The sequence below is a fragment of the Urocitellus parryii genome, chromosome 5 (genome assembly GCF_045843805.1).
Source record: "Urocitellus parryii isolate mUroPar1 chromosome 5, mUroPar1.hap1, whole genome shotgun sequence".
In the NCBI taxonomy this organism is placed as follows: Eukaryota; Metazoa; Chordata; class Mammalia; order Rodentia; family Sciuridae; genus Urocitellus; species Urocitellus parryii.
Window position 1 is genome coordinate 65,157,560 of NC_135535.1, and position 54,688 is coordinate 65,212,247.

Here is a 54,688-nt window from a genome sequence, read left to right on the forward strand (position 1 = left end):
TACAGGTGTCATGTGGCATGTTTAGTGAATTTACATTTACATTAATATGATTTTTACTAAAGAGCTGGATTTGCATGAAAGGGAATTGTTTTAACTGTACAAGAGGGAGGTGGGCCCATGTGTTAGTGGAGTGCTAGCTGCTAGATTTGCTGGCTTTGTTTGGGCTACAATATTTGTATCTTTAGGAAAATTAATTACATAACCCCCCCCATGCCTCTGACTGTTTCATTTGCAAAACAAATATAATAGTTCCTTTCTCATGAGTTTATTGTGAGGATTATGACTATTTCTGAAGTGTTAAATACAGTATTTATATATAAAAAGAAGTCAGTTAATACTGTCAGTAACTGAGTATGGGGGATGAGGTGAACAGAACAAGAGTAGAGTATATATTACAACCGTGGAGCTATGATAGAGTCTCATTGTAAAATCCATTCTTATTTTTGAAATTATTATTATTTTTTATGTGTGTGTGGTGTTAGGAATTGAACCCGGCGCTTTGCACATGCTAGACAAGCACTATAACACCAAAGTACATCTCCAGTCCCATTCCTACTTTTACAATTTATAAACTGAAGAGGGGCAAATTGTCCCTAGTCCAATCTTCAGGGGCCTCTTGCCTTAGGGAACTTGTCTGATAAGGAACAAGAACAGGAGAGGGATCAAGTTGTAATGATAAAACTTTCAGTGCTTGAGGAAGCCCCCAGGCAAAGAGACTGTCATCTGGAGTCCTGAGCAGAAGATCCATAGTTCCTTCTACTGACATGATAGGAAGCAGAACAACTTGCTGGAAACCTACCTTGACTAATTTGAATTGATTACTGCTTTAATTTCTTTTTCATTCTAAGGCATCATCATCATTATTATTATTATTATTAGTTTTTTGTATTAAGCAGATTTTCTTTAAAACTATTAGAACACTCCAGGAAACTATAAGCAGCAATTCACCTCACTTTAATACTTATCCCTTCCAGCTTTGTCCTGTAAGTAATTTCTCTGAGGCATGTTTCCCCATTCTTTCTGAGCCCTTCCTCCCAGATTGAGAAATTCTTTTGTTAACCTGGATTTCTTTTTTGTAGTCTCAGTGTTTTTCCTTTCTTTTTCTTTTCCTACCTACTTCTAGGTTTGCCTCTCTTTGTTTTCTGCCCCTAGATTATTGATTTAGCAGGCTGATGCCATCGGCTTCTTCAAATCTCAAAGGACAGACCGGTGGCCTTTTCATCTATACTTTGAGACTATTCCTAATTGCATTAGTACTGCACGTACTATGTTGGAAATACATGTGGACTCTCAGGCTTTTGGGTTAATTGGCCAGAGGAACACAGTACTAGTGCACAAGCAGCCATGGTCCAAGTACCTTGACCAGCTTCACTTCAAGGAGAGCCGCATCCTGAAGGAAAGTGTTTCCGCTCTCCCTACCCCTTTCATATACTTGTACCCATAGGCCCGCCTCCAGCACTTGCTCCAGCCCAATGGCACAGAAACAAACTCTTAGAAGGAAAGTTTTAAACTCAATTAATTGTTAGTTAATATCCAGGAGTGGCAGATATACAATGCTTCTCTTTTCATGGCAGGTCAAAGATGAAATTAGATTATTCTTTGTAGGGTGTGGTTTGTCTCTTGAAATTCCCTGCCAGTCTTTACCAATGCTGCATTGCCTAGAGCAGCCTCAAGTGTCCTTAGTATCTAAGGGAGGCGCACTTGTTTGCATATATAGAAGCAGGGCGGCTCTGGGAAAAGCCAAACCAGTTCTGCACCATGGGGAAGCAGCAGCCTAAGGAGGCAGCTCCAGCCTGTGAGCTAAGTAAGTAGCCAGCAAGTCTGCAGCAGCCCAGGGAAGCTGCCCAGCTGAGCAGCCAGGGAAGGGTGACAAGAAAAGCTCTGGTCCTTTAATATTCTAGATGCAGCTGAGGTTCCCAAAGGAGAGATTCTGATCCGGAGGGAGTCTATCAGGCATTTCTCAAATTCCACAGATTCGCTGTGGAGAGATTCTCTGAACTAATTTGTGTATTTTCTCTTTCTCCAGGAGAAATTCTGTATGGATACCAGCCTGTGCCCGGAAGCACATGATGTTTGGCACACTACTTTTTTTCTTTGTTCCTGAGGTTTTCCATTTTGCACTTTTGAGTTTTTCTTTTTGCAGTTCACATCCCTTTCCTCATATGTTGGACTCTTTGACCAATAATTTAAGTTTTCTTCTAGCAGTTTTTACATGAAGAAAGAAACTTGGTTATCTTTGATGCTGTAAATGGTAGGGCAGTTTAAGGATGTTTTTGCTAGCTCTGAAGACATTGTAGAAAATCAGGATGATCTGTCCGGCCAGGCCATTTATTCTCTCCTTTTCACCAGTTGGGGCAATCATCTTCAGTGAAAGACGCTGGGCTGTGAGGTTGAGAGGCTGGGGATGGAGTGGGATTGCTTTGGAGTAGGTAAGGATAAAGTGTGGGGTGAAGCGAGGCAGAGATATATGGAATGCAGGAAAACCACGTTGAGGCTTGTGAGTAGGACACGTAGAGTAGTGGAACTGGCTGCACTGGCCGAGTTTCATGGTTCCTCCCAGGTGTGCAGTGCTCTTGGTGGAGCAGTTGATAAAAGGATACGGCTCTGGAAATGGTCCTGCCGGTGGGCTATACCTTGTTATAGACCTGGTAGAGTCAGGTCTCCGGGAGAAAGGGGCTTGTCAGTACCTAATGTGAGACGGTGGGGGAAATCGGGCAGGGTTTTTTTGTTGTTGTTGTTTTTGTGGTACTGGGGATTGATGATGCCAGGACTATCGGCTTGCTAGGCAAGCGCTCTACCACTGAGCTACCTTCCCAGCCCATTTTTATTATGAGACAGGGTCTCGCCAAGTTGTCGAGGCTGGCCTCAAACTGGTGATCCTCCTGCCTCAGCTTCTAGAGTCTCTGGGATTATAGGCATGCACCCCCGCGCCCGGAGAGGGCAGGAATTTTATCTGACCTCAGGCTTCCCTCGGGCTGAGAGATCACAAGTTCACCCCTCGACGTGAATCTGGGTAGCTGTCAGCAGTGGCTCCGCAGAATTCAGCTTCTACCAGGCAGCTTCAAGCCCGTCCCACCCCGGTTCCGCCCCTGACCCAGCCTCTCCCGCCACGCCCCCAGCCCCGGCTCGGTGTGGGCGGAGCCTCTGTTCTTGCTCCGCTTGCCACGCGCACTGGCAGCCGCCGAAATCCGGCCAATGGGAATATGCAGCTGCCGTCCTATCGGCCAATCGCAGGAGGGCAGGGGGTTGGCCTTCTTGGCTGTGGCTCCCGGGATATGGAGCCGCCGGTGCTGGGGCGGCGTGTCAGGTGGTGGAAGAACGGGTAAGGCTAGGGGTAGGCAAGGTCAGGGGTCACGGGACCCGGCTCTCCGCAGGCGGGGAGGGGGGTGTGACTCCTCGAGGGCCAGCTGGGGAAGGCTCAGGGGCCTTTGTGCGGGACCGCGAAGGGAGGTGCGGGAGGGAGGGCCTGAGGCGCCCGGCGCAGTGACCGAGGAGCGGATGGAACCGCATTATTCGAAGGGAGACCGAGAAGAGGGCGGGCGGGGTGGGAAGCGAACGCCGGAGAGCTTGGGGCCCTCGACCCTTGCGCGCCGTGACCTAGGACAAATGGCCCATACCTGGGCTGGACCTGACTGCGCACCGTGACCCCTGGTGGAGGGTGCGCTGACCCGCTGTAACGCGCCGGAGAGGCCGATGTGCTCAGGGGAAGGTCTCCCGCCGCCGCCGCCGCTGCCTTGTTCGCGGGGCACTGGGGCCCGGTTAGCTGTCTGGGGCTTCCGCTGCAGCAAAAACTATTAACGAGTCCAGCTGGCACCCCTGGAACGCCTTCCCCGAGAAGGGCCTGTGCAGGCTGTTCATGTTTGTGTGTAGCTTGGTTCTAGGACTGTTTGTAAGATGAAATTCTCTTATTATACATTGTTTTCGGAGGAGTATTGTGGGTGAAAGAATGTGACATCTGTTAGAAGTGGAAAGCAAAAGCACACATATGGAAGGAGGAGATGGGTTTCTGTAAATTCGGTCGGTCATAATCTTAGTGAATGTTGGTGAAACCAGGGGAAGTTATGTTTACCTTGATTTCTGTGGCATCTGTAGCTTGGCCAGTTTGCTTCAGTTCATGACTATGTAAACCCTTGCACAAATTGCTTAGCCTCCTTTTTGTTTCTTTCTTTTTGGTACCGGGGATTAAATCCAGGGGTGCTTAACCACTGAGTCACATCCCCAGACCTCTTTTAAACAAGTTTTAAATTTTTATACAGGGTCTCACTAAGTTGCTTAGGGCCTTGCTAAATTGCTGAGGTGGCCTCAAACTCCCAATCCTCCTGCCTCAGCCTCCTTAGTGGCTGGGATTACAAGTGTGTGCCACCATGCCCAGCTGTGTTTTTGTTCTACATACTTAAAATGGAAATTGATGATATCAATATCGGGTTGTTGATGAGAATGAAATTATTTAATACAGTGCTTGGAATAGAACTTTACAGGTAGGAGGGTTTTTTTAATATTTATTTTTTAGTTATAGGTGGACACAATATCTTCATTTTATTTTTATGTGGTGCTGAGGATCGAACCCAGTGCCTCAGAATACTAGGTTAGCACTCTGCCTCTGAGCCACAACCCCAGCCCTGGGTAGAAGTTTTTGTTAGCAGTATTATCTATATGTGTCCCCTTTACCCCTGCAGATTCTAAAGTAAAGAATTCTGATCTTATTTCTTATCCTTTACTCACAATACCTAGGTCTATTGCCGGTGAACCCACCCTTAGGCCTGTTCTTTCCATGCACATCATTAACCCTGATCTAAGTGTGTTGTGTAATTATGTTGTGTAATTATGTGACTAGAGGCTTTCTACTTGGTGTTTTATTAAACAGATTGGAAACTGTCATTGTACTTGATCATATCCCATTGTAACTATATTTTTAAATGAAATTTTTGAACTTCATTGACTGTCTGCCCCCCATACCCCCATTGGATAATATTTCATTCACAGTCTTTGCTCAGATAGTTTATTTTGGACACAGTACCAGAAAGGCCATGATTGCAGCATACTTGGTTTCTCATGTTCCTGGAACAGCTTTGGGACTCAGAAGGGGAATTTCTGAGCAGCCTGGCAGCATTTCTTATTAAGGAATAGGGAAACTTGATCTATTCTTATAGTACTGTTAGGAATTCAGCAGTATTATCTTATAGCTATAGAGCTACTAAGTGGCATTGATTCACTTTTGTCTCAGTGAAGGTTAAAGAATGGTATCCACCAAGTAGTACCTTTTCTGTTTGATATTCAGCACTGAGTTTGGGTAGGCTATAGTTCTGTTTATAATTTAGCAACATTTATTGAATAATTAACATTAATTGGCCCCTGGAGAAACAAAGAAGAATCCTTAATCCTTCAGGTATCCTGACTAAAATAAAACAATATGTATATATTATAAAGCACATTATTATTATTATTATTAATTATATTAATGACATCAGAATGGAATATAAAGCAATTGACCAGGAATAACAAAAAAATATATATCATCCAACTTCTTTTCCATTTTTATTTTTTGATGGTAATTGGAAATAAATCCAGGGCACTCTACCACTGAGTTATATCCCAGGCCATTTTTTATTTTGAGACAGGGTCTCACTGAGTTGCCAAGACTGGTCTCAAACTTTCCATCCTCCTGCCTCAGCCTTCTGAGTAGCTGAGATTACCAGCATGGATCACAGGGCTGGCCTTTTCCACTTCTAATTTAAGGTCAGAATGCTTTACTTTTTTTAGTGTAAGGAACAATATTTTCAGTACAGCATAAATTAGGATATTAGGATTCTTGTTCTTATGCTTATTAGTGGTAGGTCCTGTTGTATGGGGTTCTTGTTTGTTGTGGTCTCATCTTTATTACTTGGGTATTTGTTAAAACCCCTTGGTAATGAAAGGAGAAGACTACAAGTTAACTATTAATATTTTATTAGGCTCAAAGAGCAGAAGGAAGCATGTACAAGGCTGGAGAATCTTGTAGTATGTGTTGTCATAAATTTATTTTCCTTTGCTTTAAGAAAAGAAAGGTTGGGCTGGCTACATAGCTTACTGGTAGAGTGCTTACCCGGCACACATAAGACCCTGGGTTCAGTCCCCAGCACTGCAAAACAGGCACAGGGGAGAGGGGAAAGGAAAGAGATGAGAAAAGACAAGACATATTGAGGAGCTGGGCATAGTGGCGCATGTCTATAATCCCCACGCCTGAAATCGCAGCTGCTTGGGAGGCTGAAGCAGGACATTCGTGAGTTCAAAGCCAGTCTCAGCAATTTAGTGAGGCCTTAAGCAACTCAGTGAGATCCTGTCTTTTAATAAAATACACAAAAGGGCTGGAGATGTGGCTCAGTGCATTCCAGTACCTGTGGGTTCAATCCCTAGTGCTTAAAAAAAAAAAAAAAAGATGTTGAGGAAAATATGTACAATTTTTAGGGGTCAGCCAGGTCTAATAGCACATACCTGTAATCCCAGGACTCAGGTGACTGAGGCAGGAGGATCACAAGTTCAAGGCCAGCATCAGCATCTTAGATCCTATATAAAAATTTAAAAAGAAAAAAATTTGTAAGGGTCAATCTGCATTTGAGCTAGTATTTGTCATAATATAAGTGGGTTGTATATAATTCAATGATAATCACTTTCCATATTTGCCATAGAAAGCTACTTAAGCAAGTATGAGGGCAAAACATTTTTTCCTGAGGCAAGAAGTAGGTATAGATTTTTTAATAAGGCGTTCTTTTCTGCTAGAGAGAGATGTTTTAAGTTGTTCACAGAGCTTGGAGTTGTGTTCCAGGATAGAGGTGTCAGGCCAGGAGTCCTGGTTGGTCCCCCAAAGGGAAACACAACTGCTGTACAGTTCTGGTTAGGAGGAAGTTGCAAGAAATTCACACTGGTAAAGAGTGGGAGGATCAAAACTAACTATAAGCCCTGAAGGTAAAATTTCAGATGAGTAGTCAGAGAGGTTTGGAAGCTGATTAAGCTTCAAGAAAACTGAGGGGAGAAAATGAAGAGTTCCATTTAGTGGGTACCACGCCCATCAATTTTGAAGTCTCTGGTTGATGAATGATATTATGCCTAAGAGATCAGTACTTTTTGACAGCCTGGCCACATTTACCTTTACTGTTATCGCTTGTGACACCCAGACAGCCAGCTTCATTATCAATTATACTTTCCCCCCCATATCTGACTCCCTCTTTCCTCCTTTTAACATTTTCATTCTCTCTTTTTTTAATCTTTAGACATTTTTAAAGTCAGGTTTTTTTGTTTGTTTGTTTTTCAACCTCAAAATAGATTCAAAGTCTGACTCAGGTGAAGAACAGCAAACTTTGTGTTGAGTGGAAATTACAGTTCTCTGGTAGGCCAAGTAAGATATTTCCAGTTTTAAGATTGTTACTGTGGCTAGTATCTTAATGGCCACTGTGATACAGAGGAAGAAAAGGAGAGGGAGACAAGGACAGACACTGTCCTGATTCATGCAGCACTGTTTGTCTTTTTTGAACTGGGTGTATGATGTGTCTTTTGGTTGAAAACAGAGAAAAATTCTAATATTAGAGTGGATTAGTGTGTTGTATAAGGTCTTTTTCTTAAACACTTACCAGAAGGGCTTTTCACTCTGTTTATTTTGCCATGACTGTCATATAATTAGTCTCCAACCTCTCTTTTTTTCCACATTATCATTTTATATCAAATTATTTGTGTATGTGTGGGGGATTGAACACAGGACCTCATGCATTCCAGCTAGGCAAATGCTCTACCACTGAGCTAAAACCCCAGCCCTCAAATTTGTTTTAATAAGACAAAAATAAGGTAAATCTACTCTAGTTTAAAAAAAAATTAAAAAATCACATCCTCAAGAATAATTTGGAGGTTCACCTGTATTTTCTAAGCTGTTTATTTTTTTTCTCACCTCCAGAGGGAACGGATGGCATTTTGGAACTCATCAGGTGGATATCCATGATGGAAAGGCTCAGAAAATGATTTTTCTTCATTGATCCAGAATGAGAAAATAGGGGAAAATAATAATCTGTCACTACAACAAAAGCTGGTAATCTCTGAACAAAAGGTTCAGAAAACAATTAGATCTGTTTGAATCACTTAAATATTTTAAAAAGTTTTGTTGATTCCCAATTATTCAGATGATAGGAGCATACTTTTATGAAAAACATACAGTGTAGGTATTGGATTAAAGTTGTGGTTTAGCAGAAAGCACCTTTTGAACCTCTTTCCCATTTCTCCTAAATATCCTCATAATTTTCTCCCGAAGCTTTCCTGTTATTTTTGCTACCAGAGCAATAACCTTCCCTGTGCATTTTTTAGATGTTGGAGGAGGAGTTGTCCAGTGATCTCAAAGTATATGTTTTTGATTCTCATAAGATTATGGATACCAAAGGAATAAAAAATGGAAATCACCACTGTCAAGTTATGAAAGAAAGTTTGCATAGTAAAATAATTTAAACCTAACATTTGTACCCAATAAGGCAAATGGAACGTTTTTTCCGTATTTTTGGAAAATGTGCATTTTCTTCACATTAAGTGGTACCAATAAAAATAATGATTCTCAAAAAAAAAAAAGTTGTGGTTTAGTACCACTAAAGTACTATCAAAGTACTTCAGCTTGAAAGTAGATCTTTAGGGCTGAGGTTGTGGCTCAGCGATAGAGTGCTTGATCCTCAGCACCAGATAAAAATAAATAAATAAAATAAAGGTATTGTGCCCAATTACAACAAAAAGCCAATATTAAAAAAGAAAGAAAGAAAGAAAGAAAGAAAGTAGACCTTTAGAGAAAAGAGAATTTTAGGAGTATCTGGAAATCTTTTCCTTTTCTTGGGAACAAATGAATTGGAAAAAAAAATCACAATTCCTTGTTCTCTATTAAACACTTGAGTATTACTTTTTCAAGCCTTGATCTTGTGTCTGGCAGCTTCTGCTTTGTCACCAGCATGTCTTTGGCACTGAACAGGGTCTGAGGAAAGCATCAGATGGGGCACTTTGCTTTCTTAGCCTTTGAACACCCCTGTTCATATTTATTTAATTAGTTAATGCCATGCAGACACTTTTTTTGGTTGCCTCTATGAAAGTTCTTTTCCTATTCAATGCTGCCTTTGATTTTGTTGCACTTGGGAAGTGAGGAAAAAGGGGGACATAGGTGGGTGCAGTGGCACATGCTTGTAATCCCAGCCACTTGGGAGGCTAATCAAGAGTATTGCAAGTTGGAGTCCAGGTTGGGCAATTTCGCCAGACCCTATCTCACAAAAGAATTTTTAAAAAGTCTGGAGGTATGGTTCAGCGGTAGAGCACCCCTGAGTTCGATCCCCAGTAAAAAAAAAAAGGCAGGCAGGGGTGGATTTAAAGGACTGTATTCCAAAACATTCCTTCCTAACCTTACAATTAATTTTAGGAAGACTGATTCAGCTCTAAAATCAAGTGAAATGGTTTTAAGTGTCTTTTTCTTTTTATGAGAATGTTAAAATAAATCATATTATTTAAAAATCAAACTATTTTTTAAAAAATATTTATTTTTTTAGTTTTTTTTAACAATAGGGGAAAAGTTTAAAGTTGTAGCCTGTGTGGTAAAGCATGAAACTACCGTAGTAACTTAGCAAGGCTCCTAGCAATTTAGTGAGATCCTGTCTCACAAATAAAGGGCAGGGGATGTGGCTCATTGTACCTTGGGTTCAGTCCCTGGTAACAACAAAAAGTTGTATATGTTTGAATAATTAGTACTTCAGACATTCTTATGTGCTTTTTTAGAACAGGTTTGAATTGTCCAAATTGTTCTTCCAGAGTTCTTTTAAATGCTAAGAACAGACAGAATTATTGATAATTAGGTATTAGAACATATTATCACCAATATATATATTTTTAGTTTTCATAGAATTTCAAACTTGCAGGAATATTGCAAGAACACTACCAGGGAATAGATGTTTTCAAGACAACATGGTAAGAGTGGTAATCAGTGGGTACCTTGGTGTAACTGGGAAGAGGGGGCCACTTAATCCAAATTAGGGAGCCAGGAAATGCTTCTCTGAGAAGAGTGCGTCTGTTCTTTGCATTCAGGTGAAACTCCAAAACCATAATTTCATAATTTTATTGTCTATTTGAGCACTAAGAGAAACTATTGGTTAGTTAAGCTTAAGGCAATAAATGCCTGTCATCTCACAGCTGCAGATCTCTGATTACCCATTGCACAAGTGTTATCAGAAAGTGCAACTGAATATCCCCAAAGTGTTGGTTTCTCTGAGAAGCTTCGTGAGTCCATTTTTTAAAAACTGAAAACGGGCTGGAGATCCAGCTCAGCGGTAACATATATGTTTAGTAAGTGTAGAGCACTTTGATTCCCCAGTACCACATTGAAAAATAATAATAATAAATAATGTACCTGGTAAAAGTTTTTTTCCCTAAGTCCAAAGAGTTATACAACATGTTTTCAGTAAACAGTCTTCCCTTAACTTGACCTTGTTTTTGCTCTCCCATTCCCTTTTCTTAGGGATAGCCATTATTTTGTCCAAAGGTTATACCAGATCTTTCTCATTTTTTTTCTGTGTAAATGATGCATACTGTTTAATAAGTTGATGTTTTCACTTGACAGCATATCTTGGATTACTTTATCAATACATATAGACTTGCCTTATTTATAATGGCTACATGTTATTCTGTCCTATGAATGTGCAGTTTATTCAGCCAGTTCTTTACTAATATGCAGATTTGTTTTCCAGTGTTTTGACACTATAAAAAATGTAGTAATGTCTTTGCACATATTTCCGTGAGTTTCATTCATTCATTTATATATATTTATATATATAAATTTTAGTTGTGGTTGAACACAGTACTTTTATTTCACTTATTTATTTTTATGCAATGCTGAGGATCCAACCCAGGGTCTCACATGGGCAAGGCAAGCACTCTACCACTGAGCCACAACCTCAGCACCCCCTCGTGTGTGTGTTTCTTTTAAGATTTATTCTTAGGAGTGGAATTGCTGAGTCAAAGAATGTGCAGGCTTTTGAAATTTTAGAAAATGTAATTTGATTAGCATTTTTATTCCTGTAAAACAGTCTTATAACTAATGATAATGAATGGGATAAAATAGTCATAATTCATTGAAACTATGAGTGCTATGTTTTCTTTTTTTTTTTTTTTTTTAATATTTATTTTTTAGTTCTCGGCAGACACAACATCTTTGTTGGTATGTGGTGCTGAGGATCGAACCCGGGTCGCACGCATGCCAGGCGAGCGCGCTACCGCTTGAGCCACATCCCCAGCCCCGAGTGCTATGTTTTCTATTGTTACTTGTTTGTTTGTTTTTAGTTGAAGGTGGACACAATACATTTATTTATTTATTTATTTTTATGTGATGCTGAGGATCGAACCCAGCACCTTGCATGTGCCAAGTGAGTGCTCTACTGCTGAGCTACAACCCCAGTCCTCTATTGTTATTTATTTATTTTTTTGCCATTTTTTTCCAGGTGTTGATGAACCTTTATTTAAATTACTTATTTATATGTGGTACTGAGAATTGAACCCATTGCCTCCATGTACAAGGCAAGCACTCTGCTGCTGAGCTACAACTCCAGCCCCTATTGTTACTTTTTGATAGGAGGAAATGTACTGGATTTTAGAGAAGGTGACACTTGATGGTTGGGGGCACACTAGAATGTTATAGTAGGATTAATCATAATTACTAAAGTATTGCTTGGTTCATTTGGGTTGCTTGTGGCCTCCCATCTTTTCCTTAATGTAGTGAAATGACTGAAACAACATGGTATTACAGTACTGGAGAGCAAAACTGCCTAATATTAACTTAATGTTACCACATGGATCATAAATTATCATAGGGACTTAAAATTCTATGCAGCATACCAATCATAACTGACCCTTTCTGTTCCCTGCCCTAGTTTTATTCTATAGATATGTGAGCAGTGGGCCTTACAGTTTTTTGACTAAAAGCTGCAATGAGAAAATTGGAATCTAGAATCTATATTTTCTCTTGGTATAGTATGTTCTTGAGGTTTCAGAGAAGACCAGACTTCTTGTGTTTTGTTGACTCTGTGTGTACTTGGTATAGAAATGATCACTTAGAATCCCATTAATAATTTAGAAATTTATTATGAAACATTTCTTCCTTAATATTTTTCATTTTGAGACAGGGTCTCTAAGTTGCTGAGGCTGTCCTCTAAATTGTAATCCTCTTGTCTCAGACTCTGAAGTCACCCCACTATACCTGGCTAAATATAACTTTTTATTTTTTACTTTTTAGTTGTAGGTGGATACAATATCTTTATTTCATTTTTTAAAATGTGGTACTGAGGATTGAACCAAGTGTCCCATGCGAGTTAGATGAGCGCTCCACCACTGAGCCACAACCCCAGCCTCTAAAGATAACTTTTAAAAGCCTGCTTTGGATAGAAATCTTCCTAAAATGTATTACACATGTCCCTGCCTTTTAAAATAGGCTATCAACCATTATTACAATGCAATTTAATAATTTCTGGATGTTATTGAATTTGTAAGAATGTTGTCAGACTTGACTGAAGTATAAGGAAGAGCTTTTTCTCATACCAAAAGCTAATTGATTTGCTTTTGAAATTTTCCTGATTCCTTATCGTGCTAAGTTCCCCTTTTCCTATAAGAGTCATAATTTCAGATCTGATTTGTGGTTTCTGATTTATTTTGGTTTAAGATAACCTGATAACCTGGCTTATTGAATTACATGTAAAACAAATAAAAAGACTGGGGGTGTCAAGGGGCTGTGCTGATTGGAATCCAAGGGAGTGGTCAGAAGTATAAATCCCATTTAGGTGAGGACTGTTGCAACTCACTGAAGGGCATATTTAGTCAGTGTTATTGGGCTCTTTGGCTAGTTTTTAGCCACTTGGTGGTTAAAATCTGACAGGAAAAAACAGAGTTGTCTGAGGTTATCTAATACTTGACATCAGTGACTATGGAGGGGAAAATGATGTTTCTAAATTAGTAGGTGGTGGTATGTTTTGTACCCCAGAAGATAGATGACCTAAAAACTCTCTTCAGGTCTGAATGCTAGAATTCTATAAAATAGGTATAGAATCTGTTGATTGATAGAAAAAAAAAAAAAAGAAAGTGAGGATTGCAACATACGGAGCAAGAGTGGAGAAAGATTACAGTTTAGCAATGAAAGATGGCTAAAGGGATAGTTACTGCTGGGATTTAATGGGAGAGATAATCAATACATATCACCTTGTCTTTTCCTTTCTAAACTTGGAAGTAACCAAGAAGTAGATTTTAGAACTACATTGAAATTTAAAAATCAGCCTTATTGGTGAGGTTGACTAGAGAATGTGTGGTAGATTTGTAGCCAGTTTACTCCAAAAGGATGCTGAGCATGTGGGACACCTCACTACCAGCCCTAGTCTTTCAGGTTGCTTACTATAGGACCCAGACAAGGCTGGCATCTCACAGACTGGGCCTAGTTCTACTGATACCTCACCTCTCCTTGAGAGCTCAGGAGAAACCATGGGTGATTCATTTCTTTCCCAGTTGTCAGAGGGTTGGGAGTGAGACTGGATCATAGCTAACATCTCTCCTTGGGGTAATTAGAGGCTCTCTATTACCAGTGTACTGGTGTAGTGCTTTTTTTGCCCTTCTCTGGAGATTAAACCATGAACTTACCTTGTTAGGTAGAACAATTATAAATCTGTCCTTAAAACTGGGCTGGGGTTGTAGCTCAGGGGCAGAATGCTTGCCTAGCATGTGTGAGGCACTGGGTTCAATTCTCAGCACCATGTATCAATAAATAAAATAAAGGTCCATTGACAACTAAAATTAAAAAAAAAATCTCGTAAAACTGGGGAAGATTATTCTGATTGTAGACGTTTGGAGGCAAAGACAGATTGGGTAATTGCCTAGCAGCCTCTCAATGAGTATTTATTTAAAAGGATTACCTAAATCTGTAAAATAACTTTTGCTTCAATTTGGTTTTAAAGTCTTACCAGCAAAAATATGATTAAGGCTTTTCTATTTTTGTAAATATTTCTCATACTGAAAGCTATAATTATTTTCAAGGTGATTTAATTCAGTAGAAGAATGTTCTTTTCTTAAAAAAAGAGAGAGAAAAAAAAGGTTCAATCATACAGAGTAACAAAATGCTGATTCTGAACTTGTTTCATTTTTGCTTATTCTTCTCCCTCCCTTTTTTCCTTTCCAGAATCCTATTCTAAGAACACGGGTACTCAGGTATCCACCATGGTACTGGGTCCTGAACAGACGATGCCAGATGGTAACTTTGAGCTTTGTGTTGTTATCCAATTTTTATTCAGAATTAGGCTTATGTCAAAACCTAAAATTTGCCATATTTTCCCTGTTATCTGTTCTAACAAACTCCATTCAGGAGTCACATCTAGTGACTTTGGTTATATGAAATGTAGGTTTATAACTACAGAGACCTGCCTCATCTTATTTCCAATTCAGAGTTGAACTACATTTTGTTTCACGTTTGGTTTCTGTAGCATTCTTGCAAGGATAACACTGTTCCCAGACTTGGCATAATGACCTTTGGAGTGCTTTGGGCATTCATGATATATTCTAATGTTTCAGATATGTAAGAACAGTAAAATACAGAGTGAGTCCCTCATTCTGTATTTTGTTGGAGCTTCTCAAGTGCTTTAACCAATCCTTTGTAATTCTGAACTTCCCTTTTGGAATTTCCATTCCTTTTCTATAAATATCTTCAGCCAGTTAAGTGATGTGGATGGATCACCTTCCTATATAAACAAAGCTCTTGGTTTTCTAGTTGAAGGTTGTAAGAATTTATTAGAAACATAGAGAATAGAGCTTTGTGGTTCAACATGGTCATATCATGTCTGTGGCAAACTAGACTTTATATATTTCTGGTGGGTTGGCTCTTTTCTCCTGGACCTACCCTCTCTGCACTTAGGATTAATTGTGAAATGCAAGTCTGTAGGAAACACTGATATCAGGCTGAGATGGGCCCTGCTATCTAGAGTGTGCTGGCAACCCGTGACCAGCAGCTCTTCACTGTATGCCTTATTCAGGATGCAAAGTGTTCCTACTCGGTGGTTGCCCACAGCATCAGATTTTACCTTAAACTGTGGCAGGATTTTGTAACTTGTATATTTTTTGAGAAACCTGATAGAGGTGTAATGTCCAAGAATGATTATTTGAGTATGACCTATCAAATAATTGGGTGAGGTAGATATGTTCCAGTAGATTGACCAACTTTTTTTCTTTTAAATGTTAGGATTTTAGGTTATTAGTGGGGTTTGTCTGGGAATGTTATATTTCAAGTCCTAGATGTCAGTGCTTTTAGGGGAAAATGAAATGATCCTAAAATTACCAAGTACGAGTATGGAGTAGGAAAACCACTGAGAGATTAGTGTTAAAACTGATCCAGTGCTGAGTGACAGGACGAGCAGGCTGAGGGGGATTGAATAATGTAAGGCTTTTTTGTATTACTTTAGTTTTTTACCATGTGAATGTATTACCTAGTCAAAGAAAAGTTTATTTTAAAATATAGGTAATAATAAACTACAAAAAATCTATCAAGCTAGATCAGATTAGTCTCTTGTGTATTCAGGTATTAAAAATATTTCATTTTAGATGCCAGAGATTTTAAGACCCTGGGTTAGATACAGCATTATAGCACCACCAAAAGAAAAAGAAAAAAAAGATTGAATTTCAGTATTACTTAATATGAGTTGTTAGTGTATTTTGCTCATTTTAATTCATTTCTTCTCAAATATGTTAATTCAGACAGTGCTTCTGGAGACCATGGGGACTCTGCCAGTCTTGGTGCCATCAATGCTGCCTATAGTAACTCCTCACTTCCACAGTCCACTGGGCAGTCGGAGGAGCCATTCACCACCTACTTTGATGAGAAGATTGCCATTCCTGAGGAGGAGGTTGGTGACATATTTGAGCCAGCATATTATTGTCTGGGGAAAGCTTGTGTGTGAAAGATTTACTAGATGACACATGCTCAAAGGTTCAGGTCTAATTTTTGTAGCCAATCTCTGAAGACTAGATTTTTAAATTAGAATAAATAAATTATTAAGGAATATGAGGGCCTGAAACACAGTTAGTTGCTAAGTGGTACTAGGGAGCTCCCCTGCCCCCACATGTGGCTCTTAATCCTGTTTAGATAGTGCTTGGGACCAAAGGTACTGATTTTATTAGTCTGATTTTAGAATGAGATGCTGATGGAAAGAGCATGGAAGGCGAGGGCTCTCACTTAGACAAATGATCAGCTTGTCAATAAGAGATGGATAAGATGAAGTGAAAGTTGGACCCATTCAATATCTAACCCTTAGGCTTTGTTCTTGTGAAGCTGATATTGATGATTCATGTGTAATTCAATAATAGATAAATTAAATCAGTAGTTTGGAGGTGACACTCAGTTTGAGCTCCTCTCTTCTCTTGTATAGTATTCTTGTTTTAGCTTTCGTAAACTCTGGGCATTCACGGGACCTGGCTTTCTTATGAGCATTGCCTATCTGGATCCAGGAAATATTGAATCCGATTTGCAGTCTGGAGCAGTGGCTGGATTTAAGGTGAACATCTACATCTACCCCTGCCCTTTTAAACACAAACTATACCCTAAATCCTTTCCTATACCCTGTCTGTGGGCTAGCAGCTTCAAGGGTTACATGCAGATACAGTTGATCCTTGAACCACATAGGTTTGAACTGCATGGATCTATTTGTATGTGGATTCTCTTTTTTGAGATTTTTGACCATTTGAAAAAACTCAAGAGATGAACTGAATAACTTAGAAATATTGAAGACAATGTTAGGTATGTCATAAATGCATAAAATAAATGTAGATAAACTATTTTATCTACACAAAAATAAAAATACCAGATGGGAAATATATACAAATCTGTTGTAAAAAATTAAATTTATTTAGAACTTACACAATTCATACATGCTGCTAATTACAGTTGATGGACATGCAAGGAAACATCAGGATGTGATATTAAATTATAACTACATAAAATTAATTATGTACTTCTGCAGTAATTTTGTAGCCACTTACTTTTGCTGTTGTGGTGAGCTGAAGTGTTGTGAGTTTCCACCTAACATGCTATGTGACTGATCATCTTTGATCATTCTTCTCTCTAATAAATTGTGTATTGTAGTAAAAAGTGATTTGTTGAAGTTCTCATGCATTTTTCACCATATATGATCCTTAGGCATATATGATCCTTATCCTTTGTATTGACTATTTACCTTATCAGTGAGGCTTGCAGTCAATAGGAAGTAGTTTAGTTTGGGGGAGTCAAAGGAATATGGATTTTCATCTATACAAGTGATTGGTGCTCCTACTCCACTAGACCCTGTATTGTTTAAGGGTAAGTTGTACTTCATTGGTAGTGACACTTACTATAAAAAGTTTTTCCCATCTGTTTTTTTTTTTTTTAATCCATGTAATTTTCTTGAACAAAGGAGAAATTGCAGTGGGAGAAGCAGCTCAGAAAGGAACATGGTACTGACAGGCAGGTCAAGTTAAGTAACTAATATAGAGCTCAGATTATTTTGATGCTTGACATGGGCTTTTCCAGCATGTAGTGTTTCCCTTTAATATTGCCAAAGCCAAACCAAAACAACAACAATAAAAAAAAAAAAAAACCACTCAGTTGTCTGATGAATACTTTGGGGATTTTCTTTTGTTCTTAGCTGCTCTGGGTCCTTCTGTTGGCCACCATAGTGGGTCTGCTGCTTCAGCGCCTTGCAGCTAGACTGGGAGTGGTAACTGGGCTACATCTTGCTGAAGTGTGTCACCGTCAGTATCCCAAGGTGAGCAGTGTTCTGTGCTATTTGTGTCTCATCCATTTGGTAATCTGTGTATCTGGCAATATGTGTTGACCCCACTGTATACTGAGACATTGGAGGACTTGAACTGGAGTATTAAGGGAACTCCTGCTGCCCCTCTATTGCCAAGCCATGTTTCCCCCCAATCTTCAAAATCTAACATAAAGTTCACTTGCTTCCAGAATGTTAGAAATTCTGCTTGAGCAAACCATTTACTCCACTTTCTGGAATCTAGCAGTGCCCATCCCATGAAGGGGAAGGGTGCTCTCCCCAAGCCCTCCATGTTGCTCCATCAGTTTTCATTATATGATTCTTCTTTATTGTTTATTTTGCTATTACTTTGAAAGAGGTCAGTTTTTTCCTTTTACAGCATATGTGGTAGGATTTGGGTATTTGTGAAGTATTTTTAAATTTATTGTCACTCCAGGAGTTACACTATTTTTGCAGTTTCCTTCAGGTTGTTTTGGGACCTTCTTACTATGTCTAAGGCAGGAATACACTGTGTCTAGAAGACTTTTTTATTTTTCATTGCTGGAGATCAAACCCAGAGCCTTGCATATACTAGTTAAGTTTTCTACTGCTGAACTACATCCCCCAGTGGTCCTGGAAGACATTTTAAATATAGCTTCATCTTTGGATAAGATACTGACCTATTTCTCATGTGTCCTTGAAGTTTAAGCTCTTTTGGTGGCTACAAATATTAAGTACTCTTGCCTGTTTTTCAAAAAACCTTGGGCCAAGTGCAATGATGTATACCTATAATTCCAACTACTCAGGGTTGAGGCAGGAGGATTGCAATTTTGAAGCCAGTCTCAGCAAATTAATGAGAACCTGTCTCAAAATGAAAAATAAATACCTCTGTTTTTAGGCAGAGGGGAGTGAAGGGAGGGGAGGGGTATAGAGATAGGAAGGATAATAAAATGAGTTGGACATTATTATCCTATGTACATTTATGATTACATGACTGGTGTGATTCTACATCATGTACCATGAGAAGAATGAGAGGTTATACTCCATTTATGTATGATGTACTAAAATGCATTCTACTATCATGTATTAGAACAAATTTTTAAAAATTTTTCAAAAAAAAAAAAAAAAGATTGGCTGGGGATGTAGCTCAGTGGTGAAGAGCCCTGGGTTCAATATCCAGTACAGAAAAAAAAAAATAAAATAAAATAAAACAACCTTGGTAATTTATAATTTCTTCTAGCTTCTTTTTCTTCTTATGAAAGTGTTTTTTTTATGGTTTCAGTGAGAGAACATTAATTAAATATGTGTTTTCCTACTTTGCTACATGCCACCCAATTCCAACTACTTTATCCTGGTCTTTTTGCTTATCTGTTTTCACTTGCCATGTGTATTATTATTACTTTAGAAATGACACACCCCCACCCCCAGGCTTTTCATATTTGTTTTGTTAACTCCAGCTATGGTCAAAATAGGTGTTTTCTTTTGTAGTCGTTTTCTTTTCTCTCTCGACCCTTATACCATATTGGCATACTATTCTTCCCTAAAGCTTTTTAGAATTATTTTTAGGCAAGAAATAGAATGGTAATTAGTGAATAGAATTTCATTCCTATTTTAAATGGGAAGGAAGAAGAAAAAAGTAAATGAGTTGCCATGCTGACCTTGGCAACTTCACATAGTCCATAACCTGGAAGCACATTTTCCTTTTCCTTCTGGGGACCACAGTGCAGTGATACACTGAATAGGGTCAGGTTCTGGTGATTCCTCTCCAGTAGAGAGCCTTATAAAGGATCATCTTTGGCAATCCTTTAGACTAGAACTACAAAAAAAGTTCTTAGAAATGAATAATCAGAACCACTTCTTTCATTCTTGACTGTGTAGGTCCCACGGATCATCCTGTGGCTGATGGTGGAGTTGGCAATCATTGGCTCAGATATGCAAGAAGTCATTGGCTCAGCCATTGCCATCAATCTCCTGTCTGTGGGAAGGTGAGGGGGTTTTCCCTGGAAAGTTAACAGTGTTTTCCTGGATTTCAAAGTAAAGGCAAAAATGAAAACCCAACTCATTTTCAATTTTCAAGATTCAACTGAAGTATTATTACTTTTGTGGAGCCTTTCTGGAACCACCCTCCTCTCCCCCAGCAGTCTTCTGTTCCCATGGTGGGTTATACATACTTCTATTATAGAGTCTGTGGTATTTTGTATTTGATTGTTTATTTGTATGTCATTTTATCCCACAGATAGTGAGCTCGTTGAGGAAAAGACCTATACTTTACAGATTCCTGACCAAAAAAATCTGTCTCAGTACATGAGTGAACATGTTTAAGTTAGTGCTCTGATCCTCAGCTATCCAAGGCCAGGCTTCCTGACACTGTCCCTCCTCCCCTACATCCTAGCTTCTTGTAGGTGTTCCGTATCAGTGGGAGGAAGGTGTTTTTCAATGTTTCTTTCCTTTAATCTCCATTTCTGATCTCCAACCTAGGGTTCCCCTGTGGGGTGGAGTTCTCATCACCATCGCAGATACTTTTGTTTTTCTCTTTTTGGACAAATATGGTAAGGCGAGTGGGAATGAGGGTGGCAATCAAAGGAGCCACTTTCCATTACATGGCTGCTGGGGAAGTGCCTTCTTTGAGCTCACTGCTGCATTTCCCCTTTAGGCTTGCGGAAGCTAGAAGCATTTTTTGGCTTTCTCATCACAGTTATGGCCCTCACATTTGGATATGAGGCAAGTGTTACATGCTGGTCATTAGTTTTTTAAAACAGGTTTTGTTTTGTGTTTAGTCTTTCACTGTAAAAGACAGTAACAATGCTAGGATGGTTTAATGGTATTACATGTTTCAACAAAAAGCCAGTTCAGCCCTGGGCTATTTATTTTGAAGGAATATAATCTATAGTCAATATCCATGTGCAGGAAGGCCTTCAGAGATTCCTGTTCCAAAATGACGAGATGCTATTTTCCAGAATAGGCTCCCTGGTGCCAAATTGGCCATCCTGACAGTAGAATAGCCTTGGAGAGGGTTAGGGAGGGGTTTGCATGGTTATTCTTATTGCTAGCCAAAAGTGGTTCTGTTTTTGTTTATTCAGTTTATATTAATTTCAGCTTAAATTTTCTTTGTATCTAAAGAGTTAATGAATTATAGGTGATACAGTGAATATTTCTTGGTTTATTTTGTGCTCCAATCAGATATTCTTAGAAGTCAGTACCATTATTTGCATTAATAGCACTTTTCTCTGTCTTGTTGTTGCTTACTGGCCTGGCTTAACTTTAAAAACTGTATCTAATCTATGAGTTGATTATGCAGTTTGGCCTAAAGTTTCTAAGAAAAATGCTGAATCTGGGAAAAGGATGTATGAGAAATTTTTATGAATGAGACTTTGACTATACACTGTGCCAGAAATAGGTGATTTTTAAGTTAATATAAGTGAACAGACACATCATAAATGTTGATAATCAAGAATTGAATTTCTAGAGAATCTAGTCTTGAATTCCCTGATTCCCTGGCAGTAAGCCTCATTTGTTGCTTGGTATTTGTGTGTGTGTGTGTGTGTGTGTGTGTGTTGGGAATCCAGGGCCTTGCACATCCTAGGTAAGCATGCCGTGCTCATTCACTTCCCCTCTGTTTTTTTGATTGTTTGTTTGTTGTTAATATTTTTTAGTTATAGTTGGACACAATACCTTTATTTCACTTTTTTATTTGGTGCTGAGGATTGAACCCAGGGTCTCGCACATGTGAAGCGAGCGCTCTACCACTAAAACACAACCCCAGCCCCCTGTTTTTGTTTTTAAGGAGATAGGTCTCACTATGTTTCCAAAGCTGGCTTCTAACTTCTGAATTAAACTAATCTTCTTGCCTTAGCCTCCCAAATATCTGGGAACTAAGGCATGTGCCAGTGTTTTTAGCTGTTGCTTAGTTTTTTGAGGATCTGTATCCTTCACTGTTTTAGATGATTATTGTAGAAGGTGTTGCAAGGAGAAAAGGATACCACGAGCTCCCTAGTACTATGTTATGCTCCTGTGTCATGTTTCATGAAGGCTAATAATTGTTATGTTGATATGTAGTATATTACAGTGAAACCCAGTCAGAGCGAGGTTCTCAAGGGCATGTTCGTGCCATCTTGTTCTGGCTGTAAGACCCCGCAGATTGAACAGGCTGTGGGCATCGTGGGAGCTGTCATTATGCCACACAACATGTACCTACATTCTGCCTTAGTCAAGGTGAGCAAAAGCCCTTTTGTCATTGCCCATCTGGATAGTTAATGAGATCTTTTCCTTTATTTCAAGGGACAGAACTTAGCTTGCAATTCCTAGAATCCTGAAGGAGCAAGGCTGGAAGTTTATAAACTGCATGTTCTTGGGCAGTGTTTTTATCAGTAAATTGAAGAGGGATTAGTGACCCCGCAGAGAAGCTAGGACTGATGTTCTTAAAGGCCTCAATGTGCATCAAACCTCTTATGTTTAAATCTCCAGGGCTAAATGACCTTGCAGTCAGTAGTAACGGTGCCCAATCATACTTTATCAGTTAATCTTATGCAATCTTTTGCTGGACAATTTCAGAGACCTTTATAAGTCAGGTTGTACATTATATCTGAGAGTCAGTATTCCTGCCACTATATCTGAGAGTCAGTAGTACTTAGTCCCTGGTCCCTATTTGGAAAATGCACAGTGCTCTCCAAGGGAATGGAGTTTTTAATTGCTTAGTGAACTAGGATATAGGTAAGTCTTGGGTCTCCCCGATTTCACCTAGTCAGTTGTTTGCCCTCTGAATCTCTCTGCTGACATTTCAGGACTGATATCCAAAGTCCTGAAATACTCCCAAGAAACTCATTTCCATGTGCTCCAAAAATGAATGCTGCTGTTATCTCCCTAGTCTAGACAGGTAAACCGGGCCAATAAGCAGGAAGTCCGAGAAGCCAACAAGTACTTTTTCATTGAATCCTGCATTGCCCTCTTTGTTTCCTTCATCATCAACGTCTTTGTCGTCTCAGTCTTTGCTGAAGCATTTTTTGGGAAAACCAATGAGCAGGTGGTAAGTAAGCCTGGGTCAGGGGTGGTCTTGAGTTTTAGGGCAAAATGCAGGCTGGAATGGGGTTAGGGAAATACAACATTGACTCAAGAGTCCAGGAAAATGATTCTTTGGCCCCCCCATGCTATACTCCACAACCCCAGTCACTGTGCACCACTCAGCCTATAGTGTGGTGGCTGAAGAAGCCTGGACCCATCTGTTCTCACTTCTGTCTGGGAAGGAAGCTGGCCTCAGCTGTCATGTAGGTGGCTTCAGTCTCTTCAGCTCTTTATTATTCCCTTTTGTTTCCTATTAACTTCTGCCTGCTTGCTGGTCAGTCTTGCCATTTGAGATGTCAGCTTGGGAAGAGTTGGCAAACAGGAAACAGAAAGTGTGACCAGGATAGGCTTTGTTTTGTTATTTTGAATTCTGTGTCCAGATTTCTGACTGCCTATGTAGTTTTGACCCTCATTTATTTCCTGCCAGCAAGACCTCTGACTGCTGGCTTTGCTTTGACTAAGGGCTTCCTGTCCTGGGTGTCCTTTCATGTTTGAAGCCTTCTTGAGGGCCTCTCCTCTAGTCCTCATTAAAATGCCCCAGTGTTTATGTATTGCCATATCTGTTCTAACTCAGTAAAGACTTTGATGACATGCTCTTTGCAAGTGTGGAATGTGGAAAAATTATGGAGGAGGATCCCAAATAAGAGTGCTGTCTGTCTCTGTCCCCATCACCACCTGTATCCAGGGTTTTTTTTCTCCAGCTGTGTATTATTATTATTATTTTATTTAGTTGTAGATGGACCACAATACCTTTGTCTGTCTATCCATCTATCTATCTATTTTTTATGGTGCCAAGGATGCAACCCAGTGCCTCACACATGCTAGGCAAGTGCTCTGTCACAGAGCTACAACCCCAGTCTTCTAGTTGCCTCTTGAGAGGACATGTATGTGATGTATTGGAGTGCTTTTCTCATCTGGTCCTGGCCTATGAAATAAAATTTGCGCTTAAACATTTTTGGGTTCTAGGTTGATGTGTGTAAAAATAGCAGCAGTCCCTATGCTGGCCTTTTCCCTGAAGATAATTCAACTCTGGCTGTGGATATCTACAAAGGGGTAAGCCTCTGGAGGTTATGTTTTTTTTTCTTTGTTTGTGACTCAATCTTCTCAGCATATTTTCTGGTCTTAGTGACTTCACTTCATTTCTGAGCAGGTTTATCTCCCCTGGAGTATCATTTATTTTAAAGGTCCAGATGCCAGACAAACATTTTGGATTACATGGGAAGGAATAGAGGATCAGTTGAAAAGGTGGATTGTATGCCAGCTGTTCCCAAACTCATAGTATAGTACATTCTTTTACAGGATGTTAATTGGGGTGACTATAAAAAAATGTAGTCAGGCGTGGTAGTACATGCCTGTAATCCCAGTGGCATGAGAGGCTACGACAGGTGGATTGCAAGGCCAGGCTGGGCAACTTATCGAGACCCTATCTTAAAATAAAACTGGGAATGTTGCTCAATGGTTGTGTGCCCTGGGTTTAATCCCCAATACAATTTTTTTAAAAAGGAATAAAGAAAATGTCCCTTCTAAGGTCTCTCCGTAACCCCCTTTTTTCTTATTTATAGGGGATTTCTGTCCCATTAAGTGGTCCCTTTGTGACCTTCCAAGAGTTGAATATATAGTATACAGCATCTCCCATATTTATTTGACTTGTTCCTGCACTTTTGCCATTTTCTAGAAGAGTGTGTTAAGGAGAACAATTTGGGAAATGTGGTTAGGCTTATATTTTTTCAGAATTTAAGATAGTAGATGGAGATCAAGACTTTAGACGCTTAGAGAAGTGAAGAGAGTAGGCTGAGGAATGAAGGACCATCCAGCAATTGTTGAGACTGAAAGCCTCTAGAATCAGATCAAGACCTGAGCCTACTTTTGGGACAGTGCCTAGCATAGTTTCTAGTGTAGGTGATTCTTGGCAAAGAAGAGGGAGAAATGTCACAGAGAAATGGTGTTTGGGGTGTTTTCTAAGCAGATGACTGACACAGGCATATCTTCTCCCTTGCCTGTCCCAGGGTGTTGTGCTGGGATGTTACTTCGGGCCTGCTGCACTCTACATCTGGGCAGTGGGGATCTTGGCTGCTGGACAGAGCTCCACCATGACAGGAACCTATTCTGGTCAGTTTGTCATGGAGGTATGTGCTGCTGTTGAACAGAGGGAGACGACTAATCCTTAGATATTTCTTGGTCCCTTCTAAGGTCTCTCCGTAACCCCCTTTTTTCTTCTTCCTGGTCCAGCCTGTTATCCTATTCCTGTGTTTTCTTTCAGGGATTCCTAAACCTAAAATGGTCACGTTTTGCTCGAGTGATTCTGACACGCTCTATTGCTATCATCCCCACTCTGCTTGTTGCTGTCTTCCAAGATGTAGAGCATCTAACAGGGATGAATGACTTCCTGAATGTTCTGCAGAGCTTACAGGTGAGCAGGGTCTGGGGAAACTCATCCCACATAGTCAGATAATATTAAATACTGCCCTAGTGTAGCAAGCCTTGTGTTGGGTTTAGTGGGGAAATGGAGATGAAGAAAGAGGCCTGGGTCTTGTAATGCAGAAAATGTATATGAAATATTGCCATCTAAGGTTTTAGGAATAGTTTTGTTTTTCAGTCCTATTGAGTGGGAATTATGAACTATATACTTAAATATGGAACACAAAATTGTAGTTCATTAATCTAGCAAGCATTACGTGAACTATGGGACATGGTGGTATGTCATATGTATGTTAATAAGACAAGTCAGATGCAGTATTTGTAAAGACACTTAGATCATCATTCATGCTAGGTTAATGACAGCTTGGCAGATTTCAACAATTCTTGAAGCATGTCGGGCTGGTAGTTATAACTATTTCTCATGAAGTAAGAAAGGCCTGTTTTATATTTTCCTTGCACTAATTGTACTGTTCTGTTTTCCAGCTTCCTTTTGCTCTCATACCCATTCTCACATTCACAAGCTTGCGGCCAGTAATGAATGACTTTTCCAATGGAATGTGAGTGTACTCATCCTACTTCTACCATGAGGATGCTGATATGTGGGAGAAGGGCATCAATAGTTCACTGAGAAATGAGTTATATAGGGGAACTATATGCTTTGAGAGATGATTGCTATCTGCTTCCTCTTTGGCTTAGAAAATGGAGAATATAAATATAGTAAAGGCAAGAAAACCCTTTTTTAGTTCAGTTTGGGGGCTTTAACTCTTTAGCTTTAGCCACTGATCTTAGTAAGGCATAAGTTAATGCCTTTTATATATACCTTAAGTGGATATGGGATATTTGAAATGAATTGTTGCATTTCAAAGGACTCTCCTCAGATGGCTCTTTGTATTTCTAAGCCTTGTTACTTTTCTATAGTCTTAAATATTAGGGTTTACTTAATAGTATTTTTTTCTTTCCTTCTTCCTATAATTGTCTGACTTATTTAAGCAAATCTGGGACATAATAAGAACTATTTTTCAGTTCCTTTTGCAGTGACTCTAACTCTTGTCCTGTTTACCCCTCAAAATGCCATTTCCTTTTCTGTCTATGGCCAGACTGAATTTTTCCACCAGTGACTGTGTTGATTCTTTCACAGAGGCTGGAGGATTGCTGGTGGGATCTTGGTCCTTATTGTGTCTTCTATCAACATGTACTTTGTAGTGGTTTATGTCCAGGAACTAGGGCACGTGGTGTTATATGTCGTGGCGGCTGTCATCAGTGTGGCTTATCTGGGGTTTGTGTTCTACTTGGTAAGTACAGTCTTGATGAGGCAGGGGCATGGGTATCTGGGATGGTAGAAGACGGCTACCTGACATTCAGAAATGAATAGACTCTAAAGAGCACAAGGCATTCTGCCTCCTGGTCATTGAGGTAGTTTAATAATCAGCTATTTATATTTCTAATCATTTTATTTACTTTGGTTCCTAAGGGCTAGCATTATTCTAACGCTTGTTTATAGTCTTCTTAATTTTTAAAAAGAGGGTGTAGTAATGTTTGAGAAAATTAAAAAAAGGTAGCAGTATATAGAGTGGAGAGTAGTAGAAGATGGAATTGAAGGGGACTGAGCAGTGAGATTTAGAGCACTGGGGTGGGATACAGATAGGCTCATGGCTTGGCACTGCTCTACTACTTACTGTTTAAGGAAGTAAGTAAATAGTGTTTTCCCTTTGAATTATTCTGGAGTTATCTGGAAAATCCTGGTTATAAAACTATAGCAATAATGCAAAAAGAATGCAAAATTATTTGTACCCAAATTATCCAAAATTTTTTTTAAAGTCTGGAGTAAATTCTGTAAAAATGATAATTGTAGTTGTCTTGGGAACATGGAATTATGTATTCTGTTTTCTTGATCTTTAACATTGCTAATATTAGTGAAAATTGCTAAAGTTATAGCAATAACAGAAAATCTACCTCCCTACTTTAAACAGATGTCTCTGGAAAACACGAGGGTTGGGAATAAGAAGCAGCAGGATTTTTGCCATTTCTGCTACAGAAATGGTTAAAAATGGAGGCTGGAGATGTGCTATTGATCTCTAGAACATTAACCTATTCTTCATGCCAGTGTTTGCCACAGGTTAGGTATCTGATTGAAAAAACAACATTAGTGAATATTGGAAAAGTGTGTCTTAGATTGGAATATCCATTCTCTTTCCTTTCCAAATAAACCTCAGTCAAACAAGGGTTATTGTGACTCTAGGATCTAGGAAATCTAAGTAATTGAATATATCCTTGACTGTAGTTGCTTTGAAAATTTCCTTATTAGTCAGGAGAATCCTTCCTTCATATAAATTGTGTATGAAGCTGCTGAGTTGTCCTTAGTCAGTGTGAGACTGCTAGTGTGATTGTTGAAGTTCCATTTTCCAAGGTGAAGATTTCTGCTGTTTATCTCCCAAATAGAACTTCACGGAGAAGCTCAGAAACTATGCCATTGTCTTTGTCAGTTATTCTTCCCATTCCTTATGATGGGGAGTTGCAGGAGATTGAAACAAAGTGGTCATCAGGGTTAGAGAAATAAGCCACAGACAGAGCAGCAGGAACAGAGAGAACTCAGTATTTAAATAGCAGGACAAACTTGTTGAGGAAGGCAGATTCCAGGAAGTTTTGAAGGGGGCATGAGGTTGGGAGAGTTAGTTGGGCAATCTTAGTTGTAGAAATCCCCAAGGTGGACAAAGTTGGATGTTTAAGGAAAGGATCAGTTGCATCTGAGCAGAACCTTATGAGCAGTCATGCTGGGTGAGAGGGTTTTTCACAGAGCCTGGTGAATGATGATTGTGTTTTATCTTCTAGGGTTGGCAGTGTTTGATTGCACTGGGCATGTCCTTCCTGGACTGTGGTCACACGGTAAGCATCTCTAAAGTCCTGATGACTGAAGAAGCCACCAGTGACTATACTAAGTAAACACTGGATCAGTCTGTCTGTCTTCCGCAGGTAGCCATCAGAGCCAGTGTGTTTCTATGGTTTACTGTGTGAACATAGCCATATGTATGTGCTGTTGCACAGACTCAAATTCTGGTTGGAAAAGCCTTTGTTTCATGTTCATTTGAAAGATGAAGGGTTTTTTTTGTTTGTTTGTTAATGTTGTTTGTTTGTTTCCCTTTCTGACATCCTACCTGAGATCTAAGAACTGGATTAGGTAGCATCTTTGAAAAGTTAATATTTGCTGCTGTCATTCCAACACTAAATTCTTAAGTAGCTACCCAAGAGCCAGTTTATTTTAGCCTTTTGAAGGAAAATTCTCATGCATGATTCTAAACCAGCTTTTATGTTTTTTAAAAAGTTAGAAATATAGTAGAATTTTTCATAATACCAAGTACAGATGTGGTAGTTTTGTAAGTTTTGTTTATCAGAAGATAATGGATTTGAGAGGCTGAGAAATACTTTTATGCATATTCTTTCAATTATTTTAATTATAAAAATCTCAACTAGTGATTTCATCCATATAAAATATAAAATCAAGATAGCTCTGCCTCTGTCAGGCTCAGGATTCTTTTAACTTTCTTCCACTTTAAGTTTCTCAGCAGAAGTTAAGTGGGGTGGGAATGTATAATGAAGGTAAAAAATGAACAAACAGCAAAACCCACCTGTACCTGGTGGTTACTAATCATGTCTGAAGGTTTTTCTCAGAGATTGAAAGGTTACCAGGATTTTTGTGGGAGTCTGAGGTTAATAACACCTCTTACCACAGAACTTTCCTGATGTTTACTCTTGAGTACATGTAGTTATAAAAACGTCACCCTCCTCCTTTAAGAGGGGGGTGATAGAAAAAGATAGCAGCATTTATAAACTGACTTTCTCATGAGACTTTGGGGGTGGGGAGAGAAGACTCAGAAGGGAAAGAAGAACCATCTGCTTTATTCCTGAAAGACACCTCTTGCCCAAATCATGTTTCTCTGATGCAACACTCAGCTGCATGTTCAAGATGTCTTGCAAAGCAGTCTCAGGAGCTATATGGACCTAACCATTGCAAAGCACGCTGTGTCAGCAAGTCAGTAGTTGTCGCTGTGGTTCCAAGTTCCCTCAGCAAGGTGGCACCAGGCTGCCTCTCTTCAGCAGTTCCCTCAGAGGGAAAACAGACCACATGGCGGAGCTCTGGAGTTAGAGGAAATGGGTGTCTTCAGCATGGAGCTGCTGCTCTTTCAGCCACTTCTGACATTTTTACTTGTGGAGCCTGAGGCTGTGTGATTCTGTCAAATCAAATCACATTTGTCTGTTGGAGATCAATAAGCAAAAGTGTTCCGAGGCCATAATCTGGTGAGAACGGTAATGGGAATGACATGGAAGGACTTCTCATTTTTGGAGCTTTCCTTCTGGAGTCCCGGTTGATTGACGTTCTCTGTTCATCTGAGTCTGCAAAAGATTATTACTGACATTTTGCACTTAGTCAAAAGCACAGACAGTCTTTTATGAGGCATTAAGGATAAAGTACTGTGTTTCACTGACTGTCATTTTTCTTTGCCCCTGCGGTAATGCAGTAAAGAATCACAGATAACCATTCCACTAACTGTTCCCCCTCATACCTGCCCTCTCCCCCTTCTACCGCCATTCTCCAAACTGGTCCTAAAGTTATTCTGACAATATCAAGATCTGACATGTTAAGTTATTATTTGGCTGCAGTAGGAAAAGTCCAAAATGATATATACATATATATATAAATCCTTGTAAAGGTTGTATAGTAACATTTGCCTTTGCCCTGGGCCTGGAGGGTCCAGCCAGTCTTAAATTTACAAACATTTAGGAATCCAGGCAAAAGCTAATATTTCTGACTTATAATGATTGAATGTTTCTTCCCAGTTAAATTGTATTTTATAGTGCTATGATTGTACTGCTTACAGCATCAGAAACAGTATCTTAATTCATTCTGTCCTCGAAGAGAGAAGGTATACTTCAACCAGTACTTTGAGTGTTAAAACCAATATGTAGAAATTTAAGTCCTCCAATGCCAGCATGTGCATTTTTATTTTTGGCAGTATGTTTTTGTGGAATGTTTAAGGATATACAATTGTATTTTTTCAAAGTGGTTCTTATTGTCCTTAAATGTGACTTAAATGTCCATAAATGAAATAATTGTACTGCTACAATATGCTGGAAATTAATAGGCATGGTGAAAAAATTTAAATTTGGCTCCTGTGAGGTTCTAGGAGCTAGTGATGTTAGAAGTGGTTAAAACCAAACTTTTAGTACCCATTTAACAATATGTGAACTTGATTTGTAATTAAAAATTTATTTCCTTTTCCAATTTGGTTTCCTGGTTATTGTTTGCTTTTTTTTTTAAATCTTGAAATATTTTATTAATGGTGTCTCAACAACTTTGATATAGAAATACTGAAATATTAGTTACCATCTGGAATGACACACTAAACCCATACAACTTAGTGCTTCTCTCTTTGAAGGGATAGAGACATTAAATGGATTTAGTCACCAAAAGGTTGGGTTTAGAGCTGGGCACAGTAACACATATCATTAATCCCAGTTACTCAAGAGGTTTCAACAGTAGAACTACAAGTTTGAGGCCCGCCTTGGCAATTTAGCAAGACACTGTCTCAAAATAAAAATATAAAAGGGCTGTGGATGTAATTCAGTGGTAGAGCACAGCTGGGTTCAATCTGCATTACTGAAGGAAAAAAAAAAAAAAGATGACTGGCTAGTTTTCACCAAGACACTAATTTCTGTTTACACATCTAGGATTACAAATTTGGGCTTGTAGATTGTTTGGCTATACCTAAAAGTCACACCTTTACCATATTTAAACTTGAAGTTTAATCCTACCTTTCTTTATTATAAGATAAATATTTGTCTCTTTTTAGTCTTGTCTTGCCATTTAAGTAGTTTTACATTCTGTATTTGCTGCCACCAAAAATTAGTATGAGGAAAGAAACCAAAATTAGATTAGAAACAAATGAGAAGGCTGGGGATGTGACTTAGTGGTGAAGTGCCTACTCGCATGCAAGAGGTCCTGGGTTTGATCCCCAACATCACACACACACACAATAAAAACTGGATTGTCAAATCAAACATGATAGTGCATGTGTGTAATTCTAGCTACTGAGGAGTCTAAAACAGGAGGATTGCAAGTTTGAGGTAACAAGTTTGAGGATTATAAATTTGGGCAACTTAGTGAGACCTTATCTCAAAATGAAAAATTTAAAAAGGGTTCAGAGTAGGGCTGGGGTTGTGGCTCAGTGGTCGAGTGCTTGCCTAGCACGTGCAAGGCCCTGGGTTCTATCCTCAGCACCACGTAAAAATAAAATAAAGATAAATATTAAAAAAAAAAAAAAAAGCTCAGAGCATAGCTCTGTGGTAGAATGCCCCTGGGTTCTAATCCTCAGTACCGTGTAAACATGGACATTTTGGCAGCTCTGACATATATGGAAATATTGGCACCTTTTGTTAAAAACAAAGGCAAAGCTCAGGCATAACAAACTTCTGGCTCTGTCCCCAGACATATGATGGGAAAATCTAAGCACTTGATTTATCCCAAGAGTGTCATTAGAACTTCATTTTTTCCTTTGTATTTAAAGCTTTCCCTGCCTTCTTATAGGAGTTGAATACCCTAAGTAATCCTGTAGAATTTCTCCATATTGGTGTCCTTCACTTAGTTCTCTGTTCTTAATTTTGGTTTATTCAGAACTAATAGGATACAAAACAATTTGAAGACCCCAATTTGAGATATTTCCTCTAACTCTGCCCTTCAGAATACTTTTGCGTCTTCATTGTTAAGACAAATGAATCTAAGCATATTAGTCTTGCCCAGCACTTTAGCGTATGAATTGAATGTAAGAATGGCTAAATTATTACCATGTGCTAGTTCTGGTTTGAGCATTTGCGTTGTCTCATTCAAACCTTATAACAAAGAGGATTAACTTCTATATAAATGAGGCAAATGAAAAGCCAAAAGTAACTCACCTGTATGACATTGCTAATAAATGGGCAGTGGGCAGTTTCTCTTTTAATGTCAGAGCCCACATGTTCATCTCAAACCATCTTGTATTATAGTGTACAATTCACACTGGATTAAGACACCAAGTTTTGTTTAGCAACACCAACTCATCAAATCATTTGCTTGATACTCTGATTAATGCTGGAATATGATTTAGATCAGAAGTTGCCAACTTTGACTTTGGCTGTGTTAGTTTTTTTAGATTTTTTTTTTTTTTTTTTAGTTGTAGATAGACACAATACCTTTATTTATTTTTATGTGGTGCTGAGGATTGAACCCAGTGCCTCATGCATGCTAGACAAGCACACTACCTCTGAGCCCCAGCCCCAGTCCCTGTGTTAAATTTTAAGAAGTAAGTTTGAATGCTTTGGGCAGGCTTAGAAAATGGTCAGGGCCTTTTGTGGTCTTAAACTGATAATAGCTAAGACTAATAATAGGTTGACTCATTCACGTTATCTGTCACCATTTTAGCCTATTCTTGTGCCACTGAGCCCCATTTCTCAATGTCTCATAACCACATGACAATCTTCAGTGAAGGAGTTCTAAGTCATCTAAGAGATAACATTGTATGGTGTCATTGAACTATAAATGCAGCCCTTGCTTACTCATTTTGAGGAAGCCCACTGTCTTTGGGAAAGGCTTCGATGAATTGTCAGTGTGTCTTGACAATTGCTGTTAGTTAGTGAAACTTGTGATATAAAGCACTAAAGTGAGGAAGCAAGCTGAAGAACTGTTTTCCTGTCCTAAGGCCAGGGTCATCCAGCATCTTCCTAGCCCACTAGTTGAGAATGGCTCAGTGCTCGGCACCATCTGGTGTATGTCATCTTTTCACCTTCATTATGATGACTCCTGTGAGGTTATACAGGGCAATTAGTAATGTGAAATTTGTGTATATTTATTAAAATAGAGTAGTATAAGAAAGGATATTAGTGTACTTGTCATTTTCCAATGTAACACTTATTTCCATTCTACCAATCAGTAGAATAAGGCTCCAGAAGGATACATTACATGACTAGCATCATAGGAAGAGATGGAGTTTGGGCTTGATGCCAACTCTAGGGCCTTTTCCTCTATCCTGTAATAGCAATAATTCTTTCTATTTATAGTCTGCATTCTGCATTTAACTTATAGGCTGTTGGTCCAGGGCAGTGACGTTCCTGAAGTCCTGAGTAATAACCGAAGGCTAAAATGAGACTCAGTGACTGTCTCAAGTTATATTCAGGGGAAAGAAAAAGAGTGAAGAAAAACTATAACTTCCCAGATTTCAACACAAATCATCTGGATTCGGTTCTGTACTAGTGGGGTGTGGAAATGTTTAAAAGCAGCTGAGGTGAAAGCTGGTCATGGTGGCACACACCTGCCTCAAATTTTGTTTTTAAAATATTTTTTTTTAGTTGCAAATGGACACAATACTTTATTTGTTTTTATTTTTATGTGGTGCCAGGAATCGAACCCAGTGCCTCCTACATGCTAGGCAAGTGCTCTACCACCGAGCCACAACCCCCAACCCCTGTCTCAAAATTTTAAAAATTAAAAAATAAAAAGGCCTTGGGAGAATGGCAGAGTGCCCTTGGGTTTAACCCCTGTTACTGGGGAGAAAAAAAAAAGCAGCTGAGATGACTCTTATTCAGTTTGGCAAAGATTTGAGACCCATAGGTTATCTTGTCTGTCTTCACATTATCTTTTTGTTTTTAAGTAAAAGGCTTTTCTCTGTTTGGGTGTCAAAGGATAATGGGGTCAGGATTACAATGCTCAGGAGTTAGACAGTTTGAAATCTGATGTCCAGTACATACAGAATGAAAATACAAAACAGTGCATGTTTGCTCTCATCCTAGTCTGAAGTCCCAACGTGGGGCAGTGTGCCTCTTTTACTGAGGACATTGGCACTATCTTTATCCTTACCTATCTCAGCAGCTCTATCATTTTAAATATCAGAAATCATGCGTTAGCTATGTCTTTTCTGAAAGAAAAACAGCAGTACTAAAAAAGGTTTAAATTAATATGCTGATTATAGGTACTTAAATACCCATTTCAGTATTTAATTACTTGAAAATCAGTCTAATTCTCTTTCACCTTTTTGTCCTTAGTACCACCTGGGATTGACAGCTCAGCCTGAACTCTACCTTCTGAACACCGTGGATGCTGACTCACTTATGTCAAGATGACTAACAGCCTGAGAGACTGTATAAGAACCATTTTCTCTAAGCCCTATTGTGCCAGCTGTCTTAATATACCTCTGTTAGTTTGGAGGTGAGTTTTGTTCATTTGAACAAAGGCAAAGATTTCCTCATGGGAATGGGATTAAAAACTGACAACTATAAATTTAGGTCATCGACCCACCCACCTCACAACAAACAATAGCCAGAGTTAAATGATTACCTGTGCTGGCCACATACCCCTATGGGGTGTGTCTTGACTTCTGGGATTTAAAAAATATATATCTATATATATTTATGTAAACCTGAACATCAGTTTGGGTAAGATTTTAATGTTATATAAAACTAATGGATATTTTGTATTTTTTTTTTAAAAAAAACATTCTTCAAGTAAATTACATCTTTGGATCACAAGTGAGAAGGGAAAGGAAATGTTCTTTTTCTCACAATGAACTGATCCAATTGACTGTCTTATAAAGTGATACTTTACTATGCCAGTTACATTTTACTTTGATTGTAATCAGCCACATTACATACTTGGTATCTACTAATATTAACCATCATTTCTAAAGAAATCATTTCTTCTATTTGGTGATCTTATTTAACACTGGTTACCTGCATACTTTGTAATTAGTATTGTCTTTGTTATCATTTTTCTTGAAATTTTTTATAGTTATTAAACCAGAGATACAATGTTATTTGTCAACCTGCTTAATATGTAGTAACAAATTTAGAAACCATATTTTAAGTGATAATCAATTGTTTTCCCACACTGTAGTGTAACTCAGCCTATTCTAGCATTTGAGTTTTAGGTAGAAAAAGAAGAAACTAATAGCATTTCATTCTTCTAAGTCCTGACACAACACAATCAAAGTATTAATATTCTTTCTAATATTTGTATAATTCTACAATGTCTTTTCTTTCCACTTTTCCCATTAATACTCCAAATACCATTTCTAGGTCCAAATTCTGTTTCTAGGAGTAGCTAATATTTATTTTGTTGAATGTCCTAGGGAATGCTAAGCATTTCATTATAAGATATTTGTACCAAGAAGTATGAGAGTACTACTAGACTGGGATTTGGAAAATTAGTCTACATTATCACAAACTGCCTGCTGACATGTAGTTAGTAAATTTTTTTGATCCCTGATACTATTAATTTTCTTTCTTAAAATTTTTATAATGAAAAAGTTCTTTGATTTAATTTTGGGCTAGGGATATAGCGCATTGGTAGAGTGCTTGTCTAGCATGCACAAAGCCCTGGGTTTGATTCTATCCAGCATGCTTACATGCATACATATATAAATAAAAGTTTTATCATAATTATCTGATTGGAGAGTCAGAAGATATGCCACACTGGGCCCACATTCCTGCGTGGAAGTGCACTTGGCTAGAACTGAATGGCAGCTATCTTTTTTCCAATGCCATATACCCCAGGGTGGCATATACCCCAGATATCACTCATTATTTCCGTCTGATTTCCAAGGTTGAATCTGCAAACCCTGCAGCCCTTGTGTGACTTTGAACTTCACTTTCCTCTTCAGCATTGAAGTGAAATGTCTGACCTCTCCACCTTATTTTAAAACTTATTACCTGCTGGGCTTGATGGTGCTACTCAGGAGGCGGAGGCAAGAATATTGTAAGTTTGAGGCCAGCATCTTAGGAAAACTCTCTGTCTCAAATTGAGGATGCAGCTTGGTAATAGAGTGCCCCTGGGTTTAATTCCAAGTATCACAACAGATCAAAACAAAAGCATAAAAACTTATTACCTTTTTTGGTTTTTCTTTCTCTTTCTTTTTTAATCCATACATCGCCTACCTACGTTATAATGGTTTGGCCTTCTAAGCATCAGGGAGTTTTCTTAAATGACTCTTTAAAATTCCCTCATTTCTACTTCAGGGGCTCTTGAGAGTTCAGAAAAGAGCAGCAACACTGCAGCCTAGGTTATTGTCCTTCAGATCTTAAAATTGAGAGTGAATTAACATGAATTACAAGTTCTCACTTGCAAATTTGAAGTTTCAGTGTTTTTATACTGAAAAACTTATCTGTGTTTCATACAGATAGGAACTCTAGATGAACATCCTGATTTTAACTCATAGAAAGGTGAGGTGGTTGGTTAAACTGAGGTTAAATACTCTGGGGAGTTCTGTAGCTCTTTTTTTTTTTTTTTTTTTAGTACTGGGGATTGAACCCAGGGGCTCTCAACCACTGAACCACATCCCAGACCTTAAATATTTTATTTAGAGTTTAGAGACAGGGCCTCACTAAATTGCTCTGGGCCTTACTAAGTTGCTGAGGCTGGCTTTGAACTCACGATCCTCCTGCCTCAGCCTCCTGAGCTACTGAGATTACAGGCATGAGCCACTGTGCCCAGCTTTTGTAACTCTTCTCCATCCTTTAACTGTATGTTACTAGAACAGAGTTGAGTATGTAAAACTTTGTAAATATTTACCCAGAGGTGTCATAGCTCCCATAATCAGAAAATTTGATAACAGAGTAAACCAAATCACACTAAAACCAATAGAGGAGATTGATACCTAAAGAGTGAGTCTTGGGTAAGCTTTTTGGCAATTAAGAACATCTAATCATTCTTTAATTTATGATTTACAACTTTAAATTTCTACAGATAGTGTGCTTATCCAGTGTATTAGTCTGCTTTCTGTTAGTTTAAGAAAATACATAAGGTTGGATACTTTATAAAGAAAAGAAGTTTATTTAGCACTCAGTTCTGGAGATTCAAAAGCAGGATGCTGTCATTGGCTCAACTTTGATGAGGACCCTCTTTACTATGTCATGTGGTAGATGTATCATGGTGAGAGCATGTATGATAGGGAGAGCTCCCATAGGTTGACAAAAAGGCAGACAGAGCAATTTAAGAGTCAAGCTCCCTCTTTATAAATAGTCTGTTCTCATGAGAACTAACTCAGTCTCATGAGATCTCCATTTATCACCTCCAAATACAGTGTCCCTGGTAATGTAATCAATTCCCAGGCCCCACCTCTTAAAAGTCCCACCACCTGCTGCATGTAATCCCAGCAACTCAGGAGGCTGAGACAGGAGTATCACAAGTTCAAGGCCAGTCATGGCAAGTAAATAAGAAGGGCTGGGAATATAGCTCAGAGATCCAGTGCCCCTGGGTTTAATCCATAGTACCTCAAAAAGAGAACAAGATAAAGCCTAGTACTTTAAAAAATAAAAAACGTCCCACTACCTTTAAATATTACCACACTGGGGACCAAATTTCCAACACATTGAACCTTTGGGGGGACATACTCAAGCCCTATTCAAACCACAACATCCAGATATTAATATATACAATTTAAAGTATAACAGATGAATGTCAGGAAAAGACCAATTAAGTAATTGTTACTGAGCAGCTATTTCTACATAACTGTCACCCTGATATAAAAGGCAAGCATATAATTCCAGTGACTTGGGAGGCTGAGGTAAGAGGAATGAAAGTTCGAGGTCAGCCTGGCAACTTAGATCTTGTCTCAAAATAAATGAAAAGAGCTGGGGATGTAGTTTTGTGGTAGAGTGCCATTTGCTTAGCATGCATGAGTCCATAGTACTACACACATGCACACTTTAAATGTCTTGCTAAGCATAACCAGGCTTAGGAAGTAGTTCAGTAGTAAGGCATCATGGTTCCAGTAGCCAGCGAAAGTAGTCCTCTCTCTTTTTTGCAAATTCAAACATATAGGATTTGTTTATAGGGTCTTCCTGATATGACTCTCTCCTTTACCCAAGATGCAGTGGATAAATGAACATCCTGTGTTCTTTCTAACTTTTCTCTTTTATCCTGTGTAGGTGTTCACATGCATAGCTACTCGTGTGTGTGTGTGTGTGTGTGTGTGTGTGTGTGTGTGTCTATCTGTCTGTCTGTCTGTCTGTTTGGTACTGGGGATTGAACCCAGGGACACTCTATTGCTGAGCTACATCCCCGGCTCTTTTTAAATTTTTTACTTTGAGACATGGTTTTGCTAAATTGCCCAGGCTGGCCTTGAACTTGGATCCTCTTACCTCCGCCTCCCAAGTAACTGGGATTACAGGTGTGCAATACTGCACCTGGCAACATGGCTACTTAGCACTGCTTTTTTAAAGCAACAAATATATTCCTTTTCTTGTCTGAAAATTAGGGAAGCTTTTGGGTTTTGTAAGAAAGGCCAATTTCTAATAAAGCACAGTTAATCTGTTCTAAATGCTGAATGTATACCAAGAGGGTATATTCTTTCTAGTGGCCTGATTAAAAATATATTTTCAGGCCTGGGACTGTGGTTGTGGTTCAGTGATAGAGCACTTGTCTAGCATATATAAGACCCTGGGTTTGACTCCCAATGCCAAAACAACAACCAAAAAAAAAAAAAAAAAAAAAAAACACTATATATATATAAGAAGGGCTGGAAATATAGCTCAGAGATTGAGTGCCCCTGGGTTTGTTTAATCCATATATATATATATATATATATATATATATATATATATATATCAATAAAGTGACTATGACTGTTGATCTGGAAATCAACTTATTAAAGCTTTGGAAATAATATACAAAGGTTATGAGAATTCTTGCTGATGTTTCTGCAGTTTCATTTTTCATAATAGTTTTTCAAAGAAAATTCATTCTTCATAATAAAAGTTTTCCAAAGCCTCTTGTCTTTCTTGCTTCCATCAGATAGCTTCATTTTTTGGATGCATTGAAGAACCGTGGTTTAATGTAATCCTTATACATAGAATAGAGAACACCTAGAAACAAAGACGTACATCAATAGAGAATCCATGGAAAACAATTGCTGAACTTCTCCCACTTATATTTTTCTGAAATTAGCCCTAGAATATGAAAATAATTCATTTACTAATATTTTTGGCTCCCTTAAAAAGTCCTTTAAGATCAGTATCAGTCTGAAGTTATGCTGTTTCTATATCACCCTAAAGTTTTTTAAAAATATATTGGTGGGATGCTAGGAAAGAAGGCAAATTTGACCAGCTATTAAGAAAAGGAAACATAGGTCTCTCAATTTAGCAACCACTTATTCAGTGTCTACTTGTGCTTAGTATCCTAAGGAAAATAAAGGTAAATGGCTCTGATCCCTGACCCTGGGGATTTACAATCTAATTGGGTGAGTTAGCTTTTAGGCAGATGATATGTATGGCTTTCTCAAGGTCTTGGGGCCATGCTAAAGGAGGGAAGCAGCTGGGGTTTCTTTGGAAGAGGAAAGATGTTTCTATGAATTCCTGGATCTCAGCAAATGCTTATCCACAAAAGCAAGTTAGGGGGTCATTAATTTAAACTAACTATCTGGTTGTCTGAATCCTTCATGTTTCTTCTGATTTCTTTCTGAGACTGCTTATTAAAATCTTCATAGAGTACACAGAGGATAAAAGGTCAATAAGTTGTTCTGGAATCTCCACATGATGGTGTATTGAGGTATAAGTCTGCATAATTTTGTAATGAAACACTACTAGAATTGGTGGATACAAGTCTAGCCCAAAGATGTTTAATTTGAGCAGGACATGGTGGCATATACCTGTATAATCAGTGATTTGGGAGGTTGTGGCAGAGTATCCCAAGTTTGAGGCCAGTCTCAGCAATTTAGGAAGACCCTCAGCCACTTAGTGAGACTCTGAAAAAATAAAAAGGACTGGAGTTGTAGCTCAGTGGTAAAGACCCCTGGGTTCAATTAAAAAAAAAAAAAAAGGGAGAAAAAAAAAAGGACTTCATAAGATATGGAGTCAATAAGATATGGACTCAATTTACATGTGAGTGTAAACAACTTTTTTCTATAAGCCTCAGTATCTTTATGTGTAAAATGGGGGTGATAGTCTATCCCTATCCCAGAAGATAGGTTTGGTATATTATGGTATAATAAAGACTTTGTCCTGGTTTCATAGTATGGGACTCTAAAATGCTTGGATTTTCCAAGTAATTGGAGTGTCTATTATTCTTGAGCCTTTTAGATTATACCAAAGCTTATGGAAATGAGAGTGTGGTGGACATCTGAATAAGGGCAGTCTTCAACCTTATTCAGTGTGGTAGACATCTGAATAAGGGCAGGACTTCAACCTCAGGGATCTGATGGTCTCCAGATGGTAGTTTTCATTATTGAATCGTATTTCAGTATACAAGGTGGTGTATAAATAGGCATTTATTAAGATTACATGAGGTGATAATACATAACAGTGGCTAGCACACCAAAAGTATTCATTAAATGTTAGCTTTTATTCCTTTGCTTAAAAAACACTTACCCTTCCACCAGATCTGCCCTTTATTCTTCATTCTCTATATTAGTGAAAGGCTAACCTCCCATCAGAACAAACCAGAAACCTGGGAATCATCTTTGATTTCTCTTATTTTTCCTGATCTCGTGGTTTCCAAGTCCTCTCTATCCCAGGAATCCATTGTTTCTCTTTTTCCACTGTCACTGTCTTAATTCAGGTCTAAGTCATAGTCTAGTTGGTTTCTCTGTTTTTATTTTTTCTTCTGCTCTGCAGATCAATCTAGGCATTTTGTTTTTCCTTTTAACATTTTTTCATGGTGAAATATAATATACCTGGAATATATAGCACATAAAACCAAAATGTCCACATTAGTAAATACTTGTAGACACTGAAATTGGCAGGAGTCAAGAGAGATAATTTTTCAGGCATCTTAGAAGCCTCCAGTTTCTGATCACAGTCCTCTCTCTTTTCCACAAGTAATCACTGTCTTGAGTTTTACAATAGTAATTTTCTTCCTTGCCTTTATAGTGTGACTCCCTGTTTATCTCTGAATAGTTTTTGTATTGCCTGTTTTTGATGTTTATTAAACTAAGTATCTTTCTAAACTGCCACTTTGTATGTTAACTCCTTTGTTTAGACCTTTCACCAGCTCACATCATCATCTTCTATGTTCTCCTAACTATCATTACAAGTATATTCTGGATTTATTTTGTTTCAGTATAGCTAAGATGTAACTATGCTTCCCAGAATTTGCGTTCCTGCATACTTCTTGTTATCTTGGCTCATACTGGATGTTATGCAAGAGATTTGGAAGGTAGAAGTTGGAGCAGCAGCTGCCATGTCCTTTTTACACTCAGAAGGTTGAATGCTTGATACAGGGTGACTGTCTCTGGTACAGTTTGTACATACTGTGCTTTATCTGCTGGCTCAACTCACTGTTATTGGGCCACAGCCAGGCCCACAGCTCCTTCAGCTGCTTCTGGATTTTCATTAGCTTCTCTGGCTCCTGGGCCAGATGTACTATAGCTCAATAACGTAGGGCACCAAGTTCTCCATGTCTCTCGTGAAGAAAGGCAGGGAGACTGACTCTAGATACCACTTATCTTTTTTTTTTTTTTTGTATTGGGGATTTGAACCCAAGGGCATTTAATCCTTGAGTCACATCCCCAGCCCTTTTAAATATTTTATTTAGAGACAGGGTCTTGCAGGCATCTTAGAAGGCTGACTTTGAACTCTGGATCCTCCTGGTTCAGCCTCCCAAGCTGCTGGCATTACAGGCATGCAGCACCTCGCTTGGCCCCACCTGTTTTTTTTTTTTTAATATTTATTTTTTAGTTCTCGGCGGACACAACATCTTTGTTTGTACGTGGTGCTCAGGATCGAACCCGGGCCGCACGCATGCCAGGCGAGCGCGCTACTGCTTGAGCCACATCCCCAGCCCCCCACCTGTTTTTTGAGTGGCTCATCCTTGCAGATTCTAGTTTATCTTTTCTTCTCAAAGTTGCCTTGCTAACTTCAGGCCCCAATATCAGAAACATAAGCAATAGTTTCACTGTTTAGCCAGCTTCTGAGATTGTTTAAAGTCATAACTCTAGAATATATCCCTTTTCACATGTCACTACTGGTAGTTTTACTTCTCTGACTGAAATTTGACTGATGTGGCAAAGAAGTGTTTCCAGAGAAACAGAGCACAAGGTTAAGTTCTTTCCAGAGGAACAGAGCACAAGGATAGGTTTTCTGAATCGGCTCTGGGTTATCTGGAATTGGTTCTCTAATCTAATTAAAGGCATTAATGACCATTTGTTCGGTGGAAACAAGAATGCTAGCAGTTCATGGCACTCAGTAGCAAGACACTTCCTTAAATTGTGACTGTGGATTCTTTAATCAAGTGCCTATAAAAAGTCAGGTTTTACGTGAACAGGTCTTCAGTGCCATGGAAGATTTAGTGGACATAAGGATATAATGAGGCTGATTACTTTTAAGTCTGCTGGAGAATTTGCAAAAAGCAAATAATAGGCTCAGGGTTTTAATCGCTAGCACCAGTTCTGGTGAGGAGGATGTAAGCTTTAAAACTTTTCCCAAAAGAAACTCTTCCCTCCTGAAGCCATGAAGCTGATACTTTTGAAAACCACACACAGGATCTCATCCTGTGAGTAGCTAGTCACAACACAATTTAAACTTATCACCTCAATGTAAAATTGGCATTGCTTTGGAAAGAGAACCTTGAAAATGAACTGAGGGGGCTGGGGTTATGGCTCAGTGGCAGAGGGCTTGCCTAGCACATGTGAGGCACTGGGTTCAATCCTCAGCACCACATAAAAACAAATAAGTAAATAAAGCAAAGGTTAAAAAAAAAAGAAGGAAAAAAATTGGGATGGGGGAAAAATGGAGATTTCAATGAAATGGGTCCTTGAATCCATATGTTTACTGAGATCTCTTTGCTAGTAGAAGCAGTCCTTCTGACCCCTCCTAAGAATGACTACAACTTGGATCAAAAGGTAATCTGCATTCAGTGAAGTTGCAGTACTAGAAGTTCCTTGGAAGAGCTGTAGTTGTGAACTAGAGGAAGCTTTGTTCTCCAAGGGAGTCTGGTAATGTCTGGAGACATTTTTGGTTGTCAAGCTGGGGATGCAAAGTGGGAAGATATTCTGGTATCTAGTGGGTAGAGACCATGGATGCTGCCAAATACCCTGCAATGCACAGAACAGCCATCCACAACAAAGAACAATACAACCCCAAACATCATTAGTTCTGAGGTTGAGAAGCTGCCACAGAAGTAGGTATCCAGATGAGGCAGGTTAGAATGCCAGAGTCAATCTATCTTGCTCACCTATTCCCTAAGCACACCCGCTCCCTTCACAAGGTTGTGGGAAATGCACTTGTGTAGGTGGCAGTGGCATTCAGTGGCATTCATGGTGACTATTTGTAAACCAGAAATGACAGTGTGAACTCCCAAGCTCTTTGAATTCAATATGCACAGTGGCATCTTGGTGTTATGGGGGTCAGGTGGCACCATTTAACTGACAAAGATAAGGAAAGCCTGATTAATGGAATGGGTAGCAAAACTTAAGCAACCATCAGAATAGTGCAAGCCACAGAGATCTTTGGCATTGGCTAATTGGAATGTGTCCCTAGAAGTGAAAGTATTGGGCAGCATATAAGCAATAAAGGTCTAGGTCTAGTGAATAAAAGTCTGATTTGATTCATCACAAAAGAGAGCCATTGTCCCTTGACCAATTCCTAGGTAAGAATCAATTTACAGACCCAGTGTTCCTTGAATGAGGAAGGATGCCAGGAAAGACCTTCTTTATATAAGCCTTCCCCTTCTCCCCCCAAAACTGTGTGTGTGTGTATGTTTACTTTTATGTATCATACACACAGTATATATGTTCATATCTATATCCTCTTTCTAGCCTTCCCCAAAGGAACATGCATCTATTTAAACCAAAGCATTACAGGGTACCTGTAAACTGAAGAAGGGAAAAATAATCATATTTATGGAGGATTTTTGAATACTGCTTCTGAATTGACAACTGATTGCCTCTTTGGTAGAATTAGTGTGGTGCAGTAGTCAAGGTAGAGGTGAAATGGTTAGTGTTGTTTTGCAGTAGGTCCATTTTGCACGCAGCTTCATGTTTCCCTGAATATACCGTATGTTATTCCCAGTTTTGGATTGTTGAAAAGACACTCAGCAACTGTCAAAATTCTCACACTGAAGTAAGGGCATCATTTTGACTGCTTTAATCTACTCAAACAGTAAAAGTTGATGTCATTCTGATTGCCTTAATCTATTCAAATAGTAAACCAAAGCATTACTAGATTTCAACAGGGACTATAAAGATTAGTGCCATCATCAAGAACTTCAGAGATGCCAGGGTGGTGCTTCCTAATTCATCCCTGTTCAGTTTGTTTATTTTGGCTGAGGATAGTTGGAACTTAGAGAATGAAATTGGGTTCCTGTAAACTTCAAGGTTGTGGGAAATGCATTCAGTGTTCACTCTAATTGTAGTGAACTAGAGGAAGTCAACACAACCTTTGCTATTGAGTGTGCAACTGATTGCTTTTCTCTGTAGACCTTTTAGTAAAGACCATAAGCAATTTGCTTTTCACCAGGCAAGCCCTGCAGTATACTTGCACTGTCCAATCCTAGGGCTGTGTGAAACTTCCTGCCCTATGCTGTAATCTAGTCTGCAGGGATTGTGATCATCTTTTCATTCCATAGGACGTCACCTTAGTTTATTACATTGATCTGTTACCAAGGGGGAATTAGAATACATGATATCTTCTGGTGTACATCAATCACTCTTATCTCCAGTGTTAAAGAAGATGGAAATTACACCCACTCTAGGGTGTAATATAGGATGGCTAATGACCCGGACCCTTCAGAAATGAAGGTATGGGTCACATCATCAGTCCAGTAATCATGAATAGCCAAGATGCTTGCTGAAGGCAAAGGGACTGTGAAATAAGTAATGGAAAAACATAATTAAAAAGCCAGTTATGACTACCTGGCCAGTTGTAGAAACAAAGCCTCTGATCATTTTGAGTACTTCTTCCTTATTTTGGTATGCATATGTTTGTATATATATCTACCCATTTTTTTTCTATTCCCCACTTCCATTTGGCTATTTTCACCCTCCCACCCAGTACTGAAGATTGAACCCAGGGATGCTCTACCACTGAGTTATATCTCCAGCCATTTTTATTTTTTGAGACAGGGTCCCTCATCAAGTTGCAGAGGCTGGCCTGGAACTTGAAATCATCTTCCCTCAGCCTCCTGAGTAGATGGGATTATAGGCATGTGTCACTACGTGTGATTCACCTATTATTTAATATAAGAAGTATTAATAGTAGTTAACCTTATAAGTCAGGATTTAAGCCACAGGATGTCACAGGGGAAGGTGATTTAGCTCAATGAGGAATCAGCATCACCCAAAGATGGACAAAGGGACTTCATATTGTGTTTTGGGAGAGAATTAACATGTTTTGGGTTTCATAAGGGATAGCTGATTTTGCTGTTGTTTTTATTTGGAGTATGATGAAATGAGGAGACCTGTTTGACTAGGGCTGGACAGTGGTGGATGCTTCAACTGTGCAACCTCGTAACAACATTTTCCATAATTCCCTTACTTTTATTCCCTGGTTAGTTCATGAGAGATATTTTGCATGAGGTTTGGAAGGCAGAACACAGCAGAAGCCCAATTCTTTTCATGCCGGGAATTTCTATACAACCTATGGCCATCATTCCATGATCCCCCTACTCTTAGGTTGACCCTAGTCTGCAAGCATTAATTTGGGATGAGAACATTGTGACTTGTTCCGATTTATGTTGACCCCTCTTAAAAAAAAAAGAATATTTTAGATTCCCAAATAGACTTCTTGTTAGGTGTATCTAATTGCACAGCTAACAGAGTTAGTTTTGTTATAATCTGAATTAACTAAGATAGCTTTACAGTGATTCTTTGGATTTGACCAGGTAGGTCTTACCTAATTTGGGGGTTAATAAAAAAGAAAAGATCTGCCTATTGCTCAAACTTGGGAAAAGTTTTCAATTAGCAGTAAATCCTGCCTTGGATAAACTTCTTTGGCTACCATGCTGCCACCATGCAAAGCTAAAAGTAGAACAAGGCTGTTTAGATTTGTGGGCTCTAAAATATCTTCCCCATTCAACTACTCGAATAACTACATCTGCTATTGATATGTGCTGGGACAGATCACTACTGATCTTAGTGCTCTCTTTTCACTATAGAGCATAACAATCCATCACTCTAGTTCTCTAATGGGGGTTTTATGAGCTGAAAATCATAAGAAATTAAGCCCATAACTGTCGACCAAGTGAAGATGTCTTTCTTAACATTCTCTTCCATTATATTGTCTTCACCCACTATTCATTTTCTACTACAAATAAATAGAATGAAAATATTCTCAAAGACAGCTGAACATAAGATATAAATTAAGGAAGTTACCTATAGTCACAGCTCCTACAACAAATCCTTGTGCAGCAACTCGCATGTGAATAAGATGAATGGACATTTTCTGATCTCTTCTGTACTTTAACTTGTAAAGACCATAGGATACCACAGCCACAAAGCCTGCTATACCTGTGAATTTTTAAAATATAAGTTAAGTAAGCAGAGGCAAGAATTCCCAGAGCTCAAAGAGTTAAACGAAAGGCTGTATAAAGAAAGATTATTTGGAAGACAAGCAGTCCAGATGCAGGTTGAGTATCTCTTATCTGAAATGCTTGGGATAGAAGTGTAGTCGATTTCAGGTTTCTTCAGAGTTTGGAATATCTTCACATACATAATGAGATTCCTTGGGGATGGGACCCAAGTCTAAACACAGAATTATTTTATGTTTTATATTTACTATATTCACATAGATGGAAGGTAATTTTATGCAATGTTTTTAGTGTACCTGGGTTTTGACTGTGACTTGTCACATGAAGACAGGTGTGGAATTTTCTGCTTATGTTGGCATTCAAAAAGTTTCAGATTTTGGAGCATTTTGGATTTTCAGATTATAGATGCTCAGCCTATACTAAAGTATACTTTTAAAAGAACCATGCTAGATTTGATGCACCAGAATTTGAAATGGGTCCTTGACATTCCTGAATTTGAAAAAAAAAAAAAGTTTTGCTTTTCCCAGATCAACTTGAACTATTTAGATTAGTAACTTATCTAGTCAGTTTTAATTTTCCTGATGCCTGAATTCAAATTGTACATGCTACAAGGCCATCATCTGCAGCAAGAAATTTAGCCCGTGAGTGAACTGACCCCACATCCATAGCTTTTGAGTGTTTGGTTATACTCCTCTCTTCTTGTCATCAAATAAGGAGTAAATCTAGGAAAGAGATAAAAACATTGTTCTGTAAAAAGTGACACAATAAACTTTAATGAGAGCAGAAAAGGTCTAAATACATGCATAAGAAGTACACGAGTCTAGGAAGAAATATTTTATTCTAGAAAAATCCAGACTCTATACAAATACTTCTGTATTCCCAGGTGTGTATTGGGGGGTATGGGCCATACATATACCATTGGAACAACCAAGATCCCGTGTAACTGGCTTTAAAATGGAGAATTGACCAAATAAATAGGAAAGATTTTAGAAGGAGATTTAAAGCACTCTGAGAACTTAAACCATGACAAACCAAAAATAATCAAATAACAGAGAAAGGAATAATTATTTAGTAAATGTCAGTAGTACAATTTGTTGATGTAAAGAAGGACTGTCTTGGGGCTGGGATTGTGGCTCAGTGGCAGAGCGCTTGCCTCCCAAGTATGAGGCACTGGGTTTGATCCTCAGCAACACATAAAAATAAATAAGATAAAGGTATTGTGTCCATCCACAACTAAAATAAATAAATAAATAAAAGAAGGACTGCCTTGAATTTGTACCTCACGCTAGACCCTCCCCCATACCTCCAAAAATCGGGATGGGCAAGAGTTAAATGCAAAACAAAACAAAAATATAAACAATAATGGTGGGGAGGGGAGCTGGGGTTGTGGCTCAGTGATAGAGTGCTCACCTAGCATGTGTGAGGCCCTGGGTTCCGATACTCAGCACCATATAAAAAAATAAATAAAATGTATTGTGTTCAACTAAAAATTAATATTAAAAATGTATAAATAACAATAACAACAACAAACCCTGGAAAATAGAATAGTATATTTACAACATCTATAAGAGGATAAGGCAGACTTAGTAGAAATTGTCAATGACAAAATGTTATATGTTGAAAAAAGAATAAAGGAAACTTTGTACAATAAAACTCTGGGCTACTTTTTTGGTTCTGTATTCTATCACATTGATCTATATATCTGTCTCTCCATCATTAATCACACTGACTTGATTACTATAGATATACAGTAAGTCTGAACATCCAGTAGAATGAGTTGTTACACTTAATCCTTAAAAATATTGTTTTAGCTCTTCTAGGATTTGTACCTTGTCATATAAATTGTATAATAAGCTTGTCTATGTTTACAAAAAAGTTGCTGGGTTTTAATAGGAATTACCTTAAACATATAGATCAATTTGGGGAACACTGACATGTATATATTGAACCTTCTAATCTATGAACACAGTCATCTATTAAAGTCTTTGATTTATTTCATTAATATTCTGTAATTTTCAGCATACATGTTTTGTTAAGTGTGTAGCTAAGCATTTTATTTTCTTCATAGTGACTTTAAATGGTATTATGTTTTTACTTTCAGATTTCAGTTGTTGTTAGTATATAGAAATGCAGTTGGTTTTTATGTGGGATGGCATGTTTTCATTAACTCGGTTGGCACATGTGTGCTTCTCTGAGTGGGTGAGTATATATTTATTCTTTCAGGATCCAATTAGTAGGTAGAAATAAGAATCAGAATAAATAACCACATTTGTAAGTATATTTTATAGGACGATTAGCAGTAAATGCAATTGAAATTAAAATGACTGGTGTACCACAATGTATCAAAACAATAAAATAACAAATTATGTGATAGACACATTAGGGAAAAAGTTACAATGCTGAAAGTTTTGTGAGTTTGCCCAAATCTTTTTGGAAAGAACCCTAGAAATTCTACTTTGGGGAACATACTTCAAGAATATAAAGCAAAAGGAGATGACACAAAAATGTTCATGGGAAAACTGTCAACCCAAATGGCCCAAGTTGTATACTTATTAAAAATTATAAGAAAGGGAAGTATTAATACCCAAATCTATATATGAAATGGTAAATGAAAGACACAAAATCAAGTAATCATTCAACAGAGATTTCAAATACATATAATGTATGCAGAGACCTCAATAGTCATTGTAAGACAACTTTGAACAATGTAGATACATTATAGATTATTTATTATTGTTTATTTATTTTGAAGTGCTAGAGAGTGAACCCAGGGCCTCATGTGTGCTAAGGAAGCACTGCACCACTGAAGTATACCCTTAACCCAGTAGATTATATTTATAATCACATAAATGGTTCAAGACAATGAATAAAAATGTTTTGTAAATTATCTGCACAAAGTATGGAGATTTGTCAGAAAACTTGGAATGGAACCATCATTTGACCCAGATATCCACCTCCTCAGTTTATACCCAAAGTATTTAAAATCAGCATACTACAGTGATCCAGCCACATCTATGTTTATAGCAGCTCAATTCACAGTAGCTAAACTATGGAACCAACCTAGATGGCCTTCAACAGAGGAATGGATAAAGAAAATGTGGTATATATACCCAATGGAATATTACTCAGGCTTAAAGAAGAATGAAATGATGGCATTTGCAGGTAAATGGATGGAACTAGACAATATCATGCTAAGTAAAATAAGCCAATCCCAAAAAACCAAAAACCAAATGTTTTCTCTGATAAGCAGATGCTTATCCATAGTGGAGCAGGGGAATAGGGAAGAATGAAGGAACTTTAGTTTATGTAGAGGGAGTCAGGGGAAGGATGGGGTTGTGGAGATGGGAAGGAAGGTAGAAAGACAGACATTATTACTCTATATACATGTATGATTACATTAGTGGAGTGACTCTGAACCATGTATAGCTAGAGTAATGAGAAGTTGTGCTCCATTTGTGAACTATATGTCAAAATGCATTCTACTATAAATTAATTAATTTAAAAAATTATTTGCAGAAGACACTCCATCCTGTAGCAGGATATCCTGTAAACATCACTAAAATAACAATAGCTAAGCAAAACTATTCAATGATATATATACAAATCTTATCATTATTTATTTTCTAGCAAAAAAAAAAATTAGCTGTCTTCTCTTGATCAAATCAAGGTTCTGTTCTTTCTTAAACTGATAATGTTTGTTTTAGAGATTAAAGTCAGAACCTTTACTGTTTTTTCACATAGTGTCTCTGTGGTTTATATAAAATTGAATTCAGCTGGAACACTTTCATCTTTCTGCTTTAATCACCCTAAATGTCTCTGGAAAATAGTTTAATGTTCTACAGGACAGTGATTAATCTCTGTTTGTTAGAGTCATCTGTTTAAGTAGCATCATGTTCTTAAATTGTTTTTCTAGTTAAAAATGCTAAGGAAGATAAATAAATCGCTATTAAATTATTTGCCTCAATTTCTTATGAAGTCTTAATCAAATTAAGTGAAACTTCTAAATATAATATTGTAAAATAAAATTTGGTGCTTTTGAAAGGTGAATAATGACATGAAATTGCTGGAGCTGCAGTGACACTTAATGGAAGCATATGACTTACACCTGCTTGTCAGATTTTATGGAATTAATATGTTCACAAACCTTTGTAAGTCAAATCTAAGTAAATTATTTTAATAGTTTCCAAATGGAATGAACACAAGGCTGTAGTGTACAATAATAATGCTCAAGACAATTTAAACAGAGGACAAAGAAAAATGCTCAGATTTATTGATGCTTACATTCTTTGTTTGGGGTGGTAGGTGCTGAGGCTTCATGCTTGCTGGGTAAGTGCTTTACCTCTGAGTTATGTTCTCAGTCCAACTAAATATATATTTTTAAAAACTGCCTACATATACTATCTGTTGAAAATGTAAGCATATGCTAAAAATGTATGAGGAGAGACAAATAAAGATAAAAATACAGATCTAATTATAATACCATTTCTTTAATTTGGAGTTTACTTAACCATCAGTCTTAACATCTGGAACACATCAGGATGCCAGCAAAACTGGCGGCTGAGTAGCCAAAACAAACATCACAGAGTTCATGCTTTCAATTGTCAAGGTAGAACTAGGCTTTCACACTGAATTAACTTAGAGGGTTTTTTTTTTTTTTTTTTTTTTGAGCTTGGGTATCTAACTTCTGATGCCATAGAACATTAGAAGCAGAAGTTTTTAATGGTTCCCAAATAATAATGAAGAAACAAATATCTATAAACAGAAGACACAAAAATTTAAAGCATGGAGTTATATACAGGGTAAAGATATGACTTGCTGGGAACTAATAATTTTAGATAGACCTTTAATGAAATGGATAAAACTGAATGAAATTTGATGCTCCAAATAATTATAGCTAACAATTCTTGAGGACTTACTTCATACTAGAAATTACTCTGAAATATCAACTCATATTCATGCTTAGAAGGCAATTAGCTTCAACCTGAAAAAAATCAGTTTTATGAGACATTTCAATCCTCAAAGGTAAGGCATTATTATGTTACTACAGTTTTCCAGTATTCAGTCAAGGCTTGTACTTACCTACAGGGAAAAAGGGAGAGTCTCTCGATTTCCTGATCAGTCGGGATAATTGGCCTTCCTCCTCCTCTGCTGACCACTGGTTATCTGAAGACATTTTTTCTCTCTTGTAACAATAGGAGATCAACGTAGTTGCTGTGAATCATTCAAAAGAATCCATTTACCCTCTCCCAATACATTGTTGATAATGGGCTCTTCCATTTTCATTTGCTTGACATGCCTATCTGTTCAACTGAAATAAATAGTTCTTCGTCCTTCACATTTTTCACTACAGAATTCTTTCATTTGTGGGGAAAAAGTATAGGAGAAAAACAAAAGAAACTGGTAATGTGATTCCATGATTACTGAGTAAAAGTGAACACGAGATCATAATTCTGTTATTCAATTTTCTTTCATAGCACAGCATTTGAAATCATTAAGAATCTCAGGCTTTTCTCCCCAAACAATAAGAACAGTTTCTTTTATATGGCAGTGCCAACACAGGTAAAAATATCTCCAGAATCACAGATGATGGAAGAACATGACTCCCAATTCTGCAAAATGTATGGGGCATTATAAAATCATTTCAACATTTACCAAGCACCCATCTACTGTATGCCAGGTGGTAGGTCAGATAATGGAAGATAAGCTTCCTTGTCTACACAGGATGAATGAAGACACTTGTAAGAGCAACTACAATCACAATGGGTTGAACATCATCTCCGTCTGTTGCCCATATAACCCACCATTTTCATCCCCAAATTCAAGTACAGTTCTTCATCCTATGAATGAGATCCCATGAGAAAATATTACCCAGTAAGTGGCAAAAGCTCAATACCTTCCACCTGCTGTCTTCTGGCGGTCTTTGAACACGAGGCCGTAGATTGGAACAGGTGATGTAAGCCCCTGAACACATTTCCCTGTGATTTCCAATTAAATGATAATAGGAAAGCCTAGAAACAAACACGCTGAGGGAGTGGCCAGCTGGTATTGGCCAAGGTTTTCACCACTTCTGTTAGAAACTGACAGAAGTACCTGGCCACAAATTTAATGCTTTTGAGGACAACAGTTAAGAAAGGTGAGATTGGGGGATATAGCCCTGGGTTTGATCCCAGCATTGTAAAACCAAACCAAAACAAAACAAACATCAACAACAAATCAACATTGAGGCTTTGGAAGAGGATGCATTTACTTAAATCTGCCTTTATAGGGGAGCTCCCAACTTCTGTGACCTTGAATCTTAATATCTGCTGTCTGGGCTCAAAAATAGAAGGGACCGAAGGTGCCAGATCACTATCTTGGTGGGGGCAGGGGCAAAAATAACTACATGAGGTCAAGATTGTCACTGTCCTTCAGGAATCTGCACCCAGTCGGGATCCTGAGCTGCAGCCAGGGGTACAAGTAAACAAAGGCAGAAGAGTATAATAGTATATTGGAAGAGGGTAAATAATTCACAGCAACTACAACGATCTCCTGTTGTTACTAGAAGGAAAAATGTCTTGAGATAACAAGCGGTAAGCAGAAGACCAGGTCAATAATCCTAATTGATAAGGAAATCCAGAGACTCCCCTTTTGCCCCTGGAGGTAAATAGGCAGCGGGATCTTCGCACCCGCAGGTCCTGCAGATCCTGGAGCCCCACGCACCCACTATGAAAAAGGATGTGACATCACTGCATCCTTGGCCAATCCAAGGGCAGGGCGGGCAGATGGGCGCGTGGTGGCTCGCTCTGGGAGAGCCCGTCTCCCGCGCCTGCGCGAGACCTGGGGGAGGGGGATGCCGTCTAGGGGCGTCCGCGGGAATGCTTCCCGCTACTTACAAGAACTGTCAAGCATCCAAATTCTGGTTTATTAACATTTTTCATTTCTTTCTTCCTTCCACCTGAGTAAGTTGTGGACTGATGTGCCTACCAATATAAGCCAATATGTGTTTTTGTATGCACTTGAGGCACTCTTAGATAATTGTAGTACATCAATATAATACTGTTATTCAATCAAATGATTTTATTCACACTTAGTTGTCCTAATAATATTGTTAACAGCAATGTGTGTGTGTGTATGTGTGTGTGTGTGTGTGTGTGTGTGTGTGTGTGTGTGTGTTTCTTGTCTACAATCCCAATTGGGATCACATATTGCATTTAGTAGTAACATCTTTGGTTTGTTTGTTTTTATCAGGGATTGAACCCAGGGGTACTTAACCATTAAGTCACATCCCCAACCCTGTTTATATTTTGTTAAGAGACAGTTTCTAGCTGAGTTGCTTAGGGCCTTGCTAGGTTACTGAAGCCGACTTTGAATTCGGATTCTTCCTGCCTCAGCCTCCCGAGCCACTGGGATTACAGGCATGGGCCTGAGATTACTATGCCATGACCGGCATAGTAACATCCTTTTAGTCTCTTAATCTGAAATATTGCCTTAATGGTCTTTGTCTTTTATGATCTTGATATTTTGCCAGCATAGGCTAGTTATTTTGTAGAATAGGTCAATTTAGGGTTTTTCTTGGTGTTTTCTTATTCGATTATGTATTTTGATAGAATACCACAATAGTGATATTTTGTCCTTGGTATATAATATTAGGAGACACAAAAATTCAACTACTTGTTGGTAGTCTTTGATTCAGGGTTGTGGTTTCAAAGTTAAAGAACTGGCAGCCTCTTCAAGGGAGGAGGAAAAGCCCTGATTTGTAGCATTTGCCAGTTCCCATGGTGTATATACTCCTGCCCTGGCCCGTTTCAAGTTTGTGTCTGTCATCACTGAAGATGAAGTTGAGAAAGGTTCCTTTCCTGACATGGTTTGAGTCAGCTCTGGCACACTACTGTTTTAATCATGTGGATTAAGGTGGTGGCTCCCAACTTCTCAGTAGCAAAGTTAGTAATTTTTTCCCTTTGTAATTAACAAATATTAT

The 54,688-nt window shown here is 38.5% G+C and overlaps 2 protein-coding genes across 2 annotated transcripts; one reads left to right on the plus strand and one right to left on the minus strand.

Annotated features, from left to right (window-relative positions):
- Positions 1-3,224: 3,224 nt before the first annotated feature.
- On the plus strand, positions 3,225-35,089 carry Slc11a2 (solute carrier family 11 member 2). The gene is made up of 17 exons (XM_026398801.2): positions 3,225-3,322; positions 14,189-14,260; positions 15,754-15,902; positions 16,425-16,550; positions 17,676-17,795; positions 19,659-19,765; positions 20,259-20,329; positions 20,434-20,501; positions 21,837-21,992; positions 22,645-22,803; positions 23,805-23,891; positions 24,845-24,964; positions 25,099-25,248; positions 25,740-25,813; positions 26,395-26,548; positions 28,086-28,139; positions 34,323-35,089. Exons 2-17 carry the CDS (start codon positions 14,227-14,229, stop codon positions 34,398-34,400), a joined length of 1,707 nt encoding a protein of 568 aa, XP_026254586.1. The 5' UTR covers positions 3,225-3,322; positions 14,189-14,226; the 3' UTR covers positions 34,401-35,089.
- A 3,983-nt stretch (positions 35,090-39,072) lies between these two features.
- On the minus strand, positions 39,073-51,904 carry Higd1c (HIG1 hypoxia inducible domain family member 1C). The gene is made up of 3 exons (XM_026398811.2): positions 51,811-51,904; positions 46,577-46,711; positions 39,073-39,137 (listed from the first exon to the last, which is right to left on the minus strand). Exons 1-3 carry the CDS (start codon positions 51,902-51,904, stop codon positions 39,073-39,075), a joined length of 294 nt encoding a protein of 97 aa, XP_026254596.1.
- Positions 51,905-54,688: the final 2,784 nt, after the last annotated feature.

Excerpts from the sequence above, each read along its gene's own strand:
- Slc11a2 (XM_026398801.2), top strand. The coding sequence starts at position 14,227 with ATGGTACTGGGTCCTGAACAGACGATGCCAGATG. Across the intron at positions 17,796-19,658 it reads GTCACCGTCAGTATCCCAAG|GTCCCACGGATCATCCTGTG; the intron begins GTGAGCAGTGTT and ends TTGACTGTGTAG. Across the intron at positions 22,804-23,804 it reads GGAAAACCAATGAGCAGGTG|GTTGATGTGTGTAAAAATAG; the intron begins GTAAGTAAGCCT and ends TTTGGGTTCTAG.
- Higd1c (XM_026398811.2), bottom strand. The coding sequence starts at position 51,904 with ATGTCTTCAGATAACCAGTGGTCAGCAGAGGAGGAGGAAGGCCAATTA. Across the intron at positions 46,712-51,810 it reads CTCTCCCTTTTTCCCTGTAG|GTATAGCAGGCTTTGTGGCT; the intron begins GTAAGTACAAGC and ends AAAAATTCACAG. Across the intron at positions 39,138-46,576 it reads TGTAGGAGCTGTGACTATAG|GTGTTCTCTATTCTATGTAT; the intron begins GTAACTTCCTTA and ends CTTTGTTTCTAG.